We start from the raw sequence: 72,089 nt of genomic DNA on the forward strand, positions 1-72,089 counted from the left end.
TACTGAATATATGGACTCCATTCTGAAACTCTTGTAGGTTATGGACAAATTTAGAGGCTTGAGGTTGAGGATTGGTCTGACCTTCCCTGAAGTTTTCTGCACTCCGAATATGAGGGAGTAGAAACCTTGCCCTCTTTCTCCTTTTGGTACCTTGATAATCACCCTTTGTTCTTTGAGTTCCTTTAAGGATCTCATTAATCCTCTGGCCTTCTCCTTGATCCTTGGAAGTTTGGTGATGTATAACCTGTTTTGGGGTGATCTTGAGAACTCTAAACGATATCCTTCCTTTATTGTTCTCAGAATAAACGGGTTGGAAAATATTTCTTCCCATTGCGGGAGGAAGGCCCACAGTCTCCCTCCCACTGCGACTACTTTGTCATTTCTTCTGGGTTTGCTCAGGAGGACGAAAAATCGCCCCTCCCTTGCCTTTCCCTCTCTGAACCCAAGGTTTCCTCTGGGTCTCTGTCTTGGGAGTTGTAAAGTGAGATCTTGTATTCCCTCTTTTTACTTTGTTGTGGCTGTTTCCAATTAGCTTTACGCTTCAATGGAAACGCCTTCTTCCTATCTGCAGTTCGGTCCAGCACCTTTTCTAACCCTGGTCCGAACAGCAGATCCCCTGTAAAGGGAATCCTGCACAGTTTGGCTTTGGATGCGCAGTCACCCTGCCATGTCTTAAGCCAAAGGGCCCTTCTTGTGGAATTGGCTAGTGCGGAGGACCTGGCTGCCATTCGAACCAGTTCTGCGGAGGCGTCTGCGATATACGCAAGACCTCGCAGGAGTGTGGGAAATGAAGCCAAAATCTGCTCTGTCGCAGTTCCTTCTTCAATTTGAGCCTGCAATTGATTTAACCAGAATGCTACGTTCCTAGCCACCACCATGACCACCATAGCTGGCTTCAGGCTTCCCACTGTCGAGTCCCATGATTTTTTTAACAATGAGTCCATTCTTTTATCCATTGGCTCAGAAAGAACCCCCATGTCCTCAAAGGCCGATTCCATGTGCCTTGACACCTGCGAGAAGGCTGCATCTAGTTTTGGAACCTTGTTCCACACTGATGCTGGATCCTCTGTAAAAGGGAAACCGTCTCTTTGCTTTCTTTCAGGTTCCTGCCACTCTTTCTTAATAGCCTCTATTATAAACCTCATGAACAGGAAAATTCCTCTTTTCCCGTTCCCCTAGGCCCTCATAGATCTGATCATGCAATGATAATGGTTTCTTCTCCGTTGATATACCTAGCGTGGTATAAATGGCCCCTAAAAGGTGATCTACCTCTTCTAATGAGAGAGTGTATCGGGATGGCTTCCTGGAATCCCCATCCAGAGCTTCCCCCTCAGAATCTTGGGAGCCAGAAGTTGCACTGTCAGGTTCTTCTTCCACCTCCTCTCTAGGGGCTACTGAAGGACCTGCACTAGTGGAGGGTATTGCCTGAGCTTTTGGTAACGTTGTTGTCGGAGGAGCAGTCTGAAACTGTGGCATCTGAAACCCTTCAAAAAAGTTTTTGAAGGATTCGAACGTACTAGACAATTCTTTAACAGATGCCGCTAGGTCACCCTGCTCTGAAGAATGTTCTTGTACTAGTTTGCTAATACAATCTTTACATAATGGTTTTTCCCAAGAATCTCTAAGGGTAATTTTACAGGAAGGGCACCCTCCTTTTTGAAATATGAGAGGCCCTGGTTTTCTCTGTTTTCTGAAACGACATAAGAAAAAACCCCCAACCATTAACACAAAGTACCCTTTCCTGCATAATTGCAGGAGTGCAACACTTTCATTCAGGCTTGCCTCACAGGGGCCCTATGAGTCCACCCTCTGACACCTGAGGGTCTTTAACCTGTCCCCCCCCCTGCACCTGTCCCACACTAATGATAGGGGGGGTGGTGGTTCAGGCCAGGGGAGCTCCACCCTAGGTTCCCCTTACCTTAACATGGCTGAAGCTGGTCTCTGCTGGAGCAGTGCGGTCCAAATCCTCTGCATCCGCCATCCTTGTGTCACCTCTGGAGCTTCTGCTGTCTCTACAGCATGTACAGCTCCTCTCCAGCCCCATGCCTGGCTCCCTTTCAACGTTTGCGGCCGGAAACGGAAGCCGCGAACCCGGAAGTGCACGCCCCTTCTGGCCAGATATGATGTCACCTGCCACAGGCCGCGCAATCCCAGTACCCGGCGTGTTCTACTCCACATGCTGCTGGGGGCATGAGACTGCAGGAGCTGCACTCTGCTTCACCGCGCTCGGTGATGAAAGGGAAGCCCCCCCGACCTCAACCTGCGCGGGGGTGGCAATATCCAGAAAGTTCTTTCTGACCAGGTTAGTGTTATAACCGCTGCGGGTGTATACACGAACATTTTTCCTGAAATTATATGGGCCCTGTATAATAGGGTCAGCTTAGATGCAAACAGTGCTTAACCACTTCCCGACCGCCGCATGACTATATACGTCCTAAGTTTGAACAGGGATATCGTTGTTATGGCAGCAGCTAGCTGCCATAACCCCGGTATCCCTGTTTTCGTGCGGCGGCCGGCTTTCAGATAAAAGTGGTCCCTGCGGCGGATTCGCCGCGAGATCACTTTTATCCGTGGCGGGAGAGGGCCCCCCCCCCGTCGCGATCCGGTGCCCTCCGCCGCTTACCGGAGCCGTCGGTAGTGGCGGAGGCGATCGCGTCCTCTTCCGTGGTTTGTCTGGAGACAAGTCAGGTCAAGATGGCGCTCACTCGTCTCCATGACACTGCTGGGCGGAAGCGACGTCAAAACGTCACTTCCGTCCACGCCTCTTAAAGGCATATTTTTTCAAATGTAATTTTTCTAAATGACTTTTTTTTTTTTTTTATTGCATTTTAGTGTAAATATGAGATCTGAGGTCTTTTTGACCCCAGATCTCATATTTAAGAGGTCCTGCCATGCTTTTTTCTATTACAAGGGATGTTTACATCCCTTGTAATAGGAATAAAAGTGACACAATTTTTTTTTTTTTTTTTAAACAGTGTAAAAATAAATAAAATATTGTAAAATAAATAATAAAAATTAAAAAAAATTTTTTTTAAAACCCCCGTGTCCCGACGAGCTCGCGCGCAGAAGCGAACGCATACGCGAGTAGCGCCCGCATATGAAAACGGTGGTCAAACCACACATGTGAGGTATCGCCGCGACCGGTAGAGCGAGAGCAATAATTCTAGCCATTCCACGAGCGGGCGCAATTTTCAAGCATGACATGTTGGGTATCAATTTACTTGGCGTAACATTATATTTCACAATATAAAAAAAAATTGGGATAACTTTACTGTTGTTTTATTTTTTTATTCAAAAAAGTGAATTTTTTCCAAAAAAAGTGCGCTTATAAGACCGCTGCGCAAATACGGTGCAAAAAAAAGTATTGCAATGACCGCCATTGTATTCTCTAGGGTGTTAGAAGAAAAACTATATATAATGTTTGGGGGTTCTAAGTAATTTTCTAGCAGAAAAACCTGTTTTAAACATGTAAACACCTAAAATCCAAAACGAGGCTGGTCCTTAAGTGGTTAAAGGGTTTCTAAAGTTGAAAGGTGCATTTAAGGTTAAAAAAACCCCTTTCACTGTTTGCTCCCTCCTCCTCCCTAAATACTTACCTTTTTGGAACCAGCACTGTGCCTGTCTGCAGAAGAGCTGCTCTTTTGCACCTTCTGGTCTCATGGGACAGATTGATAGCAGCTGGAGCCATTGGCTCCTGCTGCTGTCAATCAAATCCAGTGAAGAGTGAGCAGGGCCAAGCCCCTGTGTATGTTTATGGCGCACACAGCCCAGCTCAGGAGCAAGTCCGCATGAGTGCCCCCATAGCACACAGCTTGCTATCGAAGCACTCGGAGGAGATGAGGAGCCTAGAGTGCCGGCAGGGGACCCCAGATGAGGAGGCAAGGGGCTGCTCTGTGCAATACCAGTAGACAGAGCAGGTGTATAAACCGCTCTTATTTTTTTTATTTTAGGTAAAAACATTGGCGCCTTTAGAGTCATTTTACAGCAGCTCCCTCCCAAATTTACGGCATTTTTGGGGAATTATGGAAAAAACTAAATCAGTTGTAAGCAAGGGTCCTTAGATAAGCAAACTGCATAAATGGCCAAAAAAACCTAACATGGTTGAAGACAGAGCTTTGATGGGGCATTCATCAAAATCAAGGAAATACATAATCTACACAGTTCAATTTACATGAGTGTAAACATATGCAAAAGGCTATACAAAGTCTGTAAAGATCACCTCAACTGTACACGCTAGCAAAAAATGTTCTCTTATAATTTGAGCTCATAAAAAAACTGCAGCAAACGCAAAATAGCAATGAGGTATTTTCTTTCACAATGTAACTTGGGCTTGAATAGGATGACTTCTGACATAATGCTATAGGCAGTATGGTATAAAAGAGAGCATATGGAAGAGAAATAGCTGCTATTGCTGCATGTAAAGGTGCAGGCTCTGGATCTGTCATTCCAACCCTGACATCACCAACTACTGGGTTGATTAGGTAAGGAAGCAGGGATCAACTTGACAGACCTGGGGCCTGCAGGGAATTGGTTTGGGTTTGCAAAAGGAACACTACTGGAGCTCTTCCATTTTTTCATGACTTTTCTAACCTATACACTAGAGCTGCATGATTCTGGATAAAATGAGAATCACAACTTTTTTTTCTTAGAATAAAGATCACGGTTCTCGCTACAATGTCATCTTTCACGTTATACAAAAAAATTGGGCTAACTTTACTGCTTAGTTTTTTGTTTTTTTTATATTCATTGAGGTGTATTTTCCCACCCAAAAAAACCTGTGTTTAAAAGTCCGCTGCACAAATACAGCGTGACATAAAATATTGCAACAACTGCCATTTTATTCTCTAGGGTCTCTGCTAAAAAAAAAAAAAAAAAAAAAAAAAAAAAAACAACAAACAACAACACTATGTTTGGGGGTTCTAAGTAATTTTTGAGCAACAAATACTGATTTTAAAGCGGAACTTCAGTCATTTTTTCATCTTTCCATCTACTTAATCCTCTGCCCTTGTTGTTTTAACTTTGGATAGTAAAACATTTTTTTCTACCAGTAAATACCTTATACATACCTTATACTGTTTCTTGTCTGGTAAAAAGCCTATGCTTATGACATCAGTTTTTGGAGAGTTTGCCAGGAAGGGAGGGGGATGAGTCATAAAAGGGCCAATGAGAGCTGGAGGTGTGCCTCTGTGTGTCTGTGTAAATCCAATAAGTGAACCAGGCAGCAGCTTCAGCTGCCCACAGTTAAAACTGTTGCAGCCAGACTCAGTGGAGGGAGATTTTGGGAAGCATATTTGGCAAGTACAGGCAAGTACAGAATCACGGTATATATAAAATAATCTGCAAAGTGGTTGGAGGGAAGCTTCAGAATGGTAAAGATGTTTTTTTTGTTTTTTTTACTTATGGGAGCAGACTGCAGTTCCTCTTTAACTTGTAAGCAACAAGTGTCAAACTGACCTCACTTACAGACCGAAATTCATCCCTTTGATCTCTAAAAAAAACAGATGGATACAAGGTTTCTTTTTCACTCGCTTTCAGCAGCTGCTTTTTTTTTAACAGCTGTGAGCAGGAGAACTGCTTTGCACGGTTTACATGAATCATGGAAATGCTGGTATTAAGATCGTGAGGGGGAGTTGAATCAAGATTGCGATTTTTTTTAACAACTAATACACATACAATTTACTAGTAATAGACATACATAGAAAAGAAAAAAAAAAAAAGAACGACAAAGACAGGGCAGAAACCTTTCTACTCCTTAGAACACCCAAATTGTCATCATGAATTTAATGCAGACACACTAAGGTGCTAGCATGTACTGTGCCTTCTGGGAGCCCTGGGACATTCTAACATGCAAACTTTACCAAAAAGTCAAGTGCTGGCCTGCCCACTCACACAACACCTTGTTGGACACTGTGGCTGCCCAAAACTTTGAACAACTGATATTCTAAAAGATGGGCCAGCCCTTGACTTTCTCAGGAAATCTCAGATTTCCCAAATTTAGAGCACCACAGTGGGAGAAGCTCCTGCAGCGTTTGAGAGGCTATAACAAGGTATGAAGAAGCATCGGAGCACGCCTTCCTTTAATTTATGCTGGCAGTTTAGGGGCTGTAAGCAACGGCTAGGATTACTTGAAATTATTGACTTATCCAGCTAGACTACTGCCTGCCTTCCTGATGTGTAGTTACATGCATTTATTATAAAAAAGTGCACTTTTGCATCAATAAATAAAAGAAAAACACAAGAACAGCTCATACTTCATCTGCCAAGGAGCAGTGTTCTTCATCGGCATGCATTTATTTACATATCTATAAACACCATAAAACACCAGCCGAGTCCACCGACAAGCAGCATGGTTACATGAATCCCATAAATAAGCAGTTCGTTCAAGAGGCTAAAGTCGACCCGCCTCCGCCCTAGCAGCAGCAGGATGATGGACAGTTTGTACTGTAAGCGTAGGAAAATTCGGATGCCAAGATACTGAAGGCAAAATAAGATCGAGAGTGCCACCCAGAGGATGGAAGTGAAAAGGCTGCAGCTGAAATACAGCAGGAAGCGGATGAATCCATACATCCATCTGGACTTCAAGTAGATGTCAAAGTTGTTGTACTTGGTGCGCACCAGGTGCGTGGTCCGGACAGGTCCGCAGGCAGAATGCAAGCAGGTAGTATGGGGGCCGTGGAAAGAACGAACACGGCGGGGAATGGGGATTACAGGCATCGGGCACCCTGGCGTATGCAGAGTCGCAGGGGAGGGCGTAGTAGGTTCATATCACCAGGTTGGCAGGTTGCCATGAAACTGAGAAGAAAAGAAATAAGGGACAAAGGGTCGGAAATCCAGCATCATCCTTACCTGGAAAAGGAGAAAGGTCTTAAAGCAAAAATTCTGGCTTAGCTCATACGATCTTCATTTATTACAATTGTAACATAACTACCATGTAATGTAAAAGTCATTAGCTAATTTAAGCTGTAAATGTATAAAATACACATCAAGAAACAATTTCTTATTATTGATTTCAGGTTTCTGACCTAAACTGGCTATACTTGCATCACTTATTTTTCACAAGTGTAAAAAAGGTGCTTAAAGCGACACATGAATGAAATGCAGTTAAAGAACATCTCCTTTTTCGTTTTTTTCCCTCTTACCTTCGCTCTCACCACTTCCCCCCATCTTTTTTATTTTGTTTGTCCATTTTGATTTGTCTGTTAGTCTTACCATGTCTTGGACCTCCGAGTCCAGTTACTAATTCCAACTTCCGGCTCAGTCGCCGGATGCTTTTACTGTTTGTCTTTACATTTTGAAATAGATTTTGTTTGTATTTACATGAGTGATGTTTTGTTCCCATGTGCGGGACCACTTTGCCTTCCTTTTCTTCAAGCCTGTATTCTGGCATTGTTTTTCTCAATAAAAATTATTGTACCAGAAATGCAGTTAAAAAGAGTGCCAATTGAAGTGCTGGAGAAATGTCTTTTATGCATAATTCACATTATTATAAAATTCATAAATAAAGCAAATCCATTTTAGGGGTCAGCAAAAAACTCCAATGGATAATCCATAATAGATGGATTCCAGTACCTTTAATTGCACTAGTTACCCTCATACCAATAATCACAAGCTCAAAGTTCCATTGTTCCTGGGTACTTTGTTGGTAAGCTGCTCCTAATTCCAAATACCACTCAGAGATGTAAACAATTCAATAATCAAAGATAATGTTATGTGATCTAGCAATACCTACTAGCCTTCAGAGAATTAGAAAAGCAATATACTAACTATATAAGGCTAAAACACAAGTATTTTTATGCATTTTGTTTTTTTTAGGTTTTGAGACAGATAAAAATGTATTGTAAAAAGGCCAAATTTTGTTCTATAGAGCTGCACTTCATTTATACCTGTATTTGAAATGTTATTTAAAATTTCCTTGCCACATATCCTATTTTTGGAAACTGCTTACACACAGGAATGTGTTTTAAACAGGACCTTGGTCTGTAATAGTATTAGCATCATGTAATTCCATACACAGCAGAAATCTGACGGAGAGACATGGGCAACACCAAAAGACATCCAGACCTTTCTATATTAGACAGTACACAGGGATGACAACAATGTGTTGGTGCTCCTTCCTTATCCAATCACAGGTGGGATGGTTCTTGACCAAACTAATGCTTTTCTATTGCAGTAGAGAAAAGTAGAGTCAGAGCCTGGCTGCACTGTGCTAAGAGAGATGCCTGTAATGGAAAACTGTCTGCACAGGATTACAATTTTTTGCCTGCCTATAGTTCCACTTTCAAGCCCAACTTTAGCCAAAAACTTAGGTTATTACCTGATACATATTTTTTTTCCTGAATTTGTCAGGCCAGTTCACTAGCCCACCTGCAGAAAACACAAGATCAGAAAATTTAAAAGGCTGCCAGGAGCCATTACCTTCCATTGATAGCAAGCCCCGTCTTGGGGAATTTATGGAAAAGGATTTATCAGGTACTAACTCAGGTATTCCCAAATCATCCTCCATGACGGTTCACTAGAGGGACTAGCAAGTTGTTACCCAAGGTTACCTAAAGCACCTTCCTCTTGAAGGCTTGATCCTGGCTGGAATGAAGGCAGGAACAAAGCTTAAAGTAGAGATTTAGTCTGGAAATTAAGTCCTGATAGATTACTTGAGGTCTGCCCCTTTTGCAGGTATAACATTAAAAATAAGTGCCTATACTGTGTTAAAATGCAGGTCTCATTCTGCTGTGTACATGCTCAGTTGTTCTATCTTCTGTGCCAAAAATCAGAGTCACTAGAGCCCGATTTGCCAGCAGCCTAAAGATATACTGCTGCCCAGGGGCTATGGGCTTCAGCAAAATGGAAGCCTCTGGCAAGAAGAAACAGGAAAAATGCTGAAGGCAATTTACAGCACACACTAAATTTGGTAGCACAATTATTAATGTAGAATGTATGTTGCTTGCTAAAGAACATTATTTTTTTTATAAAGTTGTTATGGGTAAAGGTCTGCTTAAATCTGATGAGTGCTTAATAAGTTTATTAATGGTAGTTCATATGGCTGCTTTACAGATCTGCTCAACAGAGGCACAGTCTCTTTTTTTTAGGCACGGTTTTGTAGGTTATGCTAATCTCTAGACAGATCCAGCTCACAATGAATACTGTGGATGCTTTATTTCCTCTCCTAGGTTCATCAAAAAGTATAAAGAGGGTCTTGTATTTTTTCACACCTGGATACTCTTGGTGCATTGGAGCATGCAACTTCATCATCAACTACTAAGGAGGCAAACTTGTTTGATAGGAGCATCTGTAATTTTGAGGGGTGTTAAAAAGTCTACTTAATACTATCTGCAGGTCCCAAGTAAGTATTATAAGGACCTTTAAAGGTTTATGCCTAAGCTTTAAAGAAATGCCTGACTGGGGGGGGGGGGGGGGGGGTAATTGGAGAGGGTTTCATTGAGAAAATACTCATGGGGCCTCAGCATGGGCTTTGATAGTAATGGAAACTAGACCCTTAACCACCCCTTTGTAGGAAAACCCAATGCTAATTGAACTCTTGTAGTTTGGGTTGTTAACGTGGGCCCAGAATGACTTGCAGGCCTGGCAAAACCTTTGTCTTTAATTGTCCTCTATTCAGAATCCATGCAAACGATTTTCGCTACAACAGATAAGGGTATAGGTCTTGGTGTTCTGAACAGGAAGGCTCTCCCGTCACAAGAAACATACAGGGGTTTTCTACCATCCTCAGGGGGATTGAGGACCAGGCCCTCCTCAGGCATGGGGGGACAATCAGGACGATTCTGAAATGCTTGTATTAACTTCCTTGATTACCTTGTGGGCTAGAGCATACAGCCCAATAGGTTCCGTTGTGGATTCAAAGAAAAAAAGTTTGTATTTTGGCATTTTGTAAAGTAGCAAATAGGTCTAATTGAAGATGTCCCCATCTTATTACTAGTAAATGTAATACCTGCTGGTGTAGGGCGCATTTTCCTTGTCTGATTTAAGTTTGGGCTCAGTAAGATTGCCACAATGTTTTCTTTCCTCAGGATATGGATATTGTGGCCAAGCTTTCCTCTGTCCAGGTCATTACGAGATTGACCATATTCAGAAGTGTCTTGGACCTGGTACCCCCTGGTGATTTAAGTAGGACACGTCATAATTTTGTCTGACAGTATCAGTACATTTTTTGTCAAAATTCTGGGTCTAAATGCTTCCTCCACTGCCTGGTGTTCACTTGTCATTTGATGATTGTAAGGCAAAGGGAGGTGGCCATCTGCCTTGGGCAGGGTTGTTGATGAAGTGGTGGACTTCTGGTGCTGGCATCCATAGTAACTTTCAATTGCGTTGGGTAACACCATAACCTCCCTTGACTGAGATGGCTCTTCTTAGTCCACCATTTCAGGACATTTTTCACTCTTGGTCATATTTAGAGATCTGTCCAGGCTTTCCTTCAAGGTCATTCCATTTTAGAAGGTCTAGGTCCTTAAGTGGTCTACAATGAGCCTGAGCCCAACCCACCCCCCAGAATGGCCGACATCATGCTGCCTGAAATAGACAGAGCTTTTCATGTTGGTAGTGCATCAAGGTTCTGCACCTTGCCAGGGAAGAAATCTTTCACATGTCATCTTCCATAAATTAGGGTAACCTAAAAAATTGCAGAAAGAAAATATAGCTTGATCAGGGCTTGACCTAGATTAAGGTCAGGGTCAGAGTTCATGGTCAGGGTCTTTTAGGTATGATTAAAAAAAAAAAAAAAACTGTGTCAATTAGGATAAAATGTGCACTGTTGTTTCTCGGCCCAACTACAGGAAGTCCCCAAGTTACGAACACAATAGGCACTGTAGGTTTGTTCTTAAGTCGAAGTTGTTCGCAAGTCGCAACACTGCATTTGTAAGTGTAACTTCCAGCCAGTACACTGCATTCGTAAGTGTAACGTCTGCCTGTGCGTGGATGTGGGATGTTCCGGACGCTTGTTGTGTTATCTGGGGCTCTTCTGGCCATGCAGTACATGTAGTACTGCAGTATGGGATGTGTCCGGAGTTATCCAGGACAAGCGTGGAGCACAAGTGGCCGTTCGTAAGTAGGAGTCGTTCGTAACTCAGGTGTTCGTAACTCGGGGACTGCCTGTATAGTCACAAACAAATAATGTACACTTGTATGGTATTGCTGCCAAGGAGAGTTTATTTTTATTTATTTTTTGTAGAACAAAAGACCAGGGATAATTCACTTGGATACACTAAGTTGTTGCAGTGATATGAAAAGTTTTACTAACACATGCAAAAATTTAAAAACTGTTCAGGAAATAAGATTTGTTTTACCTTTCATCATAAAGAGGATAAGATTACCATCACTTCTAACATTATCTTTGTGAAAATTCTTCTTGCTGGGGGCAGGTCAAAATATGAGTGCCTGGAAATGGAAATAAGGTGGCCATGATTACTTTTGGGGAAGGAGATTTCCTATTGTATGCATGCTTTCCATCTTACATCTATGTATCTCACTACTTGTTTAATTTTTTAAAGTTAATTAGGCAAAACCTCCCCAGTGGTTTCTGATTTGCTGAAGGAGTTTTACTAAAGACTGGTTCATATTTGTGGCTAATGTTGGGTTTGTTTAGGGGAATTTGGTGAGCAAAAGGTTTCTGGGGGCTGGTCGCAGCAATTTAGGCTTGTAAACTTCTCCGGATTACATACAAGAAGAAAATAGGCAGGTTGCTCCCCATCAATTGGATGAAGACCCCTCAATCTTACACCAATTTCTCGCATATTCTTTCGAAAAATACCATTCCTGTCTGCTGATCTTTCTAATATTTTCTAAAGCTCCAACCGAAAGATCTATTTTTTGGTATGGTATTCTTTCAGCCTCTGCTGCCTCCACTTTAGAGATGAGTGGAATAGACTCCATTACATCTTCTTCTGTAGAGATTTGGGATAGGTGCGCCTGTATCTGTTCAATCCAGAAATCACAGTTCCTGGTGGCGCAGGTATTGGCCTGTTAGCTTAAATGCTCAAGCAGATGTGATCCATGCCTTTTCTTTAACAAAACTTTTTCCTGTCTATGGGATATTTCAATTTTCCCATGTCCTCAAAATGATAAATCGGATTTTTTTTTTTTCAACATACCTTAACAAGACAAGTGAGCCCATTTGCTGGCTCCTTCTATTTCCATAGTATGATGTTCTTCACAAAAGACACTGTCCTTTGGTTTTCCTCTTTGCCAGTGTACAATTGGTTTTGAATAGATGTGACTTTTGCTCCTTGATCTGTTCTGTAGAGTTTATCACTTTGAACAGTTTTTCAGGTTCTTCAAATGGAAATATATACTGCATATCTTGAAGTACAGGATTCTTCCCTTCCCCTTGTTTCTCTTTCCTCGGAGGCTAAAACTTATGAGCTATGTTCTTTGCCCTTTTCTATAATCTGAATGACTTTCGAGTCTGTCTCAGGCCTGGATTCTCTTGGTGTTTTTTGTGGCAGAGATTTAGGTGACATTTGTGCAGGTCTATGTCATGTTTTAGGATGCCCATCACATCTTTATAGAAAAAGGAAGTCTCCATTGCCACAATTTTGTCAAGACATGATTACCAGATAAGGATACAAGCATAATAATCTTGGAACTGGAGGCAGATAAGCTCAACACCAGGGGAATAGAAAGCCTGAAATAAGTCAAAAGGGGGAAGTGTGACCCCAGCTGACCCCTCCCTTTGGACCCCTCTGCCTTAGGCTTGTAGTCCCATAGGCCCAAAACGTAGCCTCCAGCTGGAGGGGATCTAACCTCTGCACCTGACCCAAGAGGAAAACAAAAAAAATAAGCAAACCAGCAAGCTGGTTGCAGAAGGCAGGAACCACAAGAACCAAAGGCAATGGCTCCTGCGAGCCTTCCAGACACTCTGATCCAGTGTTTCCTGCAGGTAGAATGCAGTGTTTCCTGCATTCTCAATGAGAATTTGGAAACTTTTCTTTAATAAAGTGGTAAAGGGTTAGAGACAGTAAGAGTTTTATTACTGTGTCGCCAGAAGGAAGATTGTCCCTTGATGCTTTCACAGATCTATGTGAAATCTCTTCAATCAAAAGGCAAAAATTGTAATGAATGATGGGTTAGAACTTCGACCAGCTTTTTATTGCTGTTGGTGTCTTCCTATATATATACATACATATACAAACATACACACAATGCCACGTGCAGTCTGTAAGTGTACTGCTGAACATACCACAACACGTGGCTCAATAGTAAACAATGGACCGAAGCTGAAATATACTTATCTTAATATGAGACTACTTAGAATCAGAATGAGCCTTACAAGCACCAGCACTTTTGCAATTCAAAAAAGGAAAAAAAGGAACAAGCTCCTAAGTATATGATATTATGTAGCTTTATTTTTATTCTACTGGATTGCTGCTTTAAAACAGAAGTGTAGACAAAAAGCTAAATAAACATATGAAATACACATTTGTCAATTATCCTACCTGCCAAAATAGGATTTTTATAACAGCCTACCTGGCAAATCCTTTTCTTTGAGGTACATCACGGGACACAGAGCCATAGTAGTTACTATGTGGGTTATAGACCACCTTCAGGTGATGGACACTGGCACACCCAAAATTAAAAAGTGCACTCCCTATATAACCCCTTCCACTGGTGGGAGTACCTCAGTTTTGTAGCAAAGCAATACACGTGTACCAAGAAGGAAGGGACCTCTGTGTCCCGTGATGTACCTCAAAGAAAAGGATTTTACAGGTAAACTGTTATAAAAGTCCTATTTTCTTGTCGTACATCACGGGACACAAAGCCATAGTAGTTACTATGTGGGATGTCCCATAGCAATGCCAACTGAAGGGAGGGAGACACAACAAAGTAGGGCACCAAGCGACTAGAGGACTCATACTGCAGCCTACTGCGCCTAAAGGCGATATCCTCATGATCTTTTACATCTACTTGATAGAATCTGGTAAATATATGGACTGAAGACCAAGTTGCGGCCTTGCAGATCTGAGCCATGGAGGCTTGGTGATGCACTGCCCAGGAAGTACTAACAGCCCTCGTGGAGTGCGCTTTAATATGAAAAGGAGGAATTTTCCTCTTTAAACCATAAGCTTGAACAATCACTTGACAAATCCATTTAGGAATTGTAGATTTTGACGCTGCCTGTCCTCTTTTAGGACCGTCTGGCAACACAAACAAAACATTTGTTTTTTTAATCTGAGCGGTCACTTTCAATAGACCTTGACCATTCTCACCACATCAAGAGAATGTAGTGACCTTTCTTCCACAGAAACGAGGTTGTAGAAAAAAAAAATTAAGGCAGAACAATATCCTGGTTTGAAAACCCGATACTACCTTCGGTAGGAATTTAGGATGAGGCTGCAATACAACCTCATCCTTATGAATAAACCAATATGGCTCTTTACAAAAAAGAGCAGCCCACTCTGATATTCTTCTTGCAGAAGATATGGAAACCAAAAAAAAAAAAAAAAATTATTTTTCCTCCGTCAAGAGGACCAAGGGAATATCTCGTATTGGCTGAAAAGGCTGCTTCCGTAAGCCGACAGGACTAAAATTAAGTCCCCAGGGTTCACGGGTGACCAAACTGGAGGATTAATCCGTATTACCCCCTGAACAAAGTTACGAACCAGAGAGAGTGAAGCAAGTGGTCATTGAAAAAAGACCGATAGGTCCGACATCAGGCCTTTGATAGTACTCAAGGCCAGCTTCGTTCCTAATCCTATTTGTAGGAATTCAAGGAGCCTACCTATGACATATTTCCTGGGGTGCCAACCCCTGGATTCACACTAGGAGGCATATGCTTTCCAGATTCTATAGTATAGGACTCTGGAAGCCAGCTTCCTAGCATTAACCAAGTAGAAACTACTGAAGCTAACAGCCCACGATCTTTCAGAATGTGGGTCTCAATAGCCAAACCGCTAATTTTAGCATTTGTAAGGTAGGATGGAATACCGGACCTTGCGAGAGAAGGTCTGGCCATAGTGGTAGGGTCTAAGGGTCCCCTACTGCCATCCTTACGATCTCGGCAAACCAAGATCTCCTGGGCTACAAGAATCACCTACTTCCCTTCTTGCTTGATCCTGCGAGAAGGCGCGGAACCAGCAGAACAAGAGGGAACGCATAGATCAGTGAAAAACTGACGATCTTGTTGTTGAACCTGGATGCAAACAGATCCACATCTGGAATTCCCCATCTTTGACATATTGACAGAAAGATGTCGGGGTGAAGGGACAATTCTCCCGGGAACAATTGTTGGCGACTCAAGTAGTCCGCCTGTCAATTCTCTATCCCTGGAATAAAAAATTGCTGATAGGCAAGGAATGTTGTTTTCTGCCCAAGATAGAATATGATTCACCTCTTTCTGGGCCTCACGACTTCTTGTGCCCCCTTGGTGATTGATATAGGCCACAGCTGTGGCATTGTTGGATTGGATCCTGACAGGACAATTCCGTAGTTTGGGTGTCCAGGCCTCGAGGACCAGGCGTACTGCCCAAATCTGTAGAATATTGATGGGCAAGGTTATCTCTGATTTTGGACCATTTCCTTTGGACAGATGCTTCTTCCAGGACTGTTCCTGAGTCCCGAAGGCTGACATCTGTTGTTACCACTTTCCAGGTAACTGATAGAAAGGATTTTTCCTTTTTGAAGGTTCTTGGATATCAACCACCAATTGAGGCTCTGACGCACATGGGGGGATAAATGCATTGGAAAGTCCAGAGCATGGAGCCTTTTGTTCCAAGTTGACAGGATACTGTTCTGCAGCAGTCTTGAATGAAACTGTGTATAAGGAACGATTCTTCTTAGTTTTGACCAACTGAAACAGTTCCCTTATGGAACTGATCCTTTCCTGGGGCAAAAAACACTATTTTGAGCTGTATCTATGATCAGCCCCAAGTACTGCAATCTCCTTAATTGTTTTAAGGAGGATTTCTCCAGGTTGAGATTCCAACCTAGGTATCCCAGGTAGCTAACTGCGGTGACCAAAGTTTAGTTTAAGCGGGCTACCGATTGACCTATTAAGAGAAGATAGTCTTAAGTAGGCTATTATTGTTATACCTTGAGCCCTTAACCTGGCCAAAGGTGGAGCCAGGACCTTTGTAAACACTCGAGGTGCAGTAGACCGAAAGGCAGAGCTACAAACTGGAAATGAAGATTTTCTACCTCGAAGCATAGAAATTTCTGGTGAGCGGGGAAAAAATAAAATCGGCACATGGAGATAAGCATCCTTCATACCAATTGACGCCGGAAGTTCTCTCTCTTATAGGATGGAGACTACTGATCGGATTGACCCCATGCGAAAAGAACGGATATTCGAAAACCGGTTTAGATCTTTGATACCTAAAATGGGTCTGACATTCCCATTTGGTTTTGGAACCGTGAACAGCTTTGAATAAAACCCTAAACCTTGCTTCTTCCAAGGGGACCATTGATATCACTCTTTGAGGCAAGAGATGATCCAAAGCAAGAAAGACTTCTTTTTCACTGGATCTCTGGGAACGTTTGATCTGAGAAAATGAGGAGACGGGAACTCTCAGAACGCTAGTTTGTAACTTAGAGATATTGAGGAAGCCACCCATCTGTCCCGACATTGTTCCTGCTAGACCCTTGAAAACTGTAGAAGCCTTCCCCCCACTCGAGCGAGCGGGGGCGCCTCTTCTTAAGGAGGCTTTAATATTCTGTTTTGTGGGTTTCCTTCCCCAGGTCCTCCTTTGACACTGGGACTGACCCTGAGGTTTACCTCTTGAACCTGACGGTGGAGGCCGTGGTGACTGCCTGGAGGCTGATGCCCCTGGCACTGGAGAAGAAACACGTTTAAAAGACAAAAGCTTCTTAACCGGTAAAAAGAAACTTTTCCAATTAGAAATTCTTTGGATATACTTATCCAGATCGTCTCCAAGTGACCGTTCACCATAAAAAGGGAAACTAGCCAAGAGCTTTTTGCATGGCACTTCGGCTGACCAATTTTTCAACCACAGGATTCTACGCACATGTACCAGCCCTAGCATGAGCCGTGAGGCCTGGAGAATAGAATCTTTCATAGCGTCTACTGTAAAACACAACGCTTCTGATATCCTGGCCAAATCCTGGGCCTGCTGATCAGGAATAACTTTGAGTACCTCTATAAACTGGTCTTATAAGGACTGAGATACTCCGATAGCTGCCAGCGCTGACTGAATCTGCGAGCAAAATAGTTTTTTGTTTTGTTTTTTTTAAAAAGGAACTCCCACTTCTTATCTGTTGGATCCTTTAGTATATGAGCATTGTCTACTGGACAAGTCATGATTTTTTTTACAGAGGATATAGCAGCGTCAATTGCTGGAATTCCCCATTAGAAAACTCTTCCTCCATAGGATAAAAGTATAGAAAACTTTTTCGCAGGAAAAAACTATTTATCTGGGTGCTCCCACTCAGAATACATTAGCTTCCTACAGTGAGAGACTGTACCAACAACCTTTCCTGCGAACCTGATATTTCCGTATCAGGTTCTTCGGAAGAGGCGACATCAGCCTCTTCCTGGTCCTTTGAAAGAAATTCGTCATTTCTTGATCCATGTTCCTCAGTAAGAGGGTCCTGAGCAATGGACGAGGACCTGCTACGCTTAGTCCCACTCTGGGATGCGATTAAGCATCAATCTTTTGCTTCAAACTTAAAATGGTTGAAGAAAAAACCTCCTTAGTAATATACACACAGGGGCTGCAGTGCTTAAGAGCAGCTGCAACACTTGACTCTCCTGATGGCTCACTCTGACCAGCCATATTACTCTCAGGGGAGGATGCCATCTTTACTGGGATGGATCTAGGTTTCCGTGTGACTTGTAAAAAAGTCTTTCTAGAGCCCTTTTTGAGATGTTTTTCACCCCCCTTCTGAACATAGCCCAATGCACAAAGCAGAGGTACTATCAGAAGGAATGCATCCACTGCTTGAGCAATAGTCCAGCTCTGTCACTGCTATTAATGCTCAGCCTGATGCAGTAGTAAATGTGTCAAAGGAATGCCTGTGTCACCAAACCCCTTCCCCTCATTTTATTTAAAGACAGCTTTTTCCCGCGCGAGCTCCTGATCCTATGGGATCAAGGGATCTTCACCCTTCACAGTGGGTTCCCTTAAACCTTCAGGAGCTGGGGATCCTTGAGGAAACCCACAATCCTGGACCTGTAATAGCACCACCGCCAGTAAAAACTTTATGGCCTTAATACCAAAAAGTACTGGATCCCATGGTCCAACTCTCTAAAAGAGAAGCATTACAGGCAAGACCTTGTTTCTTCGGATATGAGGCCTGGGTACCATTCAATTCGGCCAAAAAAGACACTTTGAATGGACCCGGCTGCATGGCTAGCCCCAGAAAGGATTGTTCCAGTGGAGCTCAGCACAGCACATCTTTACTCTATCGCCTTTAGGCGCAGTGTACTGCAGGCATCAGTATGAGTCCTCTAGTCTCTTGGTGCCCTACTTTGTTGTGTCTCCCTCCCTTCAGTTGGCATTGCTATGGGACATCCCACATAGTAACTACTATGGCTTTGTGTCCCCTGATGTATGACAAGAAAATAGGAATTTTATAACAGCTTACCTGTAAAATCCTTTTCTTTGAGGTACATCACGGGACACAGAGGTCCCTTCCTTCTTGTTACACGTATATTGCTTTGCTACAAAACTGAGGTACTCCCACCAGTGGGAGGGGTTATATAGGGAGTGCACATTTTAATTCAGGGCATGCCAGTTTCCATCACCTGAAGGTGGCCTATAACCCACATAGTAACTACTATGGCTCTGTGTCCCGTGGCGTACAATAAGAAAAATGCATAATCCTGTTGAACCAGTTTTCTAAACCAGAAAGCCCTGACCGCTGACTTTTCTAAACTGTAGTTGAAGAAATATAGCTTGGTCAAGGCTGTGACAGTTTACTGGTGGGGTGTTCCACATGCTTTCTCCTCCAATCAGCAAACTCAAATTGTTATATTTAAAGCACTGAGCAACACAGTAACTCCTGATTAACTAAGGCATTGCCCTTTCTTTGTCAGTCTAAATGCTACTGTGCAGGGGATTACCAACAACCAGTACAAATAAGTACTATTCAAAAATACATTTTTAATAAATAATTGCAACAAATAGGGGAGTCTTAAATTGCTGCCTATGCTTACTCTTTGAACTATTTGCTAAAACCACAACTATTATGGCAGCATCAGCATGCAAACAAACAAACTTCCAGCCACTGTGGCAGCCCTGAATTTGTTTACCCTTTTACTCCTAGTTTTGTAGTAAAAAGTGATTTGGGAGGCTGTACACCTGCCACTATGTACCACTTCTACAAGGTGGGGTACATGACAGGCTTCCCCCATTATGTGTCTTAGTAGTGAACATGTCAGGCTTGCACAATCACCCCCCCGCCTTCCCCACTATGTGTCCTGGACTTCTGGGCTAAATGCCCCATACACAGGATGAGATTATCGGACAAATGATCGTCGTTTTTTATTGCATGCTAATCTAAGATCGAATCTGATGAGTTTACTAAAGTCACGAAAATTCCCGCATGACAGAAATAAAATTCGGAAGTGATGTCATGTGTGTCAATGCATTCGTATTGCATTTTCGAACGATAGCTGTACTGATTAAACGAAAATCGTACGAATAAATGTTTCATGCATGTCCGATAGAATAATATCGGATGAACTGTCCTGATCGGGTCTCGAAAGCTCTGTACGAATGATTCAATTATCGCACGATCGCTTCGAAAGCTGTATTTTCCGTACGATTTTCTGATCGTGTGTACGGGACTTAAGTGTCAAAACCTCCATGAGGAAGAAGAGCACCAGGAGATGAAAACCTGTCACCTGCTCTATGCCATCATATAATTAGCCCTCTTATGATGACTTTAAAATTAAGATTAAAAAATAAATAAATAAATATCGAAGACCCCCATACCCACGAACATGTGCATGCAAACACATTGGGTTTGCATGCAAATATAAAAGATTTGAAAATTGCTGTGCACGCCAGAGTGAGAGAAATTGTTTTAGGGCCATCAATTTTAGTTAATTCTAAATTGATAAGCTTTTAAAGATTCACCTCTGGACAATTTTAAGTATCAGTTTTTGTTGCTTTGCGTCAGCATGCAATTTTGAAGCTTAAGGCCCCTTCCACACATGCTGTCCGATCAGGTCCGCCTGTCCGTTTTCCAGGCGGACCTGATCAGACACTTGATTCACCTCTATGGAGCGACAGATGTCAGCGGTGTCCGATTCGGTCCGCCAAATCCAGATGGATGGAAGATGAAAAAAGGACCGCCTGTCCGTTATCATCGGATCTCCCCATACAGGAGAGCGGGACTCTGACAGGTTCGTCGCCACACAGTGAGTGGAGATGGACCTGTCATCCACCTGCTCAGCAGGGATCAGCGGATCGATTCCTGCTGAGCAAGCAGAGTCTGTCAAAACGGACATGCCCTGTGTGAAATAGGACTAAGTTATTTGATATCTATTTACTAAACATAGCCTCATCTTTTAAAGTTTACACGACATGGGGATTATATCATATTTGAGCACTAAATAATGACTATTTTTTTAAAGATACTAACTGTATTTTTTACTGAAATTAACAGTAGCGCAAATATCATGAAACAAAAAAAAAAAAAAAAAAAAAAAAAAAACACAGCAGCTATCACTGCTTTTCTACAGAGTCTCTGATTTCATAAAATATATAATATTAAAATATTTAAAAGTTTTCATTTTAGTACGTGTGTGCAAAATGAAAAAAAGAAATGGCTCCGGCAGCAAAAGGTTAAAGTGAACCTGTGCTTTCCCAGGTAGGAGAAAGCAACAGGTTAATTTTAATATCCCCTTTCCCAGCAGAAGATACTTACCTAAAAATTTTTCTAAACTTTTTCCCCATTACACACCTTTTTCTCTGTAGTCTTCAGGCCATTCTATTACGTCTGTCTAGGAGTAATGTGTGCCCAGGCTGCGTGATGTCCATAACAACCTGGATTCACAGGAAGTGCGTTGAATGGCCCTGGCCATCATTTAACCTGGGAGAGACCAGCATGAAGGAGAAGAAAGTAAGGGTCAGTGCAAAAAAGTGGAGCGTTTGGCCATATTTTTTCTTTTTCAAACAGCAAGGGGTTATGATTAAAAAGAAAACGCTTGGAGTTCAGTTTTAAACAGCCACACCCATATAACAGTCCTGGGTCAATCACCACTGTAACACAAAGGGAAACACATGCTCCTTCATGCCCGGAAGTAATAGGCATTTCCTTCTCTCCAGGTTGTTAAACGGGGCGCAAGGGGGCAAAGAGAGGCGAGTATGTGCTGTGCTATGGTTCTAAGAACTGAAGATGCACAGATTTCTGTTGACTGCGCTTAATCAATAGTTTTAGTCTGATATTTTGAAGGACCTGACAGGGTCGCATTAGGTATATCCATTTAAAAGACACTGAACCCTTGCCCTTTCAGGGAAAAGGGATAGTGTCTGTAAATGGGCTAACCCTGACCCACTAATACTCACCTTGCCAGCGCTACCTGCCACTCCTTTCTTTGCCGCAGCTGGTAATAGTATTTAGTTTTTCCAGATTTGGGGGAGCATAGTGAAACTTTGCAGAAGGTCTTACCTGACTGAGTCAACTGCTGGAGATTAAAGGATTTGGAATCTGGATTCACTGCAGTGCACTCCCTACAGCTGACTGCTAGCAGCTTAATGCTGCTCCACGACGAATCATAATTTTACTGTACTGGTGAGTCAAAGGTTTAGCAATACTACTGTGTCCACAGACTTTTTGTACAAAGTATTTATGTTTTGCTTCCGACTTGGATTTGTAAAACACTTTGAGCTATATAAAAAGCGGTAATTACATTTTGAAATCGACCATATGAAGCAAGATTCACTCATATTTGTTGTTGCTTATGCCATGTAATGCTTCCATCGCACTATGCAGGTTAATTAGAATGTGATGTAAACATGGGGAAAAGGAACAGAGAATGCATCTCAAACCTAGCTCTGATGTAAGGCATTTCTTTGCTGAAAGCATATTGTGAATGGCTTTCATTTGAGTGTAATGCTCACATTTGCTAACTCTAACAGAGAAAAGACAGACGAAGATCAATAAAAGCAAACCTCTGGGTGATCAAAACCCCCTTTGTCAGAAAATATTTAACCAATTTGTTTTAAAGAATAACACAATCACAAACAAATCCTATTTTCGGGTGGTGTAGCTTTTTAAACGACATATTAGGCCTCATTTACATAGGCGTACCGATCCATACGCCCGTGTGAAGGGCAGTCTTCGACTGCCTGAGAGGCACAGGGATGTGCATGCAGCCTGTTCAAATCAATGACGGGCGGCTGGCTGCACAGAACTTTATGCATATCTTGGAGGGTACATCTGTGTGGGTCCGATGCCCAGATCGGAATGCAGTCTGTCTGCGCCCTAATATGTGCATTGGACCTGCGTGGATGCGCACTCACTAAAGGTCCATGCAGACAGCCGTCCGTCATTGATTTGAAAAGGCTGCCTGCATGCCTTTGCACAGAACTATCTGTGCATCCTGGGTGGCTGAAGACAATCCACCCCATGGGCGTAAGAATCGGTACACCTGTGTGACTGAGGCCTTAAAGTGTAAAGTGAGGAAGGGTCAAAAACATTATCCTTTTATGTTTTCCTGTCTTTGTCTCTTTGTGAGGTTTCCCTTTACTTCATGTCCTGGAGACACAACAGGAAGTGACAGGAAATCTCAACAAATTGAGACAAATTCCCTTGAGACAGCTGTCACCAGAACAGGCGTCCCCATTGGAAGATCACCACTCACCTCTTGTTCTGGTGACAACTGTAAAAATTATGTGTTTCCCATCACTTTGTGTTTGTGGCAATGGTCACCAGAATAAAGAGGGTAAGGCCCCTTTCACACGAGGCGGACTCCGCTTCCACGGAGTCCGCCTCGGTCTGCCGGCTCAGCGGGAGATCTCTCCGTTGATCTCCGCTGAGCCGGCGGATGACAGGTCCCTCTCTGCTCACTGAGCGGGGAGGGGCTTGTCCAGCGCCGCTGCTGCCTATGGAGAGATCGGACGAAAACAGACAGCATGTCCCTTTTCATCTGATCTCACTCGATCCGATAGCGACGGATCTGAACCTAGAGCCATCCGTCTGCTTTTAGCAGATCGGAACGGGTCCGATATCAGCGGACATGTCTCCGCTGACATCCGTCGCTCCATAGGCTAACATGGAGTGCCCGTTCAGGTCCGCCGTCAAAACTGACAGGCGGACCTAAACGGTCCGAACGTGTGAACGGGCCTAAAACTACAGTACCTAGCAGAGACACAGACATCAATAAAATATTGGCAGGGGTTCTAACTCTTTGCTACTGTATAAAAATAAATAGTTTGGGCTGTACATATTCTTAAAGTGGTTGTAAACCCTTTACAACCACTTTTTGCTACAGGTAAGCCTATAATAAGGCTTACCTGTAGCTACCCCGGATATCCCCTGTATCTGCATGTGCCGACGTCATCGTCACATGCAAACCGAGGCAATGGCACGTACGTGCCCTTGCTTCAGTGAGTGTGCCGTTACCGGCGGCTCCCGCGCACATGCGTGGGAGTGACGTCATTGCGGCTCCAGCCAATCACATTGCCGGAGCCCACGTTACCCAGAAGTAACTCCGGGAGCGATGTCGCCGGCCAGACCGGGGTACGAGGACCGCTGTGGGGGCTTCGATCTAAGGTAAGCAGTTCATAATGAGCTAGTACGCTATGCATACTAGCTCATTATGTCTTTGTCTTTCAGGTTTTTTTTTTTTTCTATTTTGTTTGTGGGTTTACAACCATTTTAAACCGCACCTAAACACAAAAAGAATATTGTAATGTATTGCAGCTGACAAACAATGATAGCGGTGGCTGCAATATTTTTTTCTCCTTTTACCCAGGAATCTGGTCAATAACACACTTCCTCTTTTAGGGTGGCAATACTCCTCCACTATCTCTGGAGGAGCACTATGGCCACCCTTGGACAGCGGTACTGTCAGCCTGTAGGGAGGGTAGTGTTAGATGGAATATTAGATTTAGATAGACTTTACATAAGTGCAGTGGCGTAACTAGAACCTTCAGGGCCCTGGTGCAAGAAACCATGATGGGCCCCCCTGTCCCCCTTCCAATTTTGGAAGGGTGTCCATGTACATTGCCCCAAAACAGTGCTTCCCGCATGCCCCCTGGGACGTGCATCCAGCGCAATCACAGTGGCCCTTTACCATGTGATGTCAGCTGATCACATGTAAACAGGCTTGCCGGTTATCCGCAGGCCTTTCCTCCCATGCTGTGTCTGTGTTAGGAAAGGACTGCCATTAACTGTCAAGAATGTCAGAAAATGGTTTACACTGATAATCAGTGCCCCAATCATCAGTGCCCATCAATGCCGCCTATCAGTGCCCATCAATGCCGCCTACAAGTGTTACCTATCAATGCTGCCTATTAGTGCCCATCAAATCTGCCTATCAGCACCACCTATCAGTGCTCATTAATGCTGCCTAACAGCGTCCATCCGTGCCACCTATCAGGACTCTTCAATGCTGCCCATCAATACTGCCTGAGTTCTGCCTATCAGTGTTCTTCAGTGCCCATCAGTGCAGCCTATGAGTTCTGCCTATTAGTGCTCATCAATGCCCATCAGTGCCACTTATAAGTGCCCGTCAATGCCTCCTATCAGTGCCTCCCATCAGTGCCCGTCTCAGTGCCCCCTAGTGCCTTCTCAATGCCCCCCATCAGTGCCCCCCCTAGTGCCTTCTCAATGCCCCCTATCAGTGCCCCCTAGTGCCTTCTCAGTGTCCCCTATCAGTGACCCTAGTGCCTTCACAGTGCCCCCTAGTGCCTTCTCAGTGCCCCCTATCAGTGCCTCCCTTCAGTGCTCATCAGTAAATCCTATCAGTGCCTCCCATCGGTGCCCCCTATCAGCACCTTCCCCTATCAGCACCTTCTATCAGCGCCCCCTCTCAGTGCCTTCTATCAGTGCCCACTATCGGTGCCCATCAGTGTCTCCTATCAGTGCCCATAAGTGCCCTCTATCAGTGCCCATCAGAGTCCTCTGTCTTCTCAGGACAGCACGGCTCTGAGCGGAGAGTTTGTCTCTCAGGTAACAGCCGCACAGAGACACCGGCATTGACAGTTTTGTATCCCTCTCCGACGGAGACCGTCCAGTCTGTCCTCTCTCCCACAGGATGACAGAGGACACACAGCTGATCTCTCCCTTCTCCTCCCTCCCCTCTCCTGTGTGCTCCGCGGGAAATGTGAGCTTGTTAGCTTCACACTTGACTGCCCGCGGAGCACAGGAGAGGGGGGAGAAGGGAGAGATCAGCTGTGTGTCCTGTGTCATCCCATACGAGAGAGGACAGACCGGATGGTCTCCGTCGGAGAGGGATATGAAATTGTCAATGCCGGTGTCTCTGTGCTGCTGTTACCTGAGAGACAAGCTCTCCGCTCAGAGCCCTGTGAATAGCAACTCCGCTGGGCCCCCCCACAGTGACAGAATGCCAGGGCCTCGTTGCAAGTGCGACTGTGGTGACCCTGGTAATTCCGCCACTGCATAAAGTGACTAACAACTTAACCACTTGAGGTCCGGGCCATAGCCGAATGACGGCTACAGCGCGGACCTCAATCTCTGGGAGGACGTCATAGGACGTCCTCCCCTGTGCACGCGCGGCGTGCGCGCTGTGATCACCGAGTCACGGAGACTCGGATGATCACAGATCCGAGTAAGGGGCCGGTCCCGGCCCCTTACCATGTGATCAGCTGTCAGCCAATGACAGCTGATCACATGATGTAAACAAAACACGGTGATCGGTTTCGTTTTCTCCTCACGCTGAGATCGTGAGGAGGAAAAAAAAGCCGATCACAGGCTTATGTGAAAGGGACATCGGTCCCGAAGAGGAAGGAGGCACAGATGCCTCATCTGTGCCTCCAAGTGCCATTTGTTATTGCCACCTGCCAGTGCCCACAGTGCCCACAAGTGCCACCAACAATGCCCACAAGTGCCACCAACAATGCCCACAAGTGCCACCTAGCAGTGCCAGCTAGCAGTGCTGCCATCAATCAGTGCCCAACACTGCCACCCATCAGTGCCCATCACCGCCACCTATCGGTGCCCATCACTGCCACCTCATCAGCGTACATCAACGAAGGAGAAAAATTACCTGTTTGCAAACATTTATAACAAAATATAAAAAAAATATAATTTTTTTTTTTTAAATTCTGTCTTTTTCAATTTTTTTAACAAAAATTAAAAAACGCAGAGGTGATCAAATACCATCAAAAGAAAGCTCTATTTGTGGGAAAAAAATTATAAAAATTTCATTTGGGTACAGTGTTGTATGACCGCGCAATTGTCATTCAAAGTGCGACAGCGCTAAAAGCTGAAAATTGGTCTGGACAGGAGGGGGGTTTAACTGCCCAGTAAGCAAGTGGTTAAAGCCCGATTTCTGGCAAAAAACAACCCCCTCTCATCCCTCCCACTACCATCTAGCCAATAGCCAAAACGTAAAATAAAAACCCTATCGAAAGACACTTTTTACTTACCTAAGCCTGCGGCCACCTGACTTTCAGGTCCTGATCCTTCATTCCTCTTATTTTTTTTTTTCTGGAGTCCTTCTTCAGGTGTCTATATCACCTGAAGAAGCACGTGGACATTTTCTATTAGCTTTCCAGCAGCAGGTTCTCTTAAGAGACAAAAGAGGACTAAGGTCATTGCAAGGGGACAGTAGGGGACCGGGAGAGTGAGGGATAACTTGCACATCTAGATCAGTGGTTCCTGCAGTGGTAAACAGCACCGGCAAGGGACCCTGGTGGCAGAATCTCCCTATCTTCCTTCAAGACAAAAAAAAAAAAAAAGGCTTAGGTGATCGGTTAGAGGGGGGTGGGAGGTAGAGATGGGTGAGATCATTTTCATTTTTGCCTAGAGATGGGCTTTAACACCTAATTCCACCTAAAACTTTGTAAAGGAGATCTAAAAACACAGCATACATCTTCTCTTTTAAAATATCAGCATTGTAATAGAAATACAAATAGTTATTTTTGACAATCCAATATAAGCTTACTTGTAAAGATCTCCTTTCATGTTGTGATTTCTGCCTGTCTGCTGCTCATCTTTCCACAACTTCCTGGATTTTCTGCATACTTTGTGGGTTCTCCTATGCTGTTTAATTTCTAAGGACTATATCCCATTGCACTTTACTGCCTGCAAGCAGTGATGATGTTGTGTTGTCTGTACAGTATGCGAGTCCTTAAACTCCTCCTCTCAGCACCTCTGTAGTTCAGAAGGCAGGCTCTGTGAAATGGGTGACGTACAGGGCATAGTGAATATGCATCACAGAATTTAAGGAAGTAAATGTTTGGGGATCTATACAAAGTAAATTTTCAAACTTCAAGATTGTTTAGATTATCCAGAGTAGGCTATAATTAATTAAAATTCACCGTGCAAATGAATATATGGCTTTACTTTTTGACCATGGATACACTTTAATCAGAGATTTTTTTTTTCATTTTGAGATAAAAAGGTTTTAAAAGCTATGTTCACCTTTTTCAGAAGATAGCCTATGCAGTCAAGTGGCCCCCAGTAGGTATTAAACAGCTTCCCGACCTCCATACGTACAGTATCTCACAAAAGTGAGTACACCCCTCACATTTTTGTAAATATTTTATTATATCTTGTGACACTACTGAAGAAATGACACTTTGCTGCAATGTAAGTAGTGAGTGTACAGCTTGTATAAGAGTGTGAATTTTCTGCTAATACCTACTGGGGGCCACTTGACTGCACAGGCTATCTTCTGGAAAAGGTGAACATAGCTCTGGGGGCATATGTTCGCTACTAAAAACTTGTAATACCTTCTGTCTATGGTTATGTTTGAGCTGCCTGTAACCCGAACATTTGTGTAAGTGTGAGGTTCTTCTGACAACAATAAAATATTTTTCTGATTTAAAAAAATAATAAAAATGATTTGCAGCCTGTTTACACCCCGCTTTCACATCATAGGATTGTAGGGTCTTAAAGCGGACCTTCAGACCCGGTTCACACAGGGGTGACTTGTCAGGCAACTTAGCCGCCTGACAAGTCGCGCTCCATTCTGTACAATGGAACTGTTCTAATAGGAGCAACTCAACTCGCTCCGACTTAGAAAAAGGTTCTTGTACTACTTTGGGGAGACTTCAGAGCAGCTTGCATTGACTTCTATACAGAAGTCGTTTTGAAAGCCGCGCTGAAGTCGCTCTGTACGGGGCAGCTTCGGAGTCGGGCAGCTTTGAAGCCGCCCCTGTGTGAACCGGGTCTAAGTTATTTTTTCATCTTTCCATCTATTAAATCTTCTGCCCTTGTTGTTTTAACTTTGGATAGTAAAACATTTTTTTCCTGCCAGTAAATACCTTATACAGCCCACTTCCTGTTTCTTGTCTGGTCATTAGCCTAGGCTTATGACATCATGCACAACTCTCTCATTCTCATGAGAGTTTGCCAGGAAGGGAGGGGGGATGAGTCATAGGAGGGCCAATTAGAGCTGCAGAGCTGGTATGCCTCTGTGTAAATCCAGGAAGTGAACAGGCAGCAGCTTCAGCTGCCCACAGTTAAAATGGATGCAGCCAGACTCAGTGGAGGGAGATTTTTGCCACATATTTGGCAAGTACAGAATCACAGTATATAATAATATGCAAAGTGGTTGGAGGGAAGCTTCAGAATGGCAAAGATGTTTTTAGTACAATTTATGTGAGCAGACTGCAGTTCCTCTTTAAGGCTTTACCACATTTTTGGTGCAAACAATTCCTAAAAAAGTTCTACCTGAATTATGCACCCTACGAACCAAGCATCTGCACTTTGCTAAACAGAGATTTGAAAAATTTGAAATTATTGCAAGATTGGCAGAACACTATTTATGATCTGTGGAATGCATTTCGGCATTTTAAAGCATTCTTGTCAGGTAAATGAAATTGCCCACAAAGCTGGACCTGCAAAAGAAGAAATTAAATACTTGCCTCTACTGCTGCCCAAACTACTGAATGCCGGCAACACTAAAGAAAAACCTGTCTCTGAAGTCTGCTGGAAAACTGACACCCCTGGATGCTCGACCTCCCGATCCCCCGCTGTGCAAACAATTTCACCTACCGACCTACTTGTCAGTGGGAGGAACCACTTAAAGCGGGGTTCCACTTAAATTTTTAACTTAATCTTACCCCCTTCAGTTAATTGCATAGATGTTCAAATGCCGCACAAAAATTTTTTTATCGCTGTAATTACCTTTATATTGTACTTTATTGTGGCACTTCCCGTCTCTCCTCCCATGGGAGTAGGCGTGTTTATTGCCTTTCCCTGGCGCCGCACTGTCTCCTGGGAGCTTAGTGTCAGGCTTCCCAAGATTCAGTGCGGAAACAATGATCATGTGTGTGAACAAGCTGTGAATGAACAGCATTCCCCGCATCCAGGAAATCAATGCTTGTGGGCTTCACATGCCCACAAGCAAGATGGAAACAGCCAGCATCACATTTTTAAAGTTATTCTTCAGTACGAAAACAGACAGAGGCGGAAATATCACACCCAAACTGTGAGTATTATTTTGGGATTAGCAAAGTGTCTCAATGACCTGAAGAAAAAGAAAAAGAAAAAGAAAAAAAAAAAAAAAGGATTGGTCGCCGGACTCCCACTTTAACACAGCGGGGGACACAGGAGATCAATGCACTGTGAAGTGTTGGCTTCTTTCTTAGAAGACTTCAGAGAAAGATTCTTCTTCAAAGGGGTGGCATTCAGCAGCACAGGCAGCAGAAGAGGCATTTACCATCCTTTCCTGCAGGTAGAGCTTTGAAGGACCTGACAAGTTCAAGTATAACTATAGCTTAGAGGTATAGCTTTGCCAGTAACTTTATTTACCTGACAGGGTTGTTTTAAGTACTTCACTATGCGACCTGCACCCCAAAGTCATCAGTTTCCACACAGCCTGTAGTGGTGAAGACGAACATGTCTCAAAATGTACAGTGTGTCTTGTAAGTAGTAGAGTCCTCTATGCCCTCTCCCTGGGTCAGGTAGGTAACCTCTTCAGGCCATGCAATCAGGTAACTACTTAGACCTTTGCGGTGGCTTGGCCTCAAGTCATACAGTCAGGTCCCCCCTCCCCATAATCAGGAAGCCAATCCCTTGTAACAAGCAAGTCACACAGTATGATACCCACCATGCTCATTTACATCAAAGACATGTTACTCAGCATGGTCCAAACACAAGACCAAGGCAAATAGCCTGGTTTTCAATCAGGCCAAGCCATTGGGGTGCACTGTAAAAAATAGAACATGTACCATTTTACCTCAGTGCATTGCAAAGCATAACACAGAAAAGGCAAAAAAGTGACCTTATGTGCTTAAAGCCGGGTACACTAAAAATCATCCAGTTCAGCAGGTCTGTGTGTATTCCTCTCGGGAAAACCAGCATTTTATCAGCGCATGCAGTAAATGTCTGCATCTCTGATCTGTATATTCTTACTAGGGGAGCCCCCGCTGTCAGTTAAAAATGGCGCAGCAGGGGTGATCCCTGCATCCACATCGCTTTTGTGGATGTCACTTTTTTTTTCATTCAGCCAGCATCTATACCATGCTTAAAGTGGCTGTAAAAGGTAAAACTTTTTTTTTTTTTTTAAACAAACATCTCCATACTTACCTACTCTGTGCAATGGAATTGCACAGAGCCTCTCCAAACCTCCTCGACACAGACAACAGGACTCAGCCCTGCACCCTCGTCACTGCCTTTGATTGACAGCACTGGAAGCCAATGGCTCCTGGTGCCCCAGCAAAGCCAGTGAGACCCGGAAGTGAGGGGAGAGAAGAGCTGCAGACCAGCACAGCGCTGGATCAAATGAGGGCTCAGGCAAGTAAAAGGGGGGTGGGGGGGGATACTGATGCCTAAACATTTCTTACCCTAATGCAAGGAACACATCTAAATAAAAAAAGGTTTATTCTTTAGAACCACTTTAGGCCTGGAAAAAAAAAAACACACAAAAAACATGCATTGACATACAGTCAGGTCCATAAATATTGGGACATCGACACGATTCTAATCTTTTTGGCTCTATACACCACCACAATGGATTTGAAATGAAACAAACAAGATGTCCTTTAACTACAGACTTTCAGCTTTACATCCAAATCAGATGAACGGTGTAGGCATTACAACAGTTTGTATATGTGCCTCCCACTTTTTAAGGGACCAAAAGTAATGGGACAATTGGCTGCTCCGCTGTTCCATGGCCAGGTGTGTGTTATTCCCTCATTATCCTATTTACAAGGAGCAGATAAAAGGTCCAGAGTTCATTCCAAGTGTGCTATTTGCATTTGGAATCTGTTGCTGTCAACTCTCAATATGAGATCCAAAGAGCTGTCACTATCAGTGAAGCAAGCCATCATTAGGCTGAAAAAACAAAACAAACCCATCAGAGAGATAGCAAAAACATTAGGTGTGGCCAAATCAACTGTTTAGAACATCCTTAAAAAGAAAGAACGCACCGGTGAGCTCAGCAACACCAAAAGACCCGGAAGACCACGGAAAACAACTGTGGTGGATGACCGAAGAATTCTTTCCCTGGTGAAGAAAACACCCTTCACAAAAGTTGGCCAGATCAAGAACACTCTCCAGGAGGTAGGTGTATGTGTGTCAAAGTCAACAATCAAGAGAAGACTTCACCAGAGTGAATACAGAGGGTTCACCAGAAGATGTAAGCCATTGGTGAGCCTCAAAAACAGGAAAGCCAGATTATAGTTTGCCAAACAACATCTAAAAAAGCCTTCACAGTTCTGGAAGAACATCTTATGGACAGACGAGAACAAGATCAACGTGATGGGAAGAAAAGAGAAGAGTATGGAGAAGGAAAGGAACTGCTCATGATCCAAAGCATACCACCTCATCAGTGAAGCATGGTGGTGGTAGTGTCATGGCGTGGGCATGTATGGCTGCCAATGGAACTGGTTCTCTTGTATTCATTGATGATGTGACTGCTGACAAAAGAAGCAGAATGAATTCTGAAGTGTTTTGGGCAATATTATCTGCTCATAGTCATTGGACGGCGCTTCACAGTGCAGATGGACAATGACCCGAAGCATACTGCGAAAGCAACCAAAGAGTTTTTTAAGGGAAAGAAGTGGAATGTTATGCAATGGCCAAGTCAATCACCTGACCTGAATCCGACTGAGCATGTATTTCACTTGCTGAAGACAAAACTGAAGGGAAAATGCCCCAAGAACAAGCAGGAACTGAAGACAGATGCAGTAGAAGCCTGGCAGAGCATCACCATGGATGAAACCCAGCGTCTGGTGATGTCTATGCATTCCAGACTTCAGGCTGTAATTGACTGCCAAGGATTTGCAACCAAGTATTAAAAAGTGAGAGTTTCATGGATGATTGTTAATCTGTCCCATTACTTTTGTTCTCTTAAAAAGTGGGAGGCACATATACAAACTGTTGTAATTCCGACACCGTTCACCTGATTTGGATGTTTATACCCTCAAATTAAAGCTGAAAGTCTGCGGTTAAAGCACATCTTGTTTGTTTCATTTCAAATCCATTGTGGTGTTGTATAGAGCCAAAAAGATTAGAATTGTGTCGATGTCCCAATATTTATGGACCTGACTGTACCTCCCAACAATCCCCTGAATGTGTGGGACTGCCCTGCATTTTCATAGTTCTGGAGCTCCTCGCTCCTCTGTCCCTGTTACAGTATGACCACACTCTGAATTGCACATTTCTAAGTCCTTCATTCTCTGTGTTAGGCACTCCTAGGACCTGCACTCTGCGCGTTATGTACTCGGACTCTTGCTTAAGATCCCTTTTACACTGGGGCGCTTTTCAGTGTTTTTGCGCTAAAAATAGCGCCTGTAAAGCGCCTCTCAAGCCACTCCAGTGTGAAAGCCCAAGTGCTTTCACACTGGGTGATGTGCTTGCAGGATGGATTAAAAAAAGTCCTGCAAGCAGCATCCTTGGGGCGGTGGAGGAGTGGTGTATACACCACTCCTCCACCGCCCCTGCCATTGAAATCAATAGGCAGCACTGCCGAAGCGCCTGCAAAGCGCTTCAGCAGTGGCAGTTTGCGGGAGCTTTTAACCCTTTATTTGGCCGCTAGCGGGGGTCAGAAGTACCGCAATAACAGCGGTAAAGCGCAGCTCAAACTAGCGGCACTTTACCACTAACCCCCCACCCTAGTAGCCGAAAGAGGAGCTCCAGTCATTGTTGTGTTTAGTAAAAGTCAGCAGCTGCAGAAGACTGCAGGGAGGGAGAGAGGAGAACTTCTGCTCGGATCGCCTAGACGGCCTAGGTGATCTGAGTGGTACCTAGCAAAAATGTAAAAACCCAGTGGTGATTAAATACTACCAAGCTCTCTTTGTGTGAGCAAAATGATAAAAATTTCATATGGATACAGTGTAGCATAACCGCGCAATTATCATTCAAAGTGTGACAGTGCTGAAAGCTGAAAATTGGCCTAGGTCATGATAAATCAGGCTGCATTCACACCTGAGTGTATTTTTATTTTAGTTTTTTTCAGGCAGAAAGTCACGTGATTTTGTACAGGTCACCAATGTAAAACGCAGGACTCTGCCTAAAAAGAAGCTCCTGTATTTTGAGCTTCAGGTGACAAAACGCTCAGCTGTCAACAGGTGCCATTGAAGTGAATGGGATTTTGCTTGTTGGGCGTTTTACGAGCTGAAACCACCCAGGTGTGAATGCAGCCTAGTTCCAGGCGGGATTCTTATCAAAGCTGCCATAATCTTTAAACCACACCCACTTTTCTCTGGCCACACCCATGTTTTGCACCGCTGTGCTACGTCTGCCTATATTTACTGTCCCACTTAGTTTGTAAAATTGGGAGGTTATGTGCTAAGACTTTATACAATGTAAGGACCGCTCATATCTCTGCACTGCAATATTTTATTTTAGGACATATTAATGCATTGTGTTAACATTTAATGCAACTCACAATGCATTTTTATTGCGTTTTCACCCCTGGTCACCTGGGAAAAATTGACATGTGAATGCGATTCAAAAATCACATGGTGTGTATTTGGTGGCACCCATAGACGGCAATGGACGGTGCATTTTTGGTGCGTTTTCTCAAACGGTGACTGAAGATGCTGCTAGGACTCTACTACAGTGAAGTGCAGCACACAGGTGTGAAGACTTGGAAAGGATCTACAGGGGAAGATTTGTCATGTGCTGTTGATACACTGGGAAGGTTTTAGTACGACAAAGGTGTACAGGGCCCCACAATAATGCAGTGCTGTATAAGACACATGGCTGTCATCACACCGGCATTCTATGTGCAGTGACACGTTCATCATAATGAGCCCCCCACAACCCGGTGACCCCTCATAGTCAGAGGTCCCCACTCCCACCACAGTCAGTGACTCTCCCACAGGCTTCCCTGTGTCCCTGCACTTACACGGGGTTTCCGGCCCTAAGGAGCCCCGCAGTCTCCGGCCTTTCCATTCTTGGTTCTCCAGACAGCCGGTATCACACCCCCAGCATGATCCTGACAGCCCATCAGGCTCCCTCTCACTTCCTACTTCCGGGCTGCAGCTCTCGCGACATTCCGTTTCCTTGGATACCAAAGATGAACGCTCTCGTTACCATGGAAACCGCCGCGCCAGACAGACCGTGGTCACGTGAAAGTGCTGGGGACAGCGACTGGTATCGAGTCACGTGGGAGCTGTTAGGGGGCGGCTTACTAGGAAGAGACGAAGACATATCTATGTGTGTGAGGGGGGGGGGCAGTATGTATAGGGACCCCTATATGTGTATGAGAGGGGGCAGGGATGTATAGAGATCCCTATATGTGTGTGAGAGAGGGCAGAGATGTATAGAGATCCCTATGTGTGTGTGAGAGGGGGCAGGATGTATAGAGATCCCTATATGTGTGAGAGGGCAGGGATGTATAGGGACCCCTATATGTGTGTGAGAGGGGGCAGGATGTATAGAGATCCCTATATGTGTGAGAGGGCAGGGATGTATAGGGACCCCTATATGTGTGTGAGAGGGGGCAGGGATGTATAGGGACCCCTATATGTGTGAGAGGGGGGCAAGAATGTATAGGGACCCCTATATGTGTAACGGGGCAGGGATGTATACGGACCCCTATATGTGTGTGAGCAGGGGGCAAGGATGTATAGGGACCCCTATATGTGTGTGAGATGGGGCAGGGATGTATAGGGACCCCTATATGTGTGTGAGATGGGGCAGGGATGTATAGGGACCCCTATATGTGTGTGAGAGGGGGCAGGGATGTATAGGGACCCCTATATGTGTGTGAGAGGGGGCAAGGTGTATAGGGATCCCTATATGTGAGGGGGGAGGTGTGTAGGGACCACTATATGTGTGTGAGAGGGGGCAGGGATGTATAGGGACCCCTATATGTGTGTGAGAGGGAGGCAAGGATGTATAGGGACCCCTATATGTGTAAGAGGGGACAGGGATATATAGGGACCCCTATATGTGTGTGAGAGGGGGCAAGGACGTACAGGGACCCCTATATGTTAAGGTGACCAGATTTTTAAAATGAAATCCGGGGACATATGTGTGTGAGAGGGGGAAGGGATGTATAGAGATCCCTAGATGTGGGTGAGAGGGGGGCAAGGATGTATAGGGACCCCTATATTTGTAAGAGGGGGCAGGGATGTATAGGGACCCCTATATGTGTGTGAGATGGGGCAGGGATGTATAGGGACCCCTATATGTGTGTGAGAGGGGGCAGGATGTATAGGGACCCCTATATGTGTGTGAGAGGGGGCAAGGTGTATAGAGATCCCTATATGTATGTGAGAGGGGGCAGGGATGTATAGAGATCCCTATAGGTGTGTGAGAGGGGGCAGGATGTATAAAAATCCCTATATGTGTGTGAGAGAGGGCAGGATGTATAGAGATCCCTATATGTGTGTGAGAGGGGGGGCAGGGATGTATAAGGATCCCTATATGTGTGTAAGAGGGGGCAGGATGTATAGAGATCCCTATATGTGTGTGAGAGGGGGCAGGATGTATAGGGATCTCTATATGTGTGTAAGAGGGGGCAGGATGTATAGAGATCCCTATATGTATGAGAGGGGACAGGGATGTATAGGGACCCCTATATGTGTGTGAGAGGGGGCAGGGATGTATAGAGATCCCTATATGTGTGTGGGGCAGGATGTATAGGGATTCCTATATGTGAGGGGGAGGTGTATAGGGACCACTATATGTGTGTGAGAGGGGGCAGGGATTTATAGAGAACCCTATATGTGTGTGAGAGGGGGCAGGATGTATAGGGACCCCTCTATGTGTGTGAGAGGGGGCAAGGTATATAGGGACCACTATATGTGTGTGAGAGGGGGCAGGGATGTATAGGGATCCCTATATGTGTGTGAGATGGGGCAGCGATGTATAGGGGCCCCTATATGTGTGAGAGGAGGGCAAGGATGTATAGGGCCCCCTATATGTGTAAGAGGGGGAAGGGATGTATAGGGACCCCTATATGTGTGTGAGAGGGGGCAAGGATGTATAGGGACCCCTATATGTGTATGTTTTTATTGGAAAATAGTAGACTATTTTATAAGCAGTGGCATCACTAGTGGGTGGATATTGAGGCTAGAGCCCCCAATCTGGGGCCCATAGCACTGAGTCTAGGGCCGGCCCTACCGTGAGAGTGTTGTGGGCTGCCTGACACTGCGCTTACCACCCAGCAGCTCAGCCTGTTCAGTGCCCAGCAGCTCAGCCTTACCTGTGATCAGTGTATACCGAGCAAGGAGAGGAGACAGATTATACAGAGTGGGGATCTCATGATTACCTCACGTGGCCGCTGTCCTTAGAAAAAGTCCCGCCGCTTATGATAGACATCACCAGTGTGCTGCCTATCATAGAAGCCGGCCCAGGAGGCAGGACTTCGTCTGACAGCCGGGTAAGCGACAGGGGCGTACCTAGAGCATTTGGCACCTGGGGCAGATCCTATATCTGGCACCCTGCCCCCCTACTTTAAAATGTAAAATCACCCACAAAAAATTTGTAATGTTTTTAAGAATATTTATTGCACAAATTTCACAGTGCCCCTTGCAGTCTACCCCCCCCCCCCGTCTCTCACAGTGTCGTTGCAAAAAATATGAACTTGGCCTAACTTAAAAGTGGGCTACAGGGCTGGTGCAAGGATTTTTCTCTACACAGGTGAAAGTGCAATTTGCATTACAGTTGCTCCACAAATATTACAGTATATTTATATTACAGTATGCTCTGCCACAAATATTACAGTATGCTCTGCCACAAATATTAAAGTATGCCTCAATACTCACCAGCACACTTCTGTATCCCCCAGCACAATTCTGCACCTCCAAAATACCCTATACCCCCCAGAACACCTCCAGAACCCCTCAGCACATCTTTGTATCCCCAGAACACCATTGTACTCCCCAACACATCTCCGTACCCCCAGCATGCTTTTGGACCTCTCTGCACCTCCAGAATGCCTCTGAATCCCTTAGCATGCCTCTGTGCCCCCAGCACATCTCCATATCCACATTTTATCCTTGTACGCCTGCAGGACACCTCTGTACACCTTGATTATCTATGCACCGCCCACACACAAATTTGCACCACCTTGCACATCTTCACAGCCCCCAGCACACTTCCACACCCCCCACAATCCTCTGCCCCTCATGCATCCCCAAATACACCTCCGTGTACCCCAGCACACCTCTGCACCCCCAGATGCCTTTGTACTCTCCGGCATGGCTTTGTTACCCCAAGGAGGCCTCTTCACCCCCAGCCTGCATCTGTATCCCCTTGTACACCTCTGCACCCCAGAATCCTCTGTATCCTTCTGTAAGTCTCCATACCCTCAGCACATATACTCCACTGCACATCTCTGCAAACACACACACACACACTTGCATTGCTGCACTACCGATTGGCAGCTCTGTGTTGCCTGCTATACAACGACCGAGCAACTCACTGTATACAAGCCAGTGCCTGTCCGGGTCAGATGCCCCTCCCCCCCACTGTAAAGTGTACACTGCTGGCCGGAGGTGTAAAGAAGATGCCGGGCACCACAGAGCTGCTTCCACACCACTGTATAGAAGGCTCGAGTCCTCTCCCGGTTCTCTGCTTTTGTCTGCCTCCCTCCCTACACATCGCACGGCCATGAGAGATGGAGCGGAGCTGCCAGCCCGCTCCATGGGGGAATACTAATGCCCAGCAGGACCCATGGTAGGGCCGATCCTGGGCCCCCCCCCCCTGCACCAGCTCACAGTGCACCCACCCAGGATTGGCCCTGCAATCCGGGGACAAAACCGGGGACAGTCCCCTCAATCTGATGTATAGGGAGCCCTATATGTGTGAGAGGGGGCAGGGATGTGTAGGAAGCCTCATATGTATGAGAGGGGGCAGGGTCCTATAAGGACCCCTATATGTGTGTGAGAGGGGGCAGGGTTCTCTAAGGACCCATATATGTGTGTTAGAGGGGGCAGGGATGTATAAGGATCCCTATATATGTGTGTGTGACGGGACAGGGATAGGAATACCTATATGTGTGTGAGAGGGGGCAGGAATGTATAGGGATCCCTATATCTGTGTGAGAGGGGGCAGGGCTCTATAAGGTCTCCTATATGTATGAGAGGGGGCAAGGATGTATAAGGACCCCTATATGTGTGTGAGAGGGGGCAGGGATGTATAGGGATCCCTATATGTGTGTGAGAGGGGCAGGGATGTATAGGGACCCCTATATGTGTGTGAGAGGGGCAGGGATGTATAGGGATCCCTATATGTGTCTGAGAGAGGGCAGGGATGTATAGGGACAGCTATATGTGTGTGAGAGAGGGCAGGGATGTATAGGGACTACTATATGTGTGTGAGAGAGGGCAGGGATGTATAGGGACCACTATATGTGTGTGAGAGAGGGCAGGGATGTATACTGACTACCTATACAGTGGGGAAATAATTGTTTGATCCCCTGCATATTTTGTTAGTTTGCCCACTTACAAAGAAATAAAGGGTCTATAATTTTTATCATAGGTGTATTTTAAATGATAGAGACAGAATATAAACCAAAAATCAAGAAAAAAACAAATGCCATAAATTAGATTGCAGTTCAGTGAGTAAAATAAGTATTTGATCCCCAAGCAAAACATGACTTAGTACTCAGTGGAGAAACCCTTGGCAAGCACAGAGGTAAGACGTTTCTTGTAGTTGGTGACCAGGTTTGCTCACATATTAGGAGGGATTTTGGGCCACTCTTCATTACAGATCTTCTCTAAATCTTTAAAGGAGAAGTCCAGCCTGAGCTCGTTTGGCTGGGCTTCTTCTATGGGTCAAAGGAGTGCAATTCATTTTGCACTCCTGTGACCCGTTTTCAGCAGAGAGCGGTCTGAAGTACGCTCTCTGCTGACATCACTGGAATGATACCCGTCAGCCTCTCAGCGAGCCGCATCTAAACATCTAAAACATCTAAAAAAAGCCAGGACAGTTTTGGAAAAGCATTATTTGGACGGATAAAACTAAGATTAATCTGTACCAGAATGACGGGGAGAAAAAAGTGTGGCGTAGGCTTGGAACAGCTCATGATCCAAAGCACACAACATCATCTTTAAAACATTGTGGAGGCAGTGCGATGGTATGGGCATGCATGGCTTGCAGTGGAACTGGGCCATTGGTGTTTATTGATGATGTGTCAGAAGCAGCCGGATGAATTCTGCAGTGTTTAGAGATATACTGTCAACCCAGATTCAGCCAAATGCAGCAAAGTTTATTGGACGGCACTTCACAGTACACATGTACAGTGATCCAAAACACACTGCAAAACCCAGGAGCTTTTGAAGGAAAAAGAAGTGGAATATTCTGCAATGGCCGAGTCAACCACCTGATCTCAACCCAATTGAGCATGCATTTCAGTTGCTGAAGGCTAAACGAAATGCAGAAAGACCCACAAACAAAGAACAACTAAAGACAGCTGCAGTTACAGCCTGGCAAAGCATCAGAAAGGAGGAAACCCAGTCTTTAGTAATCTCCATGGGTTCCAGACTTCAGGCAGTCATTGCCAGTAAAGGATTTTCAACAAAATATTAAAAATGAACATTTTAGTTATGATTATATTAATTTGTCCAATTACATTTGATCCCCTGAAAATGGGGGGACTGTGTATAAAAATGGTTGCAGTTCCTAGAAATTTGTACTTGATATTTATGTCCAACCCCTTGAATTAAAGCTGAAAGTCTGCACTTCAGATTAATTTGGATTGTTTCGTTTTAATTTTATTATGGTGGCATACAGAGCCAAAAGTATGAAAATTGCGCTGGTGTTCAAATATATATGGACCTAACTGTATATACCCTAAAACCCCTCCTAACTTTACAATCCACATGTGATGACATCAACAACTGCAAATGTCAAAGCTCCAGCTAAAAACAATAATGGGTAAATGTCCATATTTGGGAGAACAAAAAAACAACAAATATGCATACAAAGTAGAGGAAAAAAAACAATTCCAGGTAATAAAGACAGGTGACCAAGATTAAAAAAAAAACTGCAGGACACTGTAGCATGCTGCCAAGGCAAAATGGCCACCAAAGCTGAGGCAGGGCTGGAATAGGAGACCATGATGAAAATGTGTGTGTAGAAAAAAGTACAGGGGGCTACAGCACCAGGAATGCAGAATCCTAAAACAGACATGAACCTAGTGTAGTCACCAAATAAAGGTGTTAAAGGTAAAAATAAACAGAAAAGCGATCCATTAAAAACAGTAAAGAGTTTGAGCTCAGAACAGGGAGAGATCAAACTCTTTACTGTTTTTACAGTAAACACAACATGTTCACCATGGTCTCCTATTCCAGCCCTGACTCAGCTTGGGCGGCCATCTTGCCTTCGCAGGATGATACACTGTCATGCAGTTTTCTTGTTTCTGACATCTGTCTTTATTACCTGGATTTGTTTTTTTCCTCTACTTTGTATGTACTTTTGTTGTTTTTCTGTTCACCCCAAATTTATGCTTTTGCTCATTATTGTTTTTATCTGGAACTTTGACATTTCCACTTGTTAATGTCAACACATGTGGATGGTAATGATGGGTATATACAGTAATACCTTGGTTTACGAGTAACGCATTATACAAGCGTTTTGAAAGATGAGCAACATTTTTTTTTAATGTTGTCTTGATATATGAGCAGTAGTTTTACTGTAAAAACAAAAGAATTACACTCACAATGTTAAGGAGTCTGGTGTTCATCCATGTAAAGCCGCTGGGTACATGTACAGTAAAGCTGTCGGAGACACCCTGATACACTCCCAGCTGGGTTCGGAGCACCTGGAAGTGATGTCAACAGTTCTCGAGTGTCTCCGAGTTCTCCAGAAAGCGCTGGGAGCCACCATCGCCCCCGAACCTCTGGCCACATATAGTGCTGTATACTGTACACCAGCGACTTTACTGTAATATACGCATGAGTGCCGCTCTCTCTTTTGGACTATATGTACTTCAGGCATTTGCTGCGCACCTGGGACCGTTTTCTCTCTGATGTGTGTGCAGTGGCAACCACTGGATTATGTGTGTGTGTTTTAAAAGACTATAGACCAGGGATTTGCAATTAGCGGACCTCCAGCTGTTGCAAAACTACAAGTCCCATCATGCCTCTGCCTCTGGGTGTCATGCTTGTGGCTGTCAGAGTCTCGCTATGCCTCATGGGACTTGTAGTTCTGCAACAGCTGGAGGTCCTCTAATTGCATATCCTTGCTATAGACCATAGGGGTTATGTTATTAGTAGAGACCACCTGAGAATCCTCTGCTAGGTGAATGTCTTTGTTTTGCTTAGAGTTCATCCATACTGCGATAGAGTTAAATGGAATTTTTACATCTGTAAGGGCTCCATTAATCTAAAAGTCATTAATATGCCATGTCACACTGTATCTGAACTGAATTATTAATTCACTCCAGACACTGCAGTGTTTGAAGAAAGCTGTCGGGCAGAACTAACAGAGGAATGAGGTATATATCGGTCTATTACAGAAAAAAAGTCTGCGCAGCTGTTAAATATCCCCAGGTTTTGCCTTTTTGTCATTGCAATTTTTAAACCCTAAAAATGTTCCAAATTTTAAAGCAAGTTTTCATATTTAGTAAAAAAGTGAGAAACATAAAAACATGCAAGTTAGGCTGTGAAGTCAAGGCTGTCTGTAAACCACATGCTCAGGATTTAGGAGCTTCCTGAGTGCACAGAAAACTGTCGGAGGATTATCAAATATAACTGCACTCTGGCAGTATTTTTGGTTGGGCCCATTAATGTATTGTATAATTTGGGGTCCATTCACACCAGCCCAGCACGCAGGGCGTCTAATGCACAAGCACTGTGTTAACATGCATTGCATTAATACACCACAACCAGTGCCGGGATAAGATCATCCAGTGCCCAGGGCAAAGGTGCCAAATTGTGCCCCCCCCCCCACCCCCTTCATTATGTGTGAGCTTACAAGGGGGGGGGAGCACAGCCCACACCTCCTCCTGTCTCTCTTCTCCTCTCCTTGCAGCTTCCAGTGCTAGTGAAGTAGTGATGCTGCTGTCATTTCTCCTGTCAGCCTTCTAGTAGAAGGAACTTGCGGCGCCCCATTCCTACAATACATGCTGTTCCCAGGGCAGCCGCCCCTTCTGCCCACTGATTGTCTCGACCCTGAACCTGGCATGCAGCATTTTTGGCAGCGCAAGTGTGCTAGAAAGTGTGTGGGGTGCCATCCTGGTGTAAATAGGCCATTAAAGTGAACCTTTGCCTTGGCCACACTTAGCTTCTCCGCTCTCCAGAAGCACGTACTCACCTTGTTTTTGCTCCCCTGTAGCTCCATTCAGCACCTGGGTTGTTGCAATTTGGAACGTCTCCCTACCCCCATAGTACACCGCTGGGTCAAGCACTAGCACTGTCACATGGGAAGAAATGGAATGAGATTCTTCATGTTTCCCTATCCTCAGCAGTATGGGGTATTTCATGGCAGGGAAATGGAATGGCTGAGGAGGAAATGGAAGGTGAATATGTGTTGCCGGGGGAGGGGATGGATTAAAGTTAACCTGTTGTTTTACCGTGCATGATTTATAGCAGGCATGCTCAACCCATGGCCTGCAGGGCCATCTGATGTGGCCCTCAACCTTAAACCTATGGCAACTTGCACAGCCTACTTTCGGTGCATACTGCTCTACTGAATGAAACCTGGCGGGTGTCATACACAAGCCGCTATTGCGGTCGGCTCCCCGCTCTTCTCTTTCTTTTCTAACACAGACACGGAGAGGAGCCTTCAGCCGAGTGGATTACATATAGTGGCTTCCCTACAGGGGTTTTGAAGGTGGATTCTCACAGGTGTCTGATGAGCTTCATGTCATTCCAGGAGCATGTGAGTGCATAAGGCCCCTTTCATACAAATGTTCTGATTGGGTCCGCCTGTTCCTTTTTAGGCAGACCTGATCGGAGCCTCCATTCTCCTCTATGAAGTGGCGGGTGTAAACAAACGTTTCCATTTACACCAACCTACATCCAATCTGATCCACTAAAAACAGATGGATGGGGACCCATTCCCCTTCCGTCTAGAGGATTGGATGGCAGTCAGGTGTAAACAGACAGGCGGTCCATTTACATCTGACTACCCATAGAGGAAAGTGGGCTGCATCCACACTGCATAAGCAGATCACATATGGACCTGTCATCAGCCTGCTCAACAGGGATCAGCGGACAGATCCCCTGCTGAGCAGGGGGATAGCAGACAGAGTCTGCCCCTTGTAAAAGGACCCATATGTGTAATTTTATCTTTGCTTAAAGTGATTGTAAAGGCAGAAGGTTTTTTTTTTTATCTGAATGTACTCTATGCATTCAGATAAAAAACCTTCTGTTTGCAGCAGCCCCCCTCATACTTACCTGAGGTCCATCTAGATCTAGTAATGTTGCACAAGAGACTCAGCTGTCTTAGACTCCCCTTCTCATTGGCTGAGACAGCAGCACAGTGCCATTTGCTCCCTCTGCTGTCAATCAAAGTCAGTGAGCCAATGAGGAGAGAAAGGGGACAGGGCCGGCTGTGACTCTGTGTCTGAATGGACACAGGGAGCTGCGGCTCGGCTCCAGTGCCCCCATAGCAAGCTGCTTGCTGTGGGGGCATTTAACAGGAGGGAGGAGCCAGGAGCACTAAAGATGGACCCGAGAAAAGGAGGATCTGGGCTGCTATGTGCAAAACCACTACACAGAGCAGGTAATTAGAACATGTTTGTTATTTTTAAAGGAGAAAAAAACTAGTCTGTAGTATCACTTTAATAAAGAAGTTAGATATAGACAGATATACATAGATATGACATAGCAAATATGGACCGGAATAGTCTGTTCACAAAATCCAAAAGAGGGAAAAAGAACACAGATTTGGTGTTTGTTACAGGGTTTAACACCCAATACAAAGAATTTGAACATATCCTAACCAAATATTGGCCCATCTTAAAAGAAGACAGAGTCCTAGCAAACATACTACCTAATAAACCTAGGGTTGTGTATAGAAAAGCGCCTTCTCTAAGAGATTACCTAGTGCATAATGTAATCAACCCTCCCAAGACGACCAAAATCTTTCCAGATATGAAGGGCTTCCACAAATGCCAAAGATGCCTACCATGCAGGATCAGTAAAAAACAACCCCGTAAAAGGGAAACTTTTAAGTCAAGAACAGATTACAAAGAATACCGTATCAGGAAACTCATAACCTGCCAGAGCACCCATGTGACCTATGTCATTGAGTGCCCATGTCAACTGCAATACGTGGGAAGAACCACTCGACCCTTATATGTGCGAATATGTGAACATATCAAAAACATAAGAAAGGGGTTCCCAAAACACCATCTCTCCCGCCACTTTGATGCAGTACATAATCGTGATCCCACGGGGTTGATTTTTTATGGGATTGACTGCATCAGGGACCACTGGCGAGGTGGTAATAAAACGACACTTGTCTCACAAAATGAAACCGCCTGGATATATCGGTTGGGGTCCCTTGCCCCAAGGGGCCTCAACTTAGATATCGATTTAAATTGCTTGATAGCTAACCCTTGAGTGGTGACCTGTAGAACTGTTCAGATAAAAGGGATTGGCCGGACTTACCTCATGTGTATGTGAGATGTTTTAGGGGGGTCTTCAGGCCCCATTGGACCTACATCATCTACTCCAAATTAGGGAATTAGGGCCTGTGAATATGGGTATGTGTGTATGGATATACACATATATGTATATATATATATATGTAGGCGTATGCATATATGGATGTATGAGGTATGCATGCATCCCTTCCACTACCGCTACCTGGTTTAAGGTTGTATTGTGGTCTTGTGTGTGTGTATATATATATATATATATATATATATATATATATATATATATATATATATACACACATACACTTTTTCTTTTTGCTGTCTACATCTTTGTACAAACCGGGCAATAAGCCCTCACCAGTATGGGGCGCTCTGGTGCTCATATTGGGGGCTCATTCATGTAGTATACACATGCCCACCACGGTGGGATTATGGATAATTACTCTCCTCTCCATCCATGCAATAATGTATCATGGTCTATGTACTAATAGAATTTGGATTTCTATTAACAGTTGTATTGTATATATTTTATATTCTATAATCGTGTGTATATATCGTTTCCTCTCTATCCATGCAATAATATATCATGGTCTATATACTAATAGAATTAGGATTTGTAGTAACAGTTGTATGGATATATTTTATATTCTATAATCGTAGATATATTTTCCTACTACGTACCATTCTCTGAATTATAATGGGCCCATATTGTGCACACAAGTGTATGTGCCCCCAATTCTTATGTGATGAGGGTTTGGTACATTATGCTGTGAAGAATAGGAGCTGATTAGAGAGGGAATTTATATATGAGTTGCATAGACTTATTAGTACTAATTAAGTTGCCTAGAGGGGGAATTTTTATATGTCATGCACAGATGAATTAATAACTATTCAGGAATATCTATATGTTACCACCACTTTAGTATATGCACATGTATATTCCTGTATTGTAATAGGAAATCAGCCATGACGTCTAACACGACACTACAATTACTATGTCATTCCATTCTAGGATGTTATCTAAGCCTAACCATTGCGGACACTGCGGGAGGGGCAGGAGATGGTGCCCCACCTTTACCCAATTATGATAGGTTCGCTCTCCTTTGAGGGGCGGGGCAGACATGGCTGCTTCCCTACAAAGTAACGTGGTGCGTGGCGTGCGGGCACCGTCGCTGAGGACGTCTATGACGAAACGCGTACGTAACTTCCGCATCACGGGCCGGTGGAACGCAGGTGGAGCACAGACACTCTTACTGTCTTCATCTAGCGTCTTAGTTTGCCTACTGTCCTATATGCCCGATCTCTGGGTGTAGCTCATTCCATCTAGCTACACTCAGGATCTGAGTACACACACTAGTTCTCTTGCTGCTGGACTTGTTGATTTTGGTTTTATTTGAAAGTTTTTACGTTTTTTAATTTTTAATAAATTTAACATACTACACCATGGGAGCCTACCATTCCTTTTTTCCTATATGAGGGACTTACCATGATCAGGCTAATACTTCTTTCATGAAAGCTGAGGACCACCCCTGGAGCTCTATCGATTATGTTGGGGAGGAGATCGCAGAGGCTATAACTACATGCGTATTGCCCCTTTGGGGTGACTGGATCTGGTGAGTGGGGACCCTTGAGGGGGAGCACAAAGTCACCAAGGATACTGAGAGCACTCAAGTCACTTCTTTGAAAAATTCTTTTTTATAATTTTTGAAGAAAGTTTATGCACAATTTATGGACTGCTATATGAACACTATTTGATTTTTGTTTGCCTATAATGCCTATGGACTTCTGAGTTGGCCGCACAGTATGGTCTATCAAACGGCTTACTTAAGTTAGTTGCATATGTTGATCTATGTACACCTATGGGCATTATTTCTAATGTTGATTGTAGCTTTTGGTTTATCTCTAGTTTATGAAGGTATACCACTAGCTAATCACTGGATATTTTGGTTACTGCATTTATTCACACTGGTTATCTAACACTTCTGAGAGACACTTTATGGCACATTTTATGTGCATATTATTTATGGCACACTCCAATGCATACAGAGTTTAATTAAGTTGGGATCCTACTATATACACTACACATTCTCTAGTTTTTTATACACAGGTACCTGTATTATTGGCAATGTTTATTGGAGGGGGATTATATATATATATATTAGTATATAATCACACATACAATCGGTATCAAGGTGGGGTATCCCCACTGTTGGGTCAGCACGTCAGCTCCCCATCCTCTCCATCCTTCCCCCTAATTACATCTGCTCATGCCCAATATAACTAACTATAGGGAGCGTCATTACCCCATTAGCTATCTTTATCTGTAACTTTAATAAAGAAGTTTATTGCACTACAAGGACATGCACTTCCTCGGTCTGTTGTTTTTTGGTTAGATTGTCTGTAGTCCTTGTTTTGGCATTTGAGATGGCTGCAAAGACCCTGATATAGCAAAGGCTGCAACATAAATAAATAATTTGATTTTTGTGATTAAACAGTGGGTAAGCATCCATCAGGAATTGGCCCCACAAAAAATGGTGATCCTGATTGTTGTTTAACCACTTCAGCCCCGGAAGATTTGGCTGCTTAACGACCAGAGCACTTTTTACAATTTGGCACTGCTCTGCTTTAACTGGTAATTGCGCGGTCATGCAATGCTGTACCCAAACGAAATGTGCGTCCTTATTTTCCCACAAATAGAGCTTTCTTTTGATGGTATTTGATTGCCTCTGTGATTTTTATTTTTTGCGATATAAACAGAAAAAGACTGAAAATTTTGAAAAAAAAAATATATTTTCTACTTTTTGTTATAAAAATTTTTTAATAAACTCAATTTTAGTCATACATTTAGGCCAAAATGTATTCAGCCACATGTCTTTGGTAAAAAAAAGGCCCACTAACAGGCCAGGTTTTATGTATTACCTTGAAGATGCAGACGAGAATACTGCAATCACTGAGCAGCAAATATGACCTGTGATGTATTTCAGTTATCTTGCAAACATAGCCTGTTAGTGGGCCCTGAGGACAGGGTTGATGACCACTGGTGTACAGGACCCCGAAAACCAATCACCGCCTTCAGAATTTCTAAGGGTGTAAATTTGTGATTTCACTACCTATGACAGTTTTGAAGGCTATAAAATGCCAAGATAGCACAACCCCCCCTCCCAAATGACCCCATTTTGGAAAGTAGACACGCCAAGCTATTTGCTGATAGGCATGTTGAGTCCATGCAATATTTTATATTTAGCCACAAGTTGCGGGAAAATTAATTTTTTTTTTTGCACAAAGTTGTCACTAAATGATATATTGCTCAACCATGCCATGGGCATATGTGGAATGACACCCTAAAATACATTCTGCTGCCTCTCCTGAGTACCACATGTGTGAGACTTTTTGGAAGCCTAGCCGTGTACAGGACCCCGAAAACCAATCACCGCCTTGAGGCTTTCTAAGGGCATAAAATGGTGATTTCACTTCCTCACTACCTATCACAGTTTCGGAGGCCATGAAATGACAAGATAGCACAAAACCCCCCCAAATGACCCAATTTTGGAAAGAAGACATTTCAAGCTATTTGCTGATAGGCATGTTGAGTCCATGGAATATTTTATATTTTGCCACAAGTTTCGGGAAAATTAAAATTTTTTATTTTTATTTTTTACAACATTGTCACTAAATGATATATTGTTCAAACATGGCATGGTTATATGTGGAATTACACCCCAAAATATATTTTGCTGCTTCTCCTGAGTAAGGGGATACCTCATGTATGAGACTTTTTGGCAGTCTAACCGCGTACAGAACCCTGAAAACCAATCACCGCCTTCAGGCTTAATAAATGAGATCTGCAAGATACTCACCATGCCTCTTAGCAAATACCTTGGGGTGTCTACTTTCCAAAATGGGGTCATTTGGGGGGGGGGTTTGTGCTATCTGAACATTTCAGGGCTTAATAACTATGATAGGTAGTGAGGAGTAAAATCACAATTTTACGCCTTTAGAAAGCCTGAAGGCGGTACTTGGATTTTGGGGTCCTGTACGCGGCTAGGCTCCCAAAAAGTCCCACACATATGGTATCCCTGTACACAGGAGAAGCAGCAGAATGTATTTTGGGGTGTAATTCCACATATAACCGTGCCACGTTTGAACAATATATAATTTAGTGACTTTGTGTAAAAAAAAAAAAAAAAAAAATTTTAATTTTCCCGAAACTTGTGGCAAAATATTCCATGGACACAACATGCCTCTCAGCAAAAAGCTTGACGTGTCTTCTTTCCAAAATGGGGTTATTTGGGGGGGGGGGGGGTTGTGCTATCTTGACATTTCAGGGCCTCCAAAACCGTTATAGGTAGTGAGGAAGTGAAATCGCCAATTTACGCCCTTAGAAAGCCTGAAGGCGGTGATTGGTTTCCGGGGTCCTGTACATGGCTAGGCTCCAAAAAAGTCTCACACATATGGTATCCCCGTACTCAGGAGAAGCCTTTGCGCGTGAGCACGGGGGGACAGGGGTGCTTTTTTTTTTTTTTTTTTTTTTATGATAGCAATAGGTAGTGACAGGTACTCGTTTTTGAAAAAAATTGGGGTCTATTAGAACCTAGATCTCTCCTCTGCCCTCAAAACATCTGACCACACCAAGATCGTTTTGATAAAGTCATAAAATGCTCGTAGTTTCCGGTTTCTTAGGCCATAGAGATGATTGGAGCCATTCTGGTCTCTGATCAGCTCTATGGTCAGCTGGCGGAACCACCGGCTGCCTTCTCGGGTTCCCTGTTGGGACAGGGGAGCCTGAGAAAACCATGGAAGACGGTGGTGGGGGGGACGTTCCCTCCCACTGCTTATAAAAGCAGTCTAGAGGCTAATTAGCTGATAGGATTGCTTTTACATGAAAGCCGACTGCTGGCTGAAAAGAATGATACCAAGATGATACCTAAACCTGCAGGCATCATTCTGGTATAACCACTCAAAGTCCAGCAACATACCAATACGTTGCTGGTCCTTGTTGGGCTTACACTGTAATGTTCTTTTTTTCATGCAGCCTATGGGCTGAACGAAAAAAAGAGATTGATCGGTGGGTATGCCCACCATTAGAATACTGCCCCTCATCCACCCACTTCTAATGATGGGCATACATGCACCATTTTTTTTTAAACTGTGGTGGGGAAATCACCTCAGACAGCGCTGGAGTCACGGCCTTACGTATCGTGGAAGCAAACGCTGTTGCTGTCAAGATAAATAAACCCGTGCTGCAGCTGAATGGCGTACCTGCTAAGCAAATGATGGTTAACAATAAAACAAACATTACAGTATAACATACCATACCTGCAAAGCAAATACGATAAAACGTAGTAAAAATAAACCAGAGAGAGAACGATAGATATAGAACAATAGTGAGCGAACAGTAGAGCAGACAGTAGAGAGCGAACATAAGAGAGAGAACAATAGAGAGTGAGAAGAAAAATACAACCACAACTATTTTTGGATTTTTTATTTTATATTTTTGTTGTGCATTTGTGTTTTTTTTCTCACTTTTTTCACTTTTATAAAAACTGTAAAAAAAACCTGTAAACTGAACGTTGCAGATTAGGGTCTCTCAAAATGTGATGGGCCATCACATCTTTCGAGACCCTGTGTACATGTGCCTAGGACTGTGCAATGCTGTACCCTACGCTAATACTCAACTAGTGTGTGGTAGTGTTCAAAACAGTCACCAATGCAAAGACCAGGTTGGTCAGGACAGGAGGGACAATAAAAGCGAGTGTCACGCCTATATTCGCGCTTTCTACAGACACAACATCTTCTTTGGGGGTTTTTGTTGGGTAGGGGTACCAGAGAGGACATGCGGAAAATGCCTTTCATGCAGCTGGCTTACTGCATTTCCGTTGGGAAGTTGGGCCACAGCACCGTCTGGAAACAGAAGCGCTGTGATGATCTCTTCCTGGAATTTGAGGAAGGATCCAGTTTGTCCTGAAACTTTGTATAGCACAAAAGCGTTCAGCAGAGCCAATTGGAATAAATATACACACTTTTTTTGTACCAGTGTCTGGCCTTAGGGGCAATTAGGTACAGCGCCAACAACTGGTTGTTAAGGTCCACCCCTCCCTTGTTAAGGTTATATTCGTGGACACAGAGGGGTTTCTCCACAACACCAGTCGCCGTAGGAATTTGGACCGTCGTGTCTGCGTAAAGGGAGGACAGAACGAAAACATTCTTATTATCCCTCCACTTCACAGCGAGCAAATTATTACATCTCAAGCAGGCTCTCTCCCCCAGCCTAAGACGGGAATCTACAAGCCACTGGGGTAAGCCCCAGTGATTAGATCACACGGTGCCACATGCGGCAATTTGGTGATCAAACAAGTGACTAAAAAGTGGCACGCTTGTGTAATAATTGTCCACATACAAGTACTACCCCTTTCCGAATAAGGGTGACACCAAGTCCCACACAATCTTACCAGCGCTCCCTATGTAGTCTGGGCAGTTCTCCGGCTCTATGTAACTATCTCTTCCCTTGTAAACCATAAAACTATATGTATAGCCTGTGGCCCTGTCACAGAGCTTATACATCTTGACCCGGTATCTGGCATGCTTGCTGGGAAGATACTGTTTGAATGACAAGCGGCCAGAAAACTTAATCAGGGACTCATCAACGCAGACAACTTGATCAGGAGTAAACAAGGCTGCAAAACGTTGGCTGAAGTGGTATACGAGGGGCCAAATTTTGTAGAGCCGTTCAAATTCAAGGCCTGCCTGAGGACGACAGAGTTCATTATCGTTGAAATGCATGAACCGCAAGATCTGCTTGTATCGTGTCCTGGTCATGGAGGCAGAGAACACGGGCATATGGTGAATTGGGTCAGTGGACCAATATGACCGCAACTCACTCTTTTTAGTAATGCCCATGAGGAGGGATAGGCCCAGGAAGGTCTTAAATTCGGAAACCATCATTGGTTTCCAATCTCTGGCAAGGGTCAGCTGGGGATTAGCGGTGATTAATTAACTAGCATATAAATTTCTTTGGTCCACAATAGATCTATAGAGATCTTCGGTGAAAAACAGGGAATAAAAATCAAGTGACGTAAAATCAACTGTTTCCACCCGAATTCCGGGTTGGCCAGTGAACGGGGGAAGTACGGGTGGCGCAGAAGTGGTGGGCTCCCAATTAGGATTGGCGAATGCAGCAGGAAGGGCACTATAAGCTGGACGGGCCTGTCTTTGTCTTCTTCTTGGTGGCAGCGGGACACTACGCGTGCTTGTCACCTCGCCAGCTTGAACTGCACTTATGGGACTTGCCGCATCACCAAGTGTTACTGCAGTGCCGGATGTACGACCAGGATGTACTAGGCCGCTGGTGCTTGCCAGTTCACCAGAAGGATGAGCGATGCTAGTACTGGCTCTCTGCTCCATATGAGGGACCTGTGGTTCTTGCACCTCAATGACAGCAGAAGAAGATCGAGGTCTGGTACGCCTGACCTTGGCAGGGACCACAACTCCATCGTCAGAGCTATCTGTCAGGGTGCCGCTGCTGTCTACAGGTTCATATTCTGAGCCTGAATCTGACAGATGAGTGACTTCCTCTTCACTATCTGTATGCTCAGAAACGTGTAGGCCTCTTCACTACTGTACCTTCGATTTGACATTTTGGTCTCTAAATTTACTGATACAGTAGTGAGACTCACAAGAAAAAAATCTCCTGACTGTCAGCGACTGATTCAAACGCTACCAAAAAAACTGTTGGCGTTCGCAGGGATCAGGCCTGACTCTGTGAATGCTGTAGTTATGTGTTTTGTGTTTTTGTAAGTGACAGTGATCGATCGATACTGCACTTGGGTGGGCTGCGCTGGGCGGAGGGGTTAAACGCAGGTGCTAGCAGGTATCTGGGCTGATCCCACTAACACTGCGTTTTTGGGAACTGACTGACCCTATCTGATGCTAAAACCTAACTTTGATCATCCCCCGGGTGATCAGGGGGTTAAACCTTTATTGGGTAAAATATGGCGGGTGCCCTGACGCTATAAAAAAAAATCTAGCTAACCTGCATCACCCGTGACACTTATACTATGATCACTGGTGACAGGGGGTGATCAAGGGGTTAAACCTTTATTGGGGGGGTTGGGGGGGTCCCTAGACCTATCTGAGCCTAAGACTAATTACCCTAACACTGATTAGTGTCACTAATGACACCAGTACAGCAATCAATAAAAAATCTGAATGCTGCACTGGGTGACACAGTGACAGGGGATGAAGGGGTGATTGGGGGGTGAATTGTGTGTCTACGTGACCTGGTGTCAGTGAAGTGTTGTGCACTTACTCTGAGATGTTGTCTCTCCTCGGTCTGGAACGGAAAAGACCGACACGAGGAGAGATGACATCACTTCCCCTGTCAGTGTTTACAGTTACACAGACAGGGGAAGGATCTCATTCGCCAGGAGCGATCACTAGGTCCAGGTCCAGATTGATCGGTTCTATATCGAATCCGATCATCGCGCGTGCGCCCCTCGTCGGTCGCGCGCCTGACGTAACATAACGGCGGTTAGCCTGCCTGTGCCATTCTGCTGCAGTACAGCTGCGGCGGCTGGTCGGCAAGTGGTTAAAATCTTAATTATTCTATGCACAATTTAAAAAATTGAAGTTCTGAACTATTTCATTTTATTGTGGCCCGCGATCGGTTACCCAATCCTAAAACATTAAAGTGTTACTAAACCCCCGGACCCTGCATTCACTATATCTGGTCTTCCACAGTACTCAGAACATGAAAATTCAATCATTTTAGTAAATATAAACTGCTAAATACCTTTTCTCATCAGCATGTGCAGAGTGCTCCCAAGGCTCTGTTCAATCAGCAGATGGATTGGGGACAGTAGAAGAAGGGGAGGATCAGAGAAGACAGGATCAAACAGCATTTTTACACAATCTGCAGGATTAACCCCTTAGGTTCCACAGTGAGTATAACAAGCATGCTTTACTGCACATACAGACTGATTTTACTGTTCTGGGTTAAGTAACACTTTAAGTGGCCCTTGCTCTTGAAAGGGTTGAGCACCCCTGGTTTATAGGAATCTACTAATCAGACCCAAAGGAGAGACAGTTGTGAAAGGGCTCTGTGTCTGTAAGCAGCACAATTTTTCTTATTTTCTGTACTAAAAACATGAGAAATAAATAATTCTATTTTCGTGTAGCAAGGCATTGCAGTCATCTTGCTGCAGTACATTTGTTTATAGAGATTAGCAGCAATTTAGGGTAACATGGCATGTTTCTTTGTGTATAGTCTATGAGTCACTGTTGCCTATATCACTTTTTTGAGCAAAAAGTCACACCAGGTTTCCAAAATCATCAGAGATATGGCTGAGTACGAGGGGAAAAACAGATAATTGCCAAACTGCAGACAACGGAGAAGTTCTCAGCGACACTATTAAAGACAATTAATGTGATGAAGTTGTCAGGGGGCAAATAGATAGAGCGAGGTAAGGTCAGGGAAGGTATCGTTGTTAAGATTTATGTGCATTAATCTGCGCACACATAACACTTCCAGTGCAATTACTTCCTTCTCCCAAGTCTTTACATCTAAATTAATTATAAATCTTCAAGTCATAAACTTCGCATGGAGTTGCATACAGGCAAAGCAGTCTAGTTGGAAAGTATGTGACTCTGGCTTGCTTATGTATACCTGACCACCCTTGTGTGCCACCCTCCAGTCCCAGTAATACACCCCATTATACATCACATGGGTGTTCTTCACTCTATGCTTCTGATGTACAGTACCTGACCACCTTTTATTTAGAAAACTACATTTATGGCGCGTACACACGATCGGAAATTCGGCCAGCAAAAGACCGTTGAGAGTTTGTCGTCGGAAAATGTGACCGTGTGTATGCTCCATCGGACTTTTGCTGGCCGAATTCCGGCCAGCAAAAGATTGAGAGCATGTTCTCAATTTTTCGGTCGGAAAAAGTTTCCGTCCGAAAATGCGATCGTCTGTAGCAATTCCGACGCGCAAAATTCCTACGCATGCTCGGAAACAATTCGACGCATGCTCGGAAGCATTGAATTTCATTTTCTCGGCTCGTCGTAGTGTTGTACGTCACCGCGTTCTTGACGGTCGTAAGTTCAGCAAACTTTTGTGTGACCGTGTGTATGCAAGGCAAGCTTGAGCGGAATCCCGTAGGAAAAGCCATCATATCTTTTTCTAACCAAAATCCCAATCGTGTGTACGCAGCATTAGTATTTAGGAGTTGTTCCAAATTTAGGAGTGGTTTATCGCCATCTGCTGGAACTGTAATGTCAATGTAAAGATTTTTTTTTTTAAAGGAAAAAAAAACAATTACTGTATGTTTTTTGTTCCATTACTTTTTGAAAAGTTTATAGTTATAAAACCCCTGATTTTGCCAAGGACAAATTCCTACAAATTGCTTCTTCAGTGTGTGTTGGTCTGTCTGACTAGAGTAAAATAAAAGCTGATGCTCGGATCTGTATTCACAGCACAGTAGCTAGTTGGAAGGGTTAATATGAAACTGTATGTTATATTTAGCTTGGGAAAAAAAGCATGTATTTGTTAGTCCTGAACACAATACATAGAAATATATGGAGGATGCTATACATTTTGTTGTACCTATACTGTGTAATTATTTGTGAATGTGATCAGTATAAATTAAACAAGCATTTTAATAGATTTTAAACATTTGGGTTTTGTGCTCATTACAGCTTAGTAGAGTTGCACAGTGATTTGATTGTGTTTGACCCTTCAGAGTTGATTTACTTCAAGTGTTACTAAACCCACAACAGTAAATTCAGTCTGTATGTGCAGTAAAGCATGCTTGTTATACTCACTGTGGAACCTAAGGGGTTAATCTTGCACATTGTGTAAAAAGGCTGTTTGATCCTGTCTTCTCTGATTCTCCCCTTCTTTCACTGTCACCAATCCATCTCCTGATAGTACAGAGCCTTGGGGCACTCTGCACATGCTCAGTTTGATGTGTATTGCTAGAGAGATTTTTTTTTATTTCTTAGGAGAGTGCATGTGATCAGCACAGGGCCAATCAGCACCAATCAGACAGAGGGTCAGGGGTCCTGCATCCTCATAGGACAGTCAGAGGAGAATGAAAATTCCCCCTACAAGCTTTAACCAGACACTGATAGAAGTCACAAGATTGCTATATACTGTTGATGAGAAGAGTTATTTAGCAGTTTATATTTACTAAAATAATTGCATTTCCATGTTCTGTGTACTGTGGGAGACCAGATATAGTGAATGCAGGGTCCTGGGTTTAGTAACACTTTAAGTGATTTAGTAACCAATCGTGGGCCACAATAAAATGAACAGTCTATTGTTTTCAGCACATCTAACCAGACTTGCCTCGAGATGAAGGGGTTCATTTACTGAAGGAAAATAGACTGTGCACTTAGCAAGTGCAGTTGCACTCGTTTACACCATAGCTTAGTACAGTAAATGTGGTAAGGCTCTGCCTTTTTGTGATGCGATTTGACAGTTCCAAATCGCATGACAAGTCACACCCCATTGTCGGCAATGGAACCATTCAAATTGCCACAACTCATGTCGCAGCGAAAGGTTCCTGCACTACATTTTGCTGATTTAATTGCGACTTGCATAGACTTCTGATGTATGAAGTCACCAGCCGCAATAAAATCAAAGTAGCGCGATTTCAAAGCTGCAGCGGTGTGAATGGGGGCTTACTTAGGAAAAAGTGCAACTGCACTTGAAAAGTGCACAGTGTATTTTCCTTCAGTAAATCAACCCCTTCATCTCAAGGCAAGTTTGGTTAGATGTGCTGAAAACAATAGAATCTGTAGGTGGATGAAGGTTTTAGCAGTCCTTTAACAAGGTGATTAACTGCACTATATGATTTACAGAGATACAAAGGGCACTCTACAAATCTGTATATCACATAGCTGCATACAGTATATGCAAAAGTTAACTGCAAAAAATGTTGTTATGCTGTAATAATAAAGACAGTTTTTACTATTGTGTATTTTTTTTTTTTGCAGCACATAGTTTTCAATATATGTAGAACAGCCTTATTTTTATTTAAAAAAGGGTGCATCTGTTTAGTTTTATTTGTAAAGAATACTAGGCTTTTTATTAGGTAAGCCTACCATTGGCTGATCATTGTAAAAAGGTCACTCCATCCGAAAAGAATATTTTCCAAGGTGGAATCTGGTTTCTTAGCCTTGATATTCTTTTACGGCTCAAGATGTGTGGGTATAAGATGCTGGATCTCTAATTATTGGTATATTGAAAAAAAGGTAGGCTCAGTGTGTGGAGCTCATTATCCTTGGCTAGGACGCTCTTGTGGAATAAGGAATATCAAACAGAGCACATTGGATATGGAGCAAACATTGTATATACACGGAGAGCATCACAACAGGAACTGTAATGTCCAAGTAGAGTTTTAATTATTCCATATTATGGTACAATGTAGACATCGACATCCAATGAGTTTCAGGGTTTCTGGCACTCTCCCCTTTATCAGGGATTGAAAACTGTGTAGACTTAAAATAGATAGACTCAAAGATAAAGTAAATAATAGACGTTATAACACAGCTGACATCCGTTAGAAGTAAGGACTCAATAGCAGAAAATAGCAGACTGAATTTCCTACATGTGAAGACCTATGTGTTAAAGGGGTTGTAAACCCTTACAGTTTTTCACCTTAATGCATGTGTATGCATTAAGGTGAAAAGGTGAAAAACCTTTTGTGCTCCAGCACCCCCCCCCTTTTCTTACCTGAGCCCGATCGTTCCAGTGACGAGCACAGCAGCTCCAGCCGCTGTCTCGGGTCCTCATCGGATAGATTGATAGCAGCAGGGGCCATTGGTTCCTGCTGCTGTCAATCAAATCCAGTGACATGGGAGCCGGGGCCAATTCGCAGCAGCAGCAATTGGGAGCAAATGGACGCAGCAGCAGGACTTGGAAGCATGCCCACACGAGTGCCCCCATGGAAAGCAGCTCTCCGTGGGGGCACTCGAGAAGAGGAGGAGCCAGGAGAACCACAGGGGAACCCCAAAAAAGGAGGATCGGGGCCACTCTGTGCAAAACTCTTGCACAGCGGAGGTAAGTATAACATGTTTATTTTAAAAAAAAAACAAAGCTTTACAATCGCTTTAAAGGGGTTGTAAACCCTAATGGTTTTTCACCTTAATGCATTCTATGCATTAAAGAGGAAGTAAACCCTAATGGGTTTTACTTCCTCTTTAGTTCCATGCAAAGGTAAAGCATAATGGGCTACTATGCATTGCATAGTAGCCCGTTATGTGTCACTTACCTGAAACCGAAGCCTGCGATGTCACCGATGCCCCCACTAGCAGTGAGTGTCCAACTTTACTCCTCTTCCTTCCGGGGCCACAAACTCTGGCTCTGTGACTGGCCGGAGTCGCGTGATGTCACTCCCAAGCATGTGTGCGGGAGCCGCCAGTCACAGCCTGACCCACTTTAGAAACGGCACGATCTGCCCTTTATAAAGTGCGCATGCGCCATAGACATTGGTGCATGGCTTTATTGTAAATATCTCCTATTTCCAGCACCTACAGGTAAGCCTATATTAAGGTTCTAGATGGTGTCCTGATTGGATATATTGATAGCAGCGCAGCCATTGGCTCCCGCTGCTGTCAATCAAATCCAATGACGTGGCGCCGGGGGGCGGGGCCGAGTCCTGCACTCTGTGAATTGTCACAGATGCAGGACTCGGGAGCGCGCCCGCACGGTATCCACCGTAGTAGGAGAGAGCTTCTCCAGTATGGACACTGTATGCAGGGAGGAGCCAGGAGCACCGCTGAGGGACTCCAGAAGAGAATGTTCAGGGCCACTCTGTGCAAAATGAACTGCATAGTGGAGGTAAAAAAAAACAAAAACGAAGCTTTACAAAAAAAAAAAAACGCAAGTACGTTTGGCATTAAGGAATAACCAAACCCAAGAACTAAAATCTTAAATACTGCTGCTTACAGTTCTTTAGAAGTGGTAGCTGCATTCGTTTTCTTCTTTTTTTGTTTTAGCAAATACAGAAAATACCAGTTGGTCTCTCCAGAAATGCAGTGTCCTTGTCATTTCTTGTGTGCTGCACCAAAGTGCTATGTACTGTAAACTATCCATTGTCCTGCCCCCCATATAATGGAGATGAAGAGATACAGACATGTTTATAGCTCGTATCAAAAGAGCAGACTAAGGTGCCAACCATGGCTCCCTCCATAGATACAGGGGAGGAGTATTGTAGCCACCCAGGCACAGGAAATGTGTTATTTGCCAGGTTACCAGGTGAAAATAAAGCAAAGGAAAAAGCCACCACACCAAAGGCTGGTAAGCTGCAATATAATACATTTATGGTTTTGGGATTATATACCCCCCAAAAATGCAATATAAGCAATATGCTTTTTTTTCTTTTTTCACAGGTGTTTTAATTTATTTAAAACAGTAATAGGATTATGTTATTTTATTTTTTCTCAATAAAAGTACAGTATGTTATGTGTCGATTTTCCACTTTAATTGTTCTTGGCGAAGTTCTTCAAGTTGTTGTGACAAGTCTATTTATGCTTTGATGTATCACATATAATAGATTTTAATGGTAGAGCAAACGATAGAGAAAGAACCATTTATACAGCACTTGTTGAATCGTCGTACAAACTAATAGATATTTCAGCAGCCCCGTAAGATTTATAGAGGAAAAGCGAGGGATTCAAAAGATTGTTTTATACAGATCCGTCACCTTGTCAGGTGTGCAATAAACTGCCTTCTATAAAATAAATCATAAACACATGCATCTTAAGAGACTCGCGTACTAATTGTCAGCCGCTGATAGAGCCCCGTGTCTCAACATTTCACGTTAAATTATGCAAAATAAAAAAAAAAAAAAAAAAACCTCATAATGCTTCATCAAAGATGCATAAAACTGTCAGGGCCAAATAAATCATTCCAATTAACTTGTGTTAGATTGGGTATGCATTTATTAATTTAATCAACAGCGGATCTACTCACAGGAGCCAAAGTGATGAATTGCTACACTAAGTATTTATTAAAGAAATTTAACCCCCACTGGTGATTTTATGGCTGTTTTGGTAAAGGCCTCTTTGGAAATTAGGCTGGACAGTGCAGGAAACAATTGCAATTTCCCTTTCCAACCAAAATCTCCCGTCCCTCTTCCTGCCACAAGTCTCATTCTATTAGTTCTGGTGTATATAGGTCTGTCTACATAGGCATAATCTACCTATCCGAAGGGGTTATATTGCAGATTTTCAATCAGTACATATTTTCATACTGTAATGCCCCGTACACACGGTCGGACTTTGTTCGGACATTCCGACAACAAAATCCTCGGATTTTTTCCGACGGATGTTGGCTCAAACTTGTTTTGCCTACACACGGTCGCACAAAGTTGTCGGAATTTCCGATCGCCAAGAACGCGGTGACGTCAAGCACGTACGACGAGACTAGAAAAGGCCAGTTCAGAACCAAGCGAGGCACCCTTTGGGCTCCTTTTGCTAATCTCGTGTTAGTAAAAGTTTGGTGAGAGACGATTCGCGCTTTTTCAGACTCGTGGCTTTCAGATCGTTTTCTGCCGTTCAGTTTGTGCTTGTGGGTTTGTATCTGCTCTTCAGTGCGTGCAGTCAGTTCGTATTGGAGTTTTCTGTGCGATCTTGTCCGCTCGTTGCTGTTTTTCAGGTCGCTCTTCACAGGCCTTGCTGTTCTTCAGTGCGTTCTGTTACTTCGTTCTGAGCAGCCGACCGTTTTCTAGCCATGTTGCGTATGCGTACTCCTCGTAGAGTTCGTGCTGTGCGGGGGCTTGGTGTTGGGGTCCTGACCTTGACACAAGTCCAGTCCATGAACAGGGTGGGGAGGAGTTCATGGACCAAGAATTGGTTGCTTCAGCGTGACCAGTTCTGTCATATGCCTTTGCTCCGTGAGATCCGTGAGAATAATCCTGATGATTTCAGGAACTTTCTCAGGATGACGGACCCCGTATTTCACCGTTTGTTGGCTTCGCTGACCCCCTATATCAGCAGGCAGGATACCTGCATGAGGCAAGCCATCACTCCGGAGCAGAGGTTGGTCGCTACCTTGCGGTATTTGGCCACAGGGAGAAGCCTGCAGGACCTCAAGTTCTCGACAGGCATCTCCCCCCAGGCTCTGGGGATCATTATCCCAGAGACCTGTTCTGCCATCATCCAGGTCCTGCAGAAGGAGTATATGAAGGTAAGATTTTTATCCTTTTATATCACATTTTATTGTATTGAATGTTTGATAATATATTGTATTTCTTTCCTCATTCCCTAATTACCATGATTGTATTATGCTGTGAATGTCCCCTTTGTCCTCATGCATGCTGGATTTTTATGTAATTATTATTTTAGGTCCTTCATACATATTTGCCCTTCAATAACCTCCACAGCATGGTGTCTCCTGCCCTATATTCACCTCATGTAGTTACTTAACAATGTATTTTATCAGCTCCATAGTAGTGCTTTACCCCAAACACCCCCTAAAATGTTTTGAAATGTTATTTTTGATTTAAATTCAGGCAGAGGGCCAGAGGCTTTTTTTTGTGGTGTCCCCAAATTTTTTGTAACCCTCCCTCCCCCAACTGCTAAGTCAGCTGATCCCAATTCTCTATCCTCAATCATCTATCTGCTGACTTTGCCAAACCCATACACACTATACCCATCTCTTTAGTGCTCAGATTTATGGATGAATTCCCCAAAGCATGTAGTGCAAGGGCCTGCCTGTATACTTTCCAATGGTACTGTTTAAAGTTCTTGTATCCTATTATGATCTTGATAGGTAATAGCAGAATGTCCAAATGTGCTCAAATGTGTACAGTGTGTATTTATATCTTTGTATTATGACACTTCTTACCTGTCCAGTGGGCTGCCAATAGTGTAACTAAGGAGGGGCTGTTCCAAGTAATACCCTGTATTTAGGCATTCATCTCTCAATGAAGTGAAGAGGGTTACCTGTCCAAGAGTTCCCCCCCTATAATGTTAGAAATGGCCCATGAGAGGGGGGGGGGGAATATGATAGGTGTACCTTATACTTTGTTGTTGTTAAATTCCCCTTAATAAATGCTATCTGGAGGTTGACCCATAATGTTTGTGTCTAATCTGCTTGCCAGGTTTCTGTGAAAAAATAGTAATGTTTATTGTTTTTTCCTCAACAGTTTCCTTCCACGCCACAGGAATGGCAGACTGTGGCCTCCCACTTTGCCCAGCGGTGGGACTTTCCTAACTGCGGAGGGGCAATTGATGGGAAACACGTCCACATCATCCCACCACCCAACTCGGGGTCGTACTATTATAATTACAAGGGGTTTAATAGTATAGTGATGTTGGCGGTGGTGTCGGCTAATTACGACTTCTTGTATGTGGACGTGGGGAAGAATGGCCGAATGTCCGATGGTGGAGTGATCGCCCAGACGGAGTTCTACAGGCGTCTCCAGAATGGCAGCTTGGACTTGCCACCTCCAGAGGACAATGTTGAAGGTCTCCCATTTGTGTTCGTTGCTGATGAAGCATTTGCGCTGGGGGACCACCTGATGCGGCCATTCCCGATGAGGACCCTCACCCCGGAACAGAGGGTTTTTAATTACCGGCTGGCCAGAGCCCGAAGAGTGGTGGAGAACACATTTGGAATCCTGGCCAGCCGGTTCCGATTATTTATGACACCCATCCATATGGCGGAGTATAAACTGAACCATATAATACTTGCCTGCTGTGTTCTCCATAATTTTCTATGAAAACATTCAGCCAACTATGCTGGCTCAGTTGGGCCTGAGGCCGGAATCCCAAATACATCAACAATGACGGCACTTGAAAGCGGCCGTCCTGGCTTGCCCTCCCTGAATGCTCGTGATGTCCGGTTACGATACCTGGAGTTCTTTGTGGGTAGGGGGGCTATCAATATGCCAGACAATATGTGACACCTTTTTCAAATAAAAAACAACCAAAAGAAATTCTTGGTGGACATTTACTGCTTGTGTTTGTTTTAGCTGACCCTGACAGAAATGTGTTGAGTGCAGAAAATGTCGTGATTGGGTAACCTTATAAAAAACAGTGTTGGCTGGTACTTCCTAAATGCAAAAACACATTTCACTACAAGTGCACTTGCAACTGCACTGAACCTGCACTTGTAGTGCAAAGAGGATTTGCCCTTAGGAAATAACCCCCATTTGTGCATAAAACAACAATTACATCACCCCAAAAGTGTTGTAGTGTTGAGACAATAATCCACACATTCTTGAGTAAGGCACTTTTTTATACCTGCACAATCACATGCGCATTTACCAAAGGTTTTTAAAACAAACCAACATGTTTGTTGTATAACAATGTTTGCAGTAGCATTATGAAAAATCAAAATATCCATTTCAGTTAAAACAGGCCTGTGTAAAACCAACAAGAAAGCCAAAAAACTTGAACTTACAAAGTTCACATTAGGTAAAACCTGAAGGCTATATCAGACATCAGTATTTAGGAACTGGGTTTGATATTGCGTTCAGATGGGGGGAAATCACCCCTGGAAAAGCCAAATTTGGAAGATGCACACCAATTTACAAATGTCCACATGTGCTATCTGCCATCATGGGGGATCAAGGGACGTGTTTGGGGGGAGAAAGCCCTTCCTCAACGCTACTTTATAATTGAGGAAGGGGTTGCCCCCCCAAAACGCGTCCATTGATCTCCCGTGATGGCAGATAGCACATGATGCTGTGTGCATCCTCCAAATTTGGCTTTTCTAAACATTGAAAAAAGTTTGGTACGATAAAACAGGTGATTTTGTGGGGTTTAAATTCGCCCCAAAACATCAATGATGTTATTATTTTTTTTAATAACATCACTGATTTGTTGATGTATGTTTTGCAATTGGAGATTACACCCCATGATCTCCCCGATGAGTATCTGGGCACTTTCAGATGTAAAGCGTTCTGGATCCCTCACATCACGATCACCTAAAAAGAGATAAAGAACAAAAAAAAAGGTCTCAAAAATCTGCCACCAGCCATCTCTTTTACCTGAGTCTGTGGTTGCAGACACTCACCTGTTGTGGTGCCAATCTCCACCACGTCTTCTTCTTCCTCCTGCTCAGCTTCTTGGGTTGGTATTTCCCCTTCTTCCAGAGAGGGGGGGGTCTCTGGTCTCCTGGGATGAGGGGTGTCCGAGTCTTTTCTCCCCTATGTAAAACAAAAATGGTATACTTAGCACACAGATATTTGATGGCAGAACTATAGAAATAGGAAACATTGCTTGGAAGTGGGGTACAATTGTCTATTTTAGCCGAGTTCCAAGATGTATATTTTTTATTGCCCTTTGTCAAGCTGCAATACTTTACCTGTTTGGTACAAGCTTCACAGATGGAGACCCCCCTATAGTATACACTGGAGCACCTGTGTGGCCCCCTAATAAAAATGGTGTTCTTGTGTCCCACACTAGTGCTCCAGTGTCCAGATGTGAAAACAGCTGCTCAGTGTCCTCTCCTTACACACAATCTAGTTTGCATTTCATTCTAGTAACAAACCCATCTACACAAACAAATATTTGGCATCCAAGTAGGCCCCCAAAAATGTGTGAAAGTGCATATGGCCTAAACAATGGTGTTCTAGAGGCCGAAAGAAAAATGTTTGATATGAACGAATAATGTGCCCATGAACATTAAAGTTGACCTTTGGAAACGTTACAACTAATCAAAGCATATGGAGCAGAACGAACGTAATAAAGACAGAAAGAATAGGAACACAGCACAACTACTTACTTTTTTGCAGCACTCTCCGGATCTTTCGGTACTGCTCTGGCTCTCTCAACTTCAGGTCCGACCACCGCTTCCTGAGCTGATCTTTAGACCTTCGTACCCCGAAATTCCGCTCTAGACTCCTGAACACTTTCGCCATGATTTTGGCCTTTCGGATATTGGGGTTGGGGTAAGGCCCATATTTTCCGTCATAGTCGGACTTCCTCATGATGTCGACCATCTCCAACCCAAACGACATATTTGTGGCCTTAAAACGTCTCCTTCTGGATCGGGACGTGCCTGGATCCGCCCTTTCCTCCTCCTCCTCCTCCTCGTTGCTACAATTAGCCCGCACCTGCTGTATGTCCGCCATCATGCTCTTCCCCCACTGCGCCGAACGAAAAGGGGCGGGGAATACACTAGAAAGAACGTCAGGGGCGGGCAGAGTTACACGCATGCGCAGTGTATATAAAGCGTAACACGCGTGCGTATTACGTTTGATCTGTGAGCGGAGGAAGGAGCATTGAACGCGGCGATCGTAAGAACGAAGGTAAGAGACAAACTTGGGCCTATACTGCTTCTATAGATTGAGGCCTATATTGTAACAAGATTAGGAGAGTTTGGTGTGACATTAGGCTTTGTCTTGTGTTGTGTCTTGCAGTGAACATGGATATGGTACTGAAAGATCAGGACTTCATTTCAGTCTTCATAGAGATGCTAAGGGAGCTGCCCTGTCTGTGGGAGATTAAACACCCCCATTACAAGAACCAAGCAAAGAGGAAGGCAGCACTGGAGCAATTGTGTGAAATTGTGAAGCAGGTGATCCCCACGGCAGACATCACTTATTTAAAGATTTTCATTGGTGGCCTGAGGAGCACATATCTGAGGGAGCGCACGAAAGTCCTGGATTCACAGAGATCCGGAGCAGCAGATGACATCTATGTCCCCAGGATGTTGTACTACGACAGGCTGCACTTTCTGGCAGGCCAGACTGAACCCAGGTCATCACTCTCCAGTCTTCCTTCCACGCTTCCTTCCCCCCCGGCTGAGGCTTCTGACGCCCAACCTGGGCCTTCCAGGCCACATGTGGAGGAGCCCAGATTGAGCCAGGTATAGCATTCCTCTAAATATTTCTGCTTGTCCAATCAATGAAGTTAACTAGATGTTAGTTGGGAGTACTAATTTATGATTGTGATTGATGATGCAATAACTAAAACCATGTCCCTTTTTCATACACAGGGAAGTCTCAGCCAGGAGGTGGCCGGGCCGAGCCGGCTGGCTGATCTGCAGGTCCCTCCACCCCCCCTGGAAACAGAAAGTGGCAGTAGGAGGAGTACCCTAGAGGAGGCTGCTATCAGATTTTTTTGTAGGGCTACAGAGGTCCTGGGAGCACCCCACACCAGGCAGGAGAACATTGCTGCATTCATAGCCTATAAAATGCAGAGGATGGAGGAGGGCCAAAAAGCCATGTGTGAGGCCCTCATATCAGAGGCTCTGGCGAAAGGTATGAGGGGCCAAATTACACCTCAAACACACCTTCGCGATGGTCCTCCTCCTCCTCCTGCAGGTCCTACTCCTCCTCCAGGTCCTACTCCTCCTCCTGCCACATCTCCAACTGCACAGCCACAGCCCGGAAGGAAGTGTGAAAGGAAGACCAGAGAGTGATTGCCCTGGATCCAGTCTGGTCGGCCAAAAGATGCAGCTTCTTGTGGTACCACAGCCTGGGGACACTGATGTCATCTGCTGCTATCCGGATCTCTGTGAATCCCGGACCAGACTGCCCTCCCTTACATATGGACTCCTCAGGCCACCAATTTTGATGTTGAAGAATTGATGTCTGCCGTGGGGGTCCCAGGCTTCACTAATTTCTCCTGTTGATCCAGTGTTGCCTTCCTCTTTGTTTGGTTCTGATCCCTTAATAAAGGATTTTTGTTTTGAATTATACTCTCCTATGTGTTTTACTTCAAAAATGATGGTTTGTTTGTGAGGATTCAGGTACATTTCTAATATACAATGTGAAATGAACAAGGGACACCAACAACAAAAAATCTCATGGAGATTAAATAATAAAAGATATCAATGGTGTTGGGGTAACTTGCCACACAAAACACACACAAAAATATTCTGGAGTAAAAATAAAAATAACATTGAACAAAGATCAGCCTTGGAAAAAATCCAAACATTAAAGAAAAAAAAAGGCTTAAAAACAAAACAAAAAAAACATAAAAAATATAAAACTGTCAGATGTGACAACTAATAACAATATATTGAGGGAATCCCACTAAAAAAACACAAATAAAAGTTTGTGAGAAGTGTGTGTGAATATGAGCAGCAAAACTACTTAATTCTTGTCACATTATAAAGAAGAAGAGAGTGCGCTGTATTAAACCATTTTTTACATTGCAGCGTGACGAAAGTGCTGTATCCATTGCGAACGCTAAGTTTACCAGAACGAGCTGTCCCGTGTCGGAATTTCTTCTGAGCATGCGTGGCACTTTGTGCGTCGGAACAGGCCACACACGGTCGGAATTGACGCGATCGGATTTTGTTGTCGGAAAATTTTATCTCCTGCTGTCCAACTTTGTGTGTCGGAAAATCCGATGGAAAATGTCCGATGGCGCCCACACACGGTCCGAATTTACGACAACACGCTCCGATCGGACAATGTCCATCGGAAAATCCGACCGTGTGTACGGGGCATAACACGTCCCCAAGATCTTCACTGTGCGGTCTGCTGCTCTCCTCCCAGCCTCTTCCTTGAAGGCTCACAGGCGTGCCCTGCTTCTTTTTAATTCCTATGCAAAAGCTATCTTTTAATGTAGGTGACCTACTATTCCATAGAAATATATACAGATATATTCACAGAAGAAGCACAGTCCAGTCAGTAGGCTTTTAGAGAGGAGGCAGTGCAGGTCCTCCCAGCAAAGATCTTGATGTTGTGGGGCCAGGTAGGTGTAAAGCCAACTATACGCTAATAGAATTTCACAAGGGACTTTTCATTTTTTAGGAATGTTTATTCATTTTTTTAATGGTTAGTGGGGTTGTTCATACTGTACATTTGGAACTTAAAGTGTTACTAAACCTACACCAGTAAAATCAGTCTTTATAAGCAGTAAAGCATGCTTGTTATACTCACCGTGGAACCTAAGGGGTTAATCCTGCACATTGTGTAAAAAGGCTGTTTGATCCTGTCTTCTCTGATTCTCCCCTTCTTCCACTGCCCCCAATCCATCTCCTGATAGAACAGAGCCTCGGGGGCAAGCTGAACATGCTCAGTTTGGTGTGTATTGCTAAAGAGTTTTTTTTTTTAATTGGGGGAGTGCATCAGATCAGCACAGGGCCAATCAGCACTGTCCAGACAGGTCAGGGGCCCTGCAACCTCACAGGATAATCAGGGGAGAATGAAAACTCCTCCTACAAGCTTTAACCAGACACTAATAGAAGTCACAAGACTGCTATATACTGCTAATGAGAAAAGGTATTTAGCAGTTTATATTTACTAAAACTATTGCATTTCTGTGTACTGTGGGAGACCCAATATAGTGAATGCAGGGTTTAGTGGGTTTAGTAACACTTTAATGTTTTAGGATTGGGTTGACAATCTAGCACCTATCATAGCAATTAGGATGTTGCCCAGCTTATTGTTCTTCTATGCCATTATTTTGTCCTGGGAAAAACCCAATGCACTCACAATACAAACCTGGAAGGCCTTAATTAATGCAGCCTTACCCTTTCATAAAGCCACCTATGCTAAGGCTACTTTCTCACTGAGATGCCCAGCCGTTCGTTTTTGTGGCGCTTTAGTGCTGTCTTAGCAGCACTTTTGTGCCGCTTTTCGGCTGCTAGTGGGGTACTTTTTATAACAATAAATGGTAAAAAGTCCAGTTTTGCGGCACTTTCAAAGCGCTTTTAAGGTGCTTTAGAAGCGATGCCCATTCGTTGCAATGGGCAGGGCATTTTGGGAGCGCTAAATACAGCACTCCCAACCCGCCCCTAAGATGCTGCTTGCCTCAGTGTGAAAAGACACACTGCAATGAACGGGAGGTGGTTTTCTGGCTCTTTGCAGAGGCTATTTCTAGCGCTAAAGCCGCCCCAGTTTGAAAGGGGTCTTATAGAGATGTATTTTCAAAGTTTGACAAGGTTAACTCCTACTACTACTACTGTTTCTCAGTAATACATGTGAAAAGATACCAGCTTTATAGCACCTTGCTACAGGACTAAATTTGGTGTCCAGATCCTGGACCTGAACCTAGTTTGGTTTGTTGGACAATTGCTATATAGCAGGATTTTAGCACTCTGAGTTTGTGGGGATTATTGCATCAAAAGATGAGGCATATACAAATCTGGCATAGTACCGATCCTATTAGTTCCAGCTTTTTCAGCAGGGTTAACTACTCTACATATTAGTCGAAATTTAAATGTTGTCCTATTTGATGCTCATTACGTAAAAAAAACTCAATAAAAAGAATTGGGAAAAAACTAAATTAAAACAAGAACATTATCTTCTTTGTTGATAAGCAAAATTAAACCCTTTTCGGAGAGGTTGGGGACAATATATCAAACCACAAACATATATCTGAGACCATTGCATGTTTGAATGATTGCTCATGCTAAACTCTGTAGGACTGAGGAATCTGTGACAAGTCGGGTGAGCTCTGGTCTGGACAGCTTGGCCCAGGTAATGGCCGGTTGATGTGTGGTCACTGCTTTTATCCTTTAAGTGGAACTGGCTAGATTTTTCTTACCATGTCACACAAAGCTGACAGATTGCGTGTGTGCTTTATGTTTTAGGGTCATATAAAACCAGAGACAAACAACAGCTCAATAAAGCAGATTGTATAAAGTATATGTGTGTGTGCTCTATTTCTGCCATTCTGCTGTGTCACCATTTTCAGTTTTATGGCACGGTGCTTAGAGCACATTTTATCTTTCTTGATTACTTTAACTTTTAGTTTATGCAGAGTCACCTTTTCACTCTGATATCACATTCCAGTTTTGAGCATGTAGTAGATAAAGAAGACAATCTGCACTAAACCTCAGCTGTGTATATATAGAAATGAATACTTAAACAAAAAAGGTGCATCATCTAAAAAAAAAACAGAATATCCAGCTCATAGAAATGTATAAAGAAAAAAATGCGCAACCAAAAAATTATTATAAAATAATATTATGTGAAATAGTGAAAAAAAATGTGTTTCCAACAATGTAGCAGTTAGCTACTTGTAACTAAAAATATATACAGCTGATAAATTTGGTGACAATTTCAGAAAAAAGAACAATCCTATGCAATATAGTCCAAAGACTGCTGTGAGTTGTGTAATGGAAATTTGTAAGTTCTGTATATAATTGTATTCTATTTTGTATGTATTGCACACTGCCCTCACTGTGCACACGGCACTAATAATGTTTTCAGTAAATGTTTACATTCTTTTGAGTCCTGATTAGAATAAGCCTGCCTATGTAACGCCCCTTGTTACCATAAACGTACAATTGTAATATTAATGTGATACCTACGTAATCATGTGCATAAAAACTTTCAATTGCGTCATAATAAAGCAGAACAGTAATTTGGAAAGATGCTGAGCGTATCTTTTGTGTCTGTTCCCTACTGCAGTAGTTATTATTAATTTGGAACCACTAATCAATATGAGGATAGGAGTTGCCTATCATCAATTCAACCGAGTCAGCATGGCGAGCTTTGCCTTAGGAGGGGATTCCAGGTGACCCTGAGTATCCGAAACAAGGAGCTTGAGACGATCCGGGAATTTCTGATAATCAGCCGGCTGAGGTAAGCCTTTTGCTTACATTTGAGTTATCAGACTTCCTTGATCGATAAGGCATTTTCGGGACAAAGGGTACCTATTTTACTCCCCTTAATCGAACTGTATTGATTGGTGGTTATATGTTATGTTGTCCCTGTCTATTGTCCATCGGAGTGTTATAGATAAGAAAGGGAAGAATAGTGCTGGTCACAGGTATATGTAGTAAATCTGCTAGATAAAGTAGTTTAGAGGCAAGAGGGTATAGGCACAAGTAGAGAAGAGAGAAGACTGGCCAGTCATTATGGGCATTAAATTAAGTAAGGGAATGAAGGGTAAGAGACCCTCAAAAATGCCCAGCGCAAGAGGAGCGCTATATATGAACCAAAGGTGCGGTTCCGCCTATACTGAGCCCCTAGATTAATGGTTAGAGTGGACAGGGATCCACAATGGGTAACTGGGTTACCAAGGTCCACAGGGACTAAGAATCATGCAGAGTAAACAGCTAGAGAAACAGCTATCTATGTGAGCAGGATGGATCAAGGGTGACATTAACACTAGACAGAAAGGGACATATTCATGTTAAGTTGTGGGATGAATTTGGGGTCAGGCACTACAACTATTAGAGTCAGAAACAGAGAAATGAGAGGTAAAACAGAATACTTTATATGTTGTCAGAGAGAGAAGATGGGATGAGTACTCTGGCTGACCGTCTGATCATAGAAGCTAGATATAAAAGATATCTGAACAAAATAAAGAAAGTAGAATTTAGACAGGAAAATATTAATGAGAGTTAAAAGAAATTGAGAGAATGATATGCATGTGTTGTGTACAAATGGGAAAAATGTAAGCGATTTTAGAGAGATATTGGTGTATGTGTGTGCGAATGCTGGGACCTTTAGTTCTATTGCTTGTGTGTGTCATGTACGCAGATGTGACCCCCTCCTTTGCGCTCTCATGAAAGAATGTGGTCAGTGATAAGCTGGAAGGACACCATGCCTATTTCTGTTTTTTAGACAAAACATTTATAACAAAATGTGCCGGGTTAACGAATCTAATGGTAAACAATGTGATCACAATTATTTTGAATCTGTTTTCCAAACATGGTAAAATGAAGGTTACATTTAACCGTGTATTACACAAATTGAATATCCTTTGATAGTGGAAACAGTGCATTTAAAAAAGGGAAATTAAGTAAAATTAAGTAATAATGAGTATTAATTTCTAATATGAGTTTAACAATTTTATTAATAATATAGATATATTGAAACTGGTTTAGACAACCTTTGGTTGGAAATGAGGTCGAGGTTAATGGGGAAATTTGTAATGAATGAGATTAGTTTAGATTAAGATAACAATTTTGTAATTTTACATTTATTCAATAAGCCCTTATTGAGAGAAAAAAAGATTAAGATGAGGTTGTTATTTGGAATACAGCTGCCATAATATTTAACAAAGCCAAGATGGATGGAATACATAAGAAGTTTTTCTACAAAAATGAAATTTCAAGGTTCTTGATAATAACTTGATGTCAGTCTATGATGTGAGAGTTGTTATA

General features: G+C 43.6%; 1 protein-coding gene across 4 annotated transcripts; it reads right to left on the bottom strand.

The window, feature by feature from the left end:
* Positions 1-6,247: 6,247 nt before the first annotated feature.
* On the bottom strand, positions 6,248-34,584 carry TMEM250 (transmembrane protein 250). Of its 4 annotated transcripts, XM_073599638.1 has the most exons (4): positions 34,403-34,584; positions 27,044-27,273; positions 20,872-21,000; positions 6,248-6,846 (listed from the first exon to the last, which is right to left on the bottom strand). In XM_073599638.1, the coding sequence occupies exon 4, from the start codon at positions 6,712-6,714 to the stop codon at positions 6,295-6,297; it is 420 nt and encodes a 139-aa protein (XP_073455739.1). In that variant the 5' UTR covers positions 6,715-6,846; positions 20,872-21,000; positions 27,044-27,273; positions 34,403-34,584; the 3' UTR covers positions 6,248-6,294. The 4 variants fall into 4 exon arrangements, 3 of the variants coding, with proteins under 3 accessions (XP_073455739.1, XP_073455738.1, XP_073455740.1); XM_073599637.1 differs by lacking the exon at positions 27,044-27,273 and having other exon boundaries at positions 34,403-34,578; XR_012236036.1 differs by lacking the exons at positions 6,248-6,846; positions 27,044-27,273 and adding an exon at positions 11,283-11,385 and having other exon boundaries at positions 34,403-34,577.
* Positions 34,585-72,089: the final 37,505 nt, after the last annotated feature.

This window comes from Aquarana catesbeiana, linkage group LG09 (genome assembly GCF_042186555.1).
Source record: "Aquarana catesbeiana isolate 2022-GZ linkage group LG09, ASM4218655v1, whole genome shotgun sequence".
NCBI classification, from domain to species: Eukaryota; Metazoa; Chordata; class Amphibia; order Anura; family Ranidae; genus Aquarana; species Aquarana catesbeiana.

What these genes read in the sequence shown, in the direction of transcription:
- TMEM250 (XM_073599639.1), bottom strand. Translation starts at nt 6,714, where the DNA reads ATGCCTGTAATCCCCATTCCCCGCCGTGTTCGTTCTTTCCACGGCCCC.